The 72089-nt window shown below is 35.6% G+C and overlaps 1 protein-coding gene and 2 non-coding genes across 3 annotated transcripts; all 3 read left to right on the top strand.

Moving 5' to 3' along the window:
- The first annotated feature begins 13137 nt into the window (after window positions 1-13137).
- On the top strand, window positions 13138-13244 carry LOC128282720 (small nucleolar RNA R71). The gene has a single exon (XR_008273075.1). It is a non-coding gene; the product is annotated as a small nucleolar RNA R71 (small nucleolar RNA).
- Window positions 13245-25171: 11927 nt separating this feature from the next.
- LOC108489235 (probable LRR receptor-like serine/threonine-protein kinase IRK) lies at window positions 25172-29536 on the top strand. Its single transcript, XM_017793613.2, has 2 exons — window positions 25172-27292; window positions 27724-29536. The coding sequence occupies exons 1-2, from the start codon at window positions 25815-25817 to the stop codon at window positions 29171-29173; spliced, it is 2928 nt and encodes a 975-aa protein (XP_017649102.1). The 5' UTR covers window positions 25172-25814; the 3' UTR covers window positions 29174-29536.
- Window positions 29537-70029: 40493 nt separating this feature from the next.
- Window positions 70030-70136, top strand: LOC128283258 (small nucleolar RNA R71). Its single transcript, XR_008273600.1, has one exon. It is a non-coding gene; the product is annotated as a small nucleolar RNA R71 (small nucleolar RNA).
- The last annotated feature ends 1953 nt before the right edge of the window (window positions 70137-72089 follow it).

Raw genomic sequence — 72089 nt, 5'->3', positions numbered from 1 at the left:
AAAAAATCTTTGCCTTTCTTCTTTGACAAGTCACAATACGAATGGTGGCCTAGGGGGAGTTTTTGCGATGGTAGCTGAAAGGTCTGCTCCATCGACGACAGATGAAATGTTCGGTCCATGAATGATTGTGGAGCAAAAATCTAGGCGAAATCAGGTCGATAATCATAACCAAAAAGAAAAAACCCTGGAGAAAATTTTAAATGTCTTCAGATTCACTGTGTGGGAAAAGGATGAGGCAAGATTAGAGGGAGAACAGGTTGAATTCATGGGAACTAGGTTTCAGTAAGTTGAGTTTCTAAAGTAGCTGAAAGCTAAAAATATGGGGCCAAAAGATGGGTCGTTGGGAAATGAGAAATTGGGTCAAAAGTCGCTAGGCCAAAGTAATGAAAATGGATATAACATGCTGACCATAAAGAATGATAAGTCTTGGTTTAGAGTGGAATCCATTAAGCGGGGCCTGAGCCAGATTTGGTGTTGGACCTTGGGTCTGTCCAAGACAGGTGTAAAGAACAGACCAATGATACACTAATTATTACTACTGATGATTCCTTGGGAGACTCGTGGTGTTGAATCAACCCATTAATCTTATTCCCGATGTTGATTTCCAAGTTGAAACTCCACTATTACATTCCAACCCCACGTTCAAAGACCTTGAAACTGAAGTGTATTTAAACACTAAAGTTCTGGACCACAAATGCCATTTTATTGTTGTATTCAAGGAAAATTGTAACCCAAATTTTATTTAAAAAATTAAGACCGAAGGAAGAGTTTTCTACTATAGTAATTCTATCTCTTCTAAAGGCCATGGTTTTGGAATAATTGATTAAATGGTCGTATTGGAAAGGCGTTAAATAAAAAAATTCATGGATGTAGGGGTCATTTTAAACTTGCTAGTAATTCACGGGTTCCACTTCCAGAAGCCATGACTTCTATGGCTAAGAGCTTTAGTGCTTAAGTGGAGACTACATCAGATAAGACAGATGGCCAAGTTGGTGGTGTCAAAGCATCTGCAACTTCCTATCGGTTGGCTCCCTTTCCTCTTTGTAATTATTTATGAATTTTACTATTTTATCTTGAAATTGTCAGAGTTGTGCTAGTTTAAAGTTTCTTCGTGTCTTTCATGAGTATAATCGTGAACATAGACAAGATTTAATTGGCCTTTTAGAGACGAGGGTTAGTGGTGCTAGCTGGGTTTCAGCACTCGCATTGTGTGGAGGCAATTGGATTTTCGGGTGGTATTTGGATTGGTTGGAGAGAGTAGTTTTATGTTAAGATTCTTAAAAGTCATCCCCAATTTGTTTTAATCAAAGTTTCTAGTAATAATTTTAGACAGCCTTTTTTGGAAGCCCGAATAGCCTTAAAAGGAAACATCTCTCGGAGGCCTTACGTAGAACTATTCCTAGGAATGAATCTCTATGGATGTCAATTGGGGATTTCAACACTATTCTTTCCTCTTATGAAAAGAGAGGAGGGTGGACTTTAGGGAAAATGTGTATTTTATTTGGAGATTTTATGGATTCGAGTCAATTGCATGATTTAGGCTTTGGAGGCTCGAAGTTCATATGGTAGATAGGAGGAATTGTTGAACGTTTGGATAAGGCTATTTTCAATAATGCTTGGAATGTTGCCTTTCCAAACTCTATGGTGACACATCTTCCGCAGCTTAAATCAGATCATGGACCTTTATTTTTGTAGCTAAGGCTTGAGTTCCACCTCTCTATAGGGCGCCCTTTTAGGTTCTTAGCTGGTTGGGTTGAGCACCCAACTTTCTCGAATTTTGTTAAATGTAATTAAAAAAGTTCTACTACAGTTCATTTAGATTTTAGAAATTAGGTAAAAAGATGGAATAAGGAGGTGCATGGCCACATCAACACCCGTAAGAAGCAACTGCCTAGGAGTTTAAAAAATATTGAGATAGCGATTGGTGAAGTGAACTCTGTTTATTTTAATTAGGTTGAGGTGGAGGTGCGAGAGGAATTAGAATATTTGTTACACCATGAGAAAGTTTTATGGTGTCATAAGCTCGTTGTGAATGGTTAGTGTTAGGTGATCGTAACACTAAATTCTTTCATATGCGCACTTTAAGGGGGAGAGAGAACAAAATTACTAGTTTGAGGAAAGATATGGGTGACTGGGTTTTGGATTCAAAGAAATTGAAACTTGAAGCAGTTAAGTTCTTTGAGAAGCTGTATGGTGAAAACCCTGGGCCAATGAAAGGGTTGCCCCTTAATGCCTTTTCTCTTCTTGATCGTGGAGATGTTACTCTCTTGAATAAACTGGTTATGGATGAGGAAAGTAAATCTACCCTTTTCGATATGGCTTTTTTGAAATCTCTCGGGAGTGATGGATATTATGCTTTATTTTGTTAGAGTTAATAGAAACATGTAGGTGCTTCTGTCTACAATTGGGTTAAGGGTGTTTTTGAGGGTGAAACTATAGATTCGGACCTGAATAACTCACTTATTGTGCTCATTCTTAAGGTGCAAAATCTGGAAGACTTCTCTTAGTTTCAACCTATCAATCACTGCTCTAGTTCTTTATAAATAAGTTATAAAGGTCATTGTAAATCGGTTTAAAGTGGTCTTTCCAAAAATCATTGCTCTTGAACAGACTAGGTTCGTAGTAGGTCGAAACATTACTGATAATATAGTCATTGCACAAGAGATTATTCACTTCATGAGGAGTACACAGAAAAATAGGGGGTGGATATCCATCAAAATTGATCTAGAGAAAGAGTATGATTGTGTGCAGTGGGACTTCATTGACACCTTTTTACAGGTTGCAGGTATCCCTAATTTTTTACGTAATGTTATTATGTCTACAATTTCGAATTGTTCTATGTAGGTTTTGTGGAACGATATCCCAACTCAGAAATTTCGGCCTGCAATAAGTGTTCAATAGGTATGTCTGTTATCTCATTATTTGTTTTTTCTCTTTATGGAATGGTTGGTTCATAGTATCCGCTCTGCCATTGACTCCGAAAACTAGTCCCCTATTCGTCTGTCTTGTATTTGTCCACTGCTATCTCTTTTTTGCAAATGATTTAATTTTATTTGGTCATGTTGATGAACATAAAGCTTAGATCATTAAAAGCACTCTTGAAAATTTTTGTGATTTCTTAGGTCACAAGATTAATATGCAGAAAACAAATATCTTTTTTTCAAAAGACGTAGAAGATAGCTCAAGGACACACATAAGCATATATTTTAATTTAGGAGGTTAATAATCTGGGATCTTATCTTAGGGTGTTGCACTTTCATGAAAAGGACACTAATAACACATTGCGATTCATGGTTGACAAGGTGCGAAGTAAATTATCTAGTTAGGATGCCAGACAACTCTCCTTAGTTAGCAGGGTGACTTTGGCCCAACTTGTCCTACTTTCAATTCCTAGCTATTTTATGTAGACAATGATAGTCCCAAAGGATTATGCGATGAGATTGAATGCATGATTAGAAAGTTTATTTGGGGGTTTTATAATTGTGGTTCTAAGATGGCTTTGGTTAGATGGGACTCTGTTTGTCAACCTAAATCGCATGGGGTCTTGGGTTGAAGCATTTTAAAGATCATAACAGGTCTTTCATGATAAAGATTAGATATATCATCGTTTCAAACTCCAATGCACTTTGGGTTTAGGTTTTCCGGTCAAAGTATGTGGTTACAAGTGGTATACCTAAAAACATTTTAAGAGGGTGTTGTTCCTTCTTATAACAATCCTTTTCTAAAGTATGGCCCTTTATTCGCGAAAATTTATTATGGTCTGCTGGGGATGAAAACTCTATTAACTGTTGGCTGGACTCTTGGCTTCCAACTTTGGACATCTGTGTAATCATATTTCTATTACTTCTAATCTTAGCATGGATATCTCTATCAAGAATATGACTACTGATGATCGTTTATGGAAATTAGATCTTTTTAGAATTTGTGTTTAAGAAGAGGTTCTTAATCGAATCGTTTATGTTCCTCTACTTCAACCCTCTTCTAGCCTTGATGGAGTTATTTGGGGGCTTCTTCGACAGGCTCTTTCTATATTAAAAACGCCTATGGTAAAATCTGAGAGGGTACATTGAATCTAAAAAAACTGATTTGGGAGCTACCTTCAAAGTTCAAAGGTCCACATCGGAATCGTTTATTCATTTGGCTTGCTTTTAAACAACAATTTCTTAGAAGATCCGGCTGGAATATCTAATTCTGCTCTAGTTAGAAGAATACATCAAACTGTTTTGATGGTAAATCAATAGAAGATCCAACATATTTCTTAGAAAGAAAATAAAATTGCTGATAGTCTTGTCAAAATGGTTCGAGACAAAAGACCAGTTTAAGATTGTTTGAGGATCTTCCTTTGGGGACCTACGCCAATTGCGTTTGTATCCATTTCATTTTCACCAAAAAAAAAGTTCACTTAAGATTTAAATACCAATTCTTGGGGTCAATTAAATATCCAGTGGTGTGAAAATAATTGATGTTTAAGTTTTTAGAATAGGATTTATAGTTAAATTAATTAAATTAAATAAATTACTAAAAATTCATAAAATTACAATATATATAAATATAAAATCCAGTAAAACCAATTCAATTGGTTCATATTGATTCATGGGTAAACTAAGTAGGTAAAAGCGGGTGGCTTGATGAAAGGTGAGAGGCCTAGATGGCTGGTCCCCTGGTGATCAACCGGATGATGTGAGCTAGAGTGCCATTTTCTATCAACCATCTAAGCATCTCACCTTTCACTGGTCCACCTAGTATCAGGCAAGTCACCTTTAGCGGGAAAGCTCCTATCTCCAATTGTGACCACTAAGGGACCACTAAAGCATAACAACATTATACTACCTCAACAAGGAGAATGTAAAAGTAGTACCATGATTGATGACAACCTACGTATAACAACCTTACCACCTAGTTGCCCACACGATTACCATGTATCGAATTTTTTAATGACATAACTATAGCACCCATACCCGGCCTGGTCGCCAAGGCTGAATATCAAGGTGCCACACCATCATCTCATGTAAAATACAACAAGTAAAAGCTTATTCTCAACAAAACGTCTTTCATTTTAACATTCATTTAAGTTTTATGACGAACACATGATGGTTATCAATAGGACATGTTAATTATATTTCAAATGAGCTTATAACATCAAATAATCATGCTTTAGGACTATTTAGCAATATTTACAAATATGTTAAGTATCCATTGATACTATACAGGTGGTATCAATAATTCTCCCATCTAGTATCGATACCACTTGGAAAATCCCTACCAAACTAGCTTACTATTTCTTAATAAAAAACACAACTATCGGAAAATATCGATACCACTAAACAAGTTTTGATAATTTCACCTCCAAGTATCTATACTCGGGCCAAGGTATCAATACCAATTAGCAAGATTGACTTCTTGCACTTTGAAATTTTCAGTGGTATTGTTTTTAACATGTGAATATTGATACCTCTGCTTCAGACCATAAAAATACAACATATTTGAGCATTCCAATCGTCCATACTTATACAAAATCAACATGCAACGATTATAACTCCTAAAAATCATCATAACGCTTATATAATTAGTTTTAAATGTCGAATCCTATCCGTATAACCAGACGATTAATCAAGCACCAAGTCTCATAAATCTTAAAAGCATTGACTCTAAAGTTACCACCATAATAACATAGCAAATATCAACATATGTCCACCACATTGCCTTATTCCCCAAAACATAATCAATAATTAAACACTTACTAAAAGAAAAGACTTGCTTGGATCACTCTTCGAAAGGCCACATTGCTCACACTGGTACACAACTAATCTGCAAAGTTTAAGAAGGGAGTGGGTGATCTTTACAAGCTCATTGAGTACTCACTGTAACCACAATGTACACACAATATCAAAGGTCAATCAATAGCATACTACAACATATTCACAACCATACTCCATTTGAGTCAGAATTACATGTTCATGCTTCATTAATTCATTTAATAATAATTCATCAAGACTAAAACAACATGTACATGCTTTAAATACTCACAAGTTTAACTTATATATTCAAAGACATTCACAAGTTATATGAAAATAACCCAATCCACAATTACATACGCAACTTACTGTGAGAACATACTAACATTTTCATGTAACTTAAATAAACTCATTTAACATATTATTGACAATTAAAAGCATCCATCTTTTATCATATTATCATAACATATAAGAACATATTTAAATGATAAATTGGCATAACAACCACATCCTCATTTAGGTATATATCACATTACACATATCAACATTTTAAGATAATTTGGCTTTTGAGGCTATGAAGTATAAAATGAGTGATACGTGATATTTGTGACAGGTTTTAGAGATTTATGAATGAATCATTCTTAAGACTAACTTATTAAGGCAACTGTACCTATCGAACAATAGTATAGTTCAGCAAGACCATATTGTCGAACCTAAAGGAACCATGAGTACTAGTATTTACTTCCTATTTATTATCTAGCCTAAAACAATTAAGAGGTTTGGTTATCTAAACTAATTACTAAACTAAGAATGCACAGAAAGAAAATTTGGGAAAATAATTTTGAGAGAATTTGATTGATTAAGACAATACCTAAGGAAAAATCCACCTAGACTTCACTTGTTATTTGACTCTGAATCAGACGATTTATTCATTTGACTTGTTCCGTAGAAATCCCTAAGTTATATTATTATCTCTCTCGAGACTAAGAACGTCTAACCCTAGGTTGAATAATTGAAATCTCTTTCTAATTAACACCCTAGAATTGCATTAACTTGATATATGGATTTCCTTATTAAGTTTCACCCTAATCCGGCAAAATCTTATCACCTTATCTCTAGGCATGCAATCAACTCCGCTTAATTATGAAAAATTTACTCTTAGACAGGGTCTATTCCTCTTCTAAATAAGAGCTTAACTTGAATCAATATCTTGGAATATCAAAACAAGAATTAATAACACATAATTAAGAAGAAGTCAAATATTTATCATACAATTCAGATAATAATAACAAGATCCGTCTTAAGTTTCATTCCCCTTAGGTATTTAGGGGGTTTAGTTCATACTTATGAAAGAAAATATCTCAAAAGCATAAAGATAGCAAAACATAAGAAAACCCAAAACTCCTGAAGGAACTTGAAAGGAGATCTTCAGTCTTGATGATGAATTCGGCTTCTGAGATGGATCAATTGGCTTTCCTTGAGTAATTCCTTGCTTCCTACTCTGCGTTCCCCTTTTAAGTGCCTCGTCAGGTGTTTAAATAGGATTTAGAATGCCTAAGAGCCCTCAAAATTGGCCTTTTCCGAATAAGACTATACTTGGGCTTGGTAAGGACACGCCTGTGTGCGATTACTCTAACTCGTGGTTGAGGTTGTTGAATAGGCATAGGCATGTAGTCTACCCGTGTAAGTCATGCTTCAATCCTGCAAAATGGACACGGCCATGTGACACGCCCGTGTGAGGAAGTCCAGGCCGTGTTGATTTCCCACGTGGGTCCATTTTCTCTGTTTTCGGCCCGTTTCTCGGTCTTTCTACTCTCTTATGCTCACCTAAGTATAAAACATGAAATTAAAGGATTAAGATCATCGAATTCACCAAATCTAAGGAGAAACCATTCATAAATGGGCTAAACATGGGATAAAAATATATATAAATTATAGTTTATCAAATGCCCCCACACTTAAGCATTTGCTTGTCCTCAAGCAAAATCCTCAGCTCACATTCAACATAAATTCTTCTCAATTTATAATCCCTATCAATAATATCTCAAAATAATCCAGAAGTACTCATACATTGAAAATTCAACTAAAAGTCATCAAAGTTTCAATCATTCTAAGTTGAGCATTTTATCACGAAAACATAGGTGCCTCCCCTCATTTAAGTGATTTCCTTTGATCAAAATATCGTAGAGTTTAACATCCTCTCTAAAGATTCACTCAAATCACTCAAGGTGTTTAAGGACATCAATTAAAGCACTCATTAGTCAATATGAAAAGTTATTACCATAGGCTTGCTTGAAAATCAAATCTCCACCACTATATATTGAGCTGATACATCAATCAAAAAGGTCTTTTAGAGGGTTGTAGTGTGGCTTTGGTTAGGGGGTGTGGTCATAAGCTGAAAGAAAAGGTTAGAATCAAGATTGAATTGAAAAATTACCTAGCTAGAAAAATAACTAGTCATCAGTTGAATACAAGTGAGCTTCTTCTTAGAATATGGAATTAACACTCAAGCTCAAAAATGACGAATTACTACTAATATGTATGTAAGTATTGTTTTTTTATTATCAAGAACAAGTCAAATATTTAGAAGAACAAAACATAACTAAGAATTTTGTTCAAATCAAATCTCGACAAAAATAGGGATCAAATTAGGGGATTTCAACAATAATGGGTTATGGGTCAATATTGAGGGTAAATCAATTAATGGCTTGTTAGGCTCATAAGGGGTTCACTACGGGTTAATTATGGAGGTAGGATTTTATAGAGTGAGTGGGTTAAACCTAAGTGCCTTTATCATCTTGACCTATCAACTCAAATGGTTGGTCTTAACATGCATAATCAAGCAGGTTCTAGAATAACAAATCAAAACTGACGCACTCATAATGAAAGTGAGCATGAAAGAAATAAAATATGCTCTAAAGGTTCAAGATCTTACAAAAATTATGGCTTTTTGATGTTTAAACCTGTGAATTCCAACTCACGATAATACCTAAACTTAGGGAAACAACCTAAAAGTTTTTAATTCTTCAAAAATCAACTTATCATGCTTGATTCCCTAACATCTTAAAGTTTAAACAATCAATGCATAAATGTCTATGTTTTAATTCAAGACATATTAGTAAGAATCATAATTAATTAAAATTCATTCTAATAGTGATATGAATGATTCACGTGAGAATAAGAAAAAATTTAGGGATTTCTAATGATGATATGAAAGACCCCTCACACTTAAGATGTACATTACCCTCAATGTACAAAGATAGAAATCTTGAAGAGTAGAGATAAATAACCATAAGATAGGGATGGAAGTGAAACTTCCTGAATGATGAATTAACTCATTGATTTGGAGTTATGGAGAATAATCGACCAAGGCAATGATGGGAGTGGAGGAGGATACTCCGGTCGTGGTAGAGGTTCATTAGTCTATAAGTCCTGCGCCAAAAGAATATTATATCTGGTGGTGGCTATGGTCATGGTCGAGTAGGACATGATAGTCGTGGAGAATCTTTCCCAGTAGAGTTTTTTGTTCCTATGCGATGATGAGCTTTGGAACTCTTTATAACTGTGATAGAATCAAGAACTTTTTAAGAAATATAAGGAAGCATAATTACTCATAATGAAATAGCCAAAACTATAAATTATTCAATAAAAATTATAAAAACTAAAATTAAAATAATAATAAAGGAAAATGAAATAAAAAGTACTTAATTAAGTAAATAAAGATAAAAGTGAAAATAAAAATAAAAAATAAAAAGTTTTTAAACATCGTCATCGCCGGATGGTTCGTGAGGTGGTGGTTGCGATGAGATGTGGAGAAGTGCTGGCAAATCTGATGTAGAGTCGCATCAATGTGATCAAAGCGCTGAAAATATTGCTGCTCAAATCGTGTAAGGCACTCAGAGATGTCAAAATATGAAGCCACAGCATGAACTGGACGATGGATAGGTGGTGGCTGAGACGGTGGGTCATCATGATGTGGAGGACATCATCAGTAATGTCCTCTAGGTCCCCCTCCTCGGTGGACTGGACGAGGCGATACTGAGGAGGGTAGGTGCCACGTCGTTTTTCAATCATCCCCATACCTCATACTTAGCATGCTCGAGATGCCTTGTAGGGACATCTAGCCGATGAGAGTGAGGGAGGATGATTATGCTGCTGTGTTGAGGAGTCTGAAGTGCAGAGCCAGTCGAGTGTGAGCCAAGATGGTAGATACCTCAAGGATGGAGGGAGAGTCGATGCCTTGGAGAGGCTAAGATCGTAGGTGGCCGAGGTAGGGACGACGTCCCTGAACTCCTCCATTTATAGCCCTAGTGCAATCCCGAAATCGGGTACGCTCAACTGGCTTACTAGGCCACCAAGGCAGAACTGGACCGTTTCAAGATCGTCGAAGTTGGTCATGACGATATGAAGATGGAACGTCGAACAGAGTTCTAATGTGAACTCGAGATACGTCAGCTTGACGTCTTAAAGAAGAGCCCCTACGATTCAGTCGTCAGGAGGGCTCGGACTATGTCAGCCAAATGAATCTGTTCTAGTGCGGCCCAGTCAATGCAGCGGCCCACACTTAGGGGTCGGACCCGTAATATCTGATATAATTCCTCCTGGGGTCCCAAGGGAACCTAGAGGAACTGGTGCTTAATCTCTGTGGTAGGACCCGAGAATGGCGCTGCTCATTTTCTCTTCTTCAAAGCGAGGATAGCGGTTTTCTTTCGTCGTGACGATGACATAGTATATAGTATATGCAAAAGGAAGGAGCTTGGGGCATCGTAATCGGTGTTGTAGGCGACGCATGGGCGTGGGGGTAGGGCGTGTGAAGTTGTAGCTGTTAGGGTTAGGGATTTTTGGGAGAGAGATGATGAATATTGAGGGGTTTATATAGATTTTGGGGTACACGGCCGTGGGGCACGCCCGTGTACCCTAATTTTTGCCTGTGTGTTTCGCATTTTTTAAATTTGGGCGCGTCTGAGATTTGGCCCATGCCCGTGTTCCTTGGGTGTGTGGGTGCACACAGCCGTGTCGCACAGCTATGTCTTGCTTCGTTCGCTTCTCCCACGCCCGTGTATGATAGCCCACGTTCATGTTCTTTTTTATAGTGTCGACCACGGATGAATGACATGGGCATGTCGCACGCCCATGGTAATTTGACAGGGTCGCCCACGGTTTCAAGGCACGGGCGTGTCGCACGCCCTTGGCGACTTATTGCTTCCCGTGTTGGGTAAAAAAAAATTTTGCCCTGTTTTTACAGGGCCTAATACACGCCTATGTGCCTGGCTGTGTGGTCATTAAAAAGCCTGCGTTCCATGATTCAGTAAGTATGTTAGATGTTAAAAGCTAAAACTTAAATAAATCATTACTATTAGTGCTCGGGTTGCCTCCTGAGAAGCGCTTATTTATAGTCTTAAGCTGGTCTTACCTCTCTTCTGTATGGTCAAGGTGGTACGAGAAGTTTACACTCCTCATCCCTGCTATCAACTTTATCAACATAAGGTTTAAGACGGGTATTATTTACCTTAAATATGCCGAATTTGGGATGAATTACCTCGACTGTACCATATGGGAAAATACTGAGTACCATAAGAGGAATTTCTTCATTAGGTTCAGGAGTGGAAATGCGAGGATCTGCTGCATCTTGTAATACTTTGTCTCCAACCTTAAGTTGATTTGGTGAGGTATTGAGCTTGTCCTGGCTCGATTTCGGGTTATCGGGTGTTCTTGATTTCTGTGTCAGCAATTCATCTAACTCTCGATTTGTAGCCTTCGCTCTTCATAGATGGGTTCTTTGTTGTTGTTTGAACACAGCTCATATGCATTCTTTGAAACTGTTTCCTGCATAGAGGGTTTCACCACACGATCAGTACTAGTAGAATAATTTATACAACTACATTCGATTTTTGATGTGTTACTCGAATTACGAGCTTGAAGGGTGATTGTTTCATCTCCCTCACGAAATGTGAGTTCACCTGTAACAACATCAATAATGGTTCTAGTAGTCGCTAAAAAGGGTCGTCCTAAAATCAAATGTGCGTTACTATCCTCTTCCATGTCTAGAACAATAAAGTCTACTGGGTATATAAATTTATCGATCTTAACAAGAACATCTTCAATGATACTCTTAGGAAATCTAATGATTTTATCAGCCAATTGAATGCTCATCCTAGTTTGTTTGGGTTTCTCAAGACCTAGCTGTTTAAATATTTTATAAGGCATAACATTAATGCTTGCCCCTAAGTCAGCCAATGCATTATAAACATCTAAACTACCAGTTAAACAAGAAATCGTAAAATTCCCTGGATCTTTCGATTTGTTGGGTAGTTTATTCTGTAATATGGCTGAGCAAACTTCATTTAACTCCATATGTGACGCCTCATCCAACTTTCATTTGTTTGTTAGAAGCTCTTTTAAAAATTTGACTGTGTTTGGCATTTACAAGAGAGCTTCGATAAACGGTAAGTTAATATGTAATTTCTTTTATAGTTTAAGGAATTTACCAAATTGTTCATCTGTACGGTCTTTTCTTGTCGTATTGGGGTATGGCACCCGTGGTTTGTACTATTTACTTACCGTTTTCTGGTCATTGTGGTCCACCTCACCCTTACCTTTACTTACCATAGTTTCTTGCCTCTGTTCTGGTTCGGGTGCAACTAACCTTTTATCATCTTAAATGGTAATTGCATTGATTTGCTCCCTTGGATTAGATTCAGTGTTACTTGGCAGGCTACCTTGTGGTCGTTCAGATATCAATTTAGCGAGCTGACCTATCTGAGTTTCGAGCCCTTTGATCAACGCTTGTTGATTTTTAAATGTTGTCTCGGTATTCTGAAAATGAGTTTTTGACACTAAGACGAATTTTGTTAGCATCTCCTTAAGGTTTGACTTTTTCTCTTGTTGGTAAGGTGGTTGTTGGAAGCCTGGAGGTGGTGGTCTTTGATTCCCTTGGCCTCCCTATGAGAAATTTAGGTGGTTCTTCCAACCTGCATTGTAAATATTACTATAAGGATTATTTTGAGATCGAGGATTATTACTCATGTAATTTAACTGCTCGTTCTCCATATTGTGACCAGAGGGTGGGTAATCTGAATTGCTTGATCCACCTCCACTTGCTTTGCACTGCATTACTGGGTGAACATGTGAAGAACTAAGAAAACCATCAATTTTCTTATTCAAGAGTTCTACCTGATTAGGGAGCATGGTAACCGAATCGACATTATAAATGCCGGCTGTTTTCGTTGACTTTATCCTCATGACTTGCCACTGATAATTATTCAATGACATCTCTTCCATAAACTCATAGGCATCTTCAGGTGTCTTATTATTGATGGTTCCGCCAGCGGCTGTATCAACCATTTGTCGAGTCGAAGGATTCAGGCCATTGTGAAACGTTTGAACCTGTAGCCAGAGTGGTAACCCATGGTGAGGGCCTCTTCTCAAGAGGTCCTTGTATCTCTCCCATGAATCGTAGAGTGTTTCTAAATTCATCTGCACAAAAGAAGAGATATTATTACGTAATTTAGCCATTTTAGCTGGCGAAAAATATTTTAATAAAAACTTTTCGGTCATTTGTTCCCAAGTAGTGATTAACCCTCGTGGCAACGAATTCAACCACTGTTTAGCTTTGTTTCTCAATGAAAAAGGGAATAACCAAAGGCAAATGGCTTCATTAGAAATGCCATTAATTTTAAATGTATCACATAGTTCCAAAAAGGTTGCCAAGTGAGCATTGGGATCTTCGTCCTGCAAACCATCAAACTGAACAAATTGCTGTACATTTGAATTGTGTTAGGTTTCAGTTCAAAAATATTTGCATCTACAGTAGGTCTAACTATGGTCGATTCAGTTCTTGTTAAAGAAGGTTTAGCATAATCATACATAGTGCGCGGAGCAGGATTCTGATTAACAGCAATCGCAGGAGGTAACGGATTTTCTTGGTTTTCAGCCATCTCCTCGGTTGTGGTTGAAGTATCGTCCTCTTGCTCTTCCTTTGTGTATCTTAAGTTTCACCTTATTTCTCTTCGGTTTTTGCAAACTGTGCAGTCGATCTCATCGTAAAAAAGTAATTGTCCTGATGGGTTTCTTCTGGTCATAAACTAGAAAAACCTGCTAGAAGAGAATAAATGAAGAATTAGAAAAGAAAATAAAAATTTAAATTGCAATAAAAGTAAAATGGCTAAAGTAATAAAAATCGAGTGTTCCTAATATCCTAGTTCCCCGGAAACGACGCCAAAAACTTGATATGTGATATTCGTGACATGTTTTAGAGATTTATGAATGAATCATTCTTGAGACTAACTTATTATCACAATTAAGGCAAGTGTACCTATCGAACAGTAGTATAGTTCAGCAAGACCGGATTGTCAAACCTAAGGGAACCACGAGTACTAGTATTTACTTCATTTTTATTATCTAGCCTAAAAAAAATTAAGTGGTTTGGTTATTTAAACTAATTACTAAACTAAGAATGCACAGAAAGAAAATTTGAGAAAATACTTTTGGGAGAATTCGATTGAGGCAAGTGTACCTATCGAAACATTAGTATAGTTCAGCAAGACCGGATTGTCGAACCCAAGGGAACCACGAGTACTAGTATTTACTTCCTTTTTATTATCTAGCCTGAAAAAAATTAAGTGGTTTGGTTATTTAAACTAATTACTAAACTAAGAATGCACAGAAAGAAAATTTGAGAAAATACTTTTGGGAGAATTCGATTGATTAAGACAATACCTAAGGAAAAATCCACCTAGACTTCACTTATTATTTGACTCTGAATCAGACGATTTATTCATTTGACTTGATCCTTAGAAATCTCTAAGTTATATTATTATCTCTCTCGAGACTAATAACGTCTAACCCTAGGTTGAATAATTGAAATCTCTTTCTAATTAACACCCTAGAATTGCATTAACTCGATCTATGGATTACCTTATTAGGTTTCACCTTAATTCGGCAAAATCTTATCACCCTATCTCTAGGCGTGCAATCAACTCCGCTTAATTATGAGAAATTTACTCTTAGACAGGGTCTATTCCTCCTCTGAATAAGAGCTTAACTTGAATCAATATCCTGGAATATCAAAACAAGAATTAAGAACACATAATTAAGAACAAGTCAAATAGTTATCATACAATTCAGATAATAATAACAAGATCCATCTTAGGTTTCATTCCTCTTAGGTATTTAGGGGGTTTAGTTCATACTTATGAAAGAAAACATCTCAAAAGCATAAAAATAACAAAACATAAGAAAACCAAAAACTTCTGAAGGAACTTGAAGGGAAATCTTCAGTCTTGATGATGGATCCGGCTTCTGAGATGGATCAATCGGCTTTCCTTGAGTAATTCCTTGCTTCCTACTCTGCGTCCCCCTCTTAAGTGCCTCCTCAGGTGTTTAAATAAGATTTAGAATGCTTGAGAGCCCTCAAAATTGGCCTTTTCCAAATAGGACTATACTTGGGCTCGGCAGGGACACGCCCGTGTGCGATTACTCCAGCCCGTGGTCAAGGCTGTTGAATAGGCACAGGTATGTAGTCTACTCGTGTAAGTCGTGCTTCAATCCTGCCAAATGGACAAGGCCGTGTGACACTCCCGTGTGAGGAAGCCCAAGCCATGTTGATTTCCTACAGGGTCTATTTTCTCCTTTTTTGGCCCGTTTCTCACTCTTTTTTCTCTCCTATGCTCACCTAAGTATAAAACATGAAATTAAAGGATTAGGAGCATCAAATTCACCAAATCTAAGGAGAAATCATTCATAAATGGGCTAAGCATGGGATAAAAATATATATAAATTATGGTTTATCAGTGAGCTCTATCATCACTCATCAGATACACAGATCTCCAACACACCAGTTGACTCATAGAGTCGAACATATCCCGAAGGTGAAGCATAAAGCTAGCACTATTCAACACACTAAACATGTCCTGTTGAATGGAGCTTAGCTTACGTTCCCATATCTCTCTAACATGTCTCAAGGCCTCAATGCCCAAATCAGAAAACACATATAGATGAGTACTCACAATCCTATGGCATGCCAACCATATCCAACAGTCTCATAAGGTCACAAGGCCAAAATATCCACATCATAATTACACATTGTTAATTTGTAACAGCCCGTTTTTAGGTTAAATCAGAACAGTAGTTTTGGGACCATAAATTCAAAGTGAAAATATTTATTTTATTATTTTAATATAGTTTACAACATGATAGAATAATATTATAAAATTTTCGTTAAGAAATTTTACCATTTAAATGCTTAATTCAGTAAAAAGGATTAAATCGCGTAACGCGTAAACATTCAGTACTATTGTTTAAAGGTATTAAATTGCTATGGTTTATTAATATGAGGGTCCTTGATTGTCAATTAGACCTTAAATGATATAGTGAAAGTTGTTGGCTTGGTATTTTTGAAATTATTAAAAATTCATTAAGGTTATTTTGGTAAAATGTTAATTATGTTATATTAAATAAAACAAAACCAAAATCATATTATTTCCTTCATCTTCATTGCCGAATTTGAGAAATGAAATAGGGGTTTTGAAGCTTCCTTGGTTTCGGCATATTCTTAGCTAGATTAAGGTACGGTTTTGACTCGGTTTTTAATGATTTCTACATTTTTGAGTTCGTTACAACTTAATCTAGCTGACTCGTACCTTCATTTTTAAAACTGTTAAAGATTTTGAGATATGCCATTGTTGAATATTTAGGTATTTTGAAGTTTCTTGTTAGATTATTGATGCTTATTAATAGATATACAAGTTTTATAAAGTGATTTTTTGACAAAAATGAGAATTAGGGATTAAATTATGAAAGATAGAAATGTTGTGGTTGGAAATGTGAATAAAATAAAAATATGGGCTAGTATGAGGTTGTATGAGATTCGGCTATACAAGGGTCAAGGGTAAATTGCATAAATTTTCCATTTTATGTATAAATGACTAAATTGCAAAGTAGTCAAAAGTATAGGGGCAAATGTATAATTTGGAAAGTATGTGCGAATTGAATTAAATGGTTACTAAAAATTTTGAATTTTTTAATATATAGGTAGTCAAAAGTATAGGGGCAAATGTATAATTTTGAAAGTATGTGCGAATTGAATTAAATGGTTACTAAAAATTTTGAATTTTTTAATATATAAACCAAGATAAACCGAGTTCAGGTTTAGATCGAGGAAAGGAAAAGATTAACGAGTAGCCGTTAGTTGATATCTAAGTAACTCGAGGTAAGTTCGTATAATTAGAATCTAACTTTAAATTAATTGTATGTTTTTGAAATGAATGTATATAGATTGAATATATGTGATTGATGGAATAAGAATGCCTAAAATAATGCTTACCATGAAATACGAATCCTGTTTAAACCGTAGATAGTTGTAGGATACAAGTGACATGTCACCAGGGTTACCGTTTGGTGTAGCTCTTGCATTTGTTGCGGACTCACCACAGCTGGTATGAGCTTACTGTTTCAGCTCTTCGGGGCTTACCGTTTTTGTTTTAACTCTACGGAGCTTACCGTTTATCATCTCAGAAGGAGCTTACCGATCATGGCTCGAAAGAGCGGAAATGATGATGAATTGACGGATTACTGATTTATACACTTAATGTGTATCACCCGAGTATCCTTCGATATTTCAGTAGGTTCAATGGGCATAATACCGATATGAAATATGTGGATCATATGATATAAGAGTTATATGATTTACATGAATTATAAGATACATGATTTACATGAATTATATGATTACATGGATATTATGATACATGAGATACTTATATAATTAGTATTTGGTGTTATATGAATGTTACATGACTAACTTATGAATGGTGATGTAAATAGGCATTATAAGCAAATGGGTTGGATTTTAATTTGTTATAATGCTTATTGTCATTTGGTAAGTTTAATTCTATATTATACGTGCTTACTAAGCTTAATGCTTACTCCGTTTATTCTTCCGTGTTTTATAGATTTGGAAGCTTGCTCAATTTGGATAAAGTCAGAGATTACTATCACATTATCCAGTACTTTTAGAACTTATGGAAAATATGTAAATATGGCATGTATAAGCTAGTTTATAGGTTGTGAAGTATGACCATCTTATGTTAATGTTACTGATGTGAATTTGGTATATGGACAAGCTATGTGACATGGCTTGAACTAGTAGTAAATGTTATTTTGATATGTGATTTATACGTGCTTGATTCATGAATGCAAAATTGGTATATTTGAATGATATCCAATGAGGTATGTGTGCATGAATATGTTGGTAATGACAAGATACAGTGAGTTGATATGAATTGTTTGAAATTGGTTATATTTTGTACATGCAATGGCTATAAAATGATTGCCAATTGGGTTGTGAATTGTGGTCATGAATGATTGTGATATTAGGATGGCAGTATGGCTTTGTAAATAGCCTATTTTTGCCCACACGGGTAGGGACACGAGCGTGTGTCTCAGCCGTGTTGTTCGAAGGCCATTTCGAAATGAGCCTGAGCAGGCTACACAGTCACACACACTCGTGCATGTGCTAGGCCGTGTGGCCAAGTCAGTTTCAAGCACGGGCTAGACACATGGGCGTGTGACTGGCCGTGTGGCCAAGTCAGTAGCCTCCCTAATTTTCATACGGCCTGGCACACGGACGTGTCTTGTGGCCATGTGGACAAGTCAGTATGTATGCCCTATTTTGCCATGGCTTAGACACATGGGCGTGTCTAATACAGTGTGAAGCACACGGCCTATTCACACAGGCGTGTGATAGTTGAAATGTTGAAAATTTTCTAAGTTTCTAAAATTTGTATTATGTTACGATTTAGTCCCGAATGTATGACTAAAGTTTGATATGTTTGATTTAAGTACATAATGGATGTGAATGAATTTTATTGATTGAATTATGATGTTTCTGGATAAATAATTGTTCTGAATTGAATTACAAGTCTAGTAATACCTCTTAACCTATTTCGGCGACGGTTACGTGTTAGAGGTGTTACATAATTAGTGATTTAATGCACATAATCTCTGTTCATATTTGTCTATTCACATCACAAACTTGTACACAATGCATGCTTATTGAATTCACATTTAATTGCATTTAAAGTGCCACAATAACGCTCATGAGCGATCATATATCAGTCAACATATGAGTGCCTTAAAATCAGTTTATCACATATAAAAACCTGTTACATTAGCATCATGTTCCACAATGCGACATGTACATACTTACAGCTTTTGCATGCTTTCACTGCACATCTTTGAATCTCTAACACAACATCATTATTGTCATTCAACAAATTTAATATACCCACAATACAATACAATTCACAATATTACATCATAATAATCAATCCATAGTTATTCACATATTCGCATAATTTGTCAAAAAAAAATAAGGAAAATAGAAAGCTTACACTTGGAACTTAGGATAGAGGTTTAGGCTATTCTTAAGCTCTCAATCAACACTAAGAAACATGTCTACAAATAGCAATTCCAAAAACTCACCAATTACGCTTTCGTCAAAAAGCCAAAAGCTTAACCTAGCTTTTCCTAGTCTTTCGCCTTGCTCGTAGAAGGTTCCAACAGTTCCGATGCTTCACACATATTAACCATACAATATACACAATCAAAATTCAGCCAAAGACTCATTTAAACCAACCAAAAGTGCAAGCCTAAGCTATATTCCTCAAGAAACTGAAATTTCGACTAACAAACTTGAAACTCAAATATCTCAGTCTATACTTAATCTTTTTTTCCTAAAACAAATTCTATTCATCTAATTATTCACCTACTACTGATTCTCAACCTTTAAACTACTCAAAACTAAATTATGGTATCAAAATTTTTTTTTTTGGCAATTTTCATGAAAATCCATTAAATCCTTAGAAATCCTTAACAAAACTTTAAAGTAAGTTTAGAAACCTTCAAATCATGTTAAAACTAATTGAAAAACATTGAAATCATATTTTTATCTATAAACCCAAAATTCACCATTAAAGACCCGATTTTTTACTTTTATTTAAAACATTCGATTTAAAGGCTAATAATTCATTTTTTAAAGACTAGATAACATTAATAACTCATAAGGAATCAAAACATTATCTTCGATGACAAAAAATAGAGCGTTTGATCGAAAACTCGAAAAACCCACAAGCTTGACAATGGAGGAAACTATGGTGTTTGGGGTGCTTTTCTTGGTTTTTATAGAGGTCTGTAACTTAAAGGATGATAGAAATAAAAAACGAATTAGGATTTGAAGTTCAAAATTGATTGAAATAGCAAGAGAAAATAAGGGATGACAAGCACAAATTTTGGGGTTGTTTTTATGTGAAATAACTAGGAGAAAGGAGATTATTTAGCTTAGATTTTAAAATCTAATTAAATTGTTTCATAAAAACTCTCAATTTTAACTCTTTTACAAATCAACCTTATTTTCAAAATTAAAGCTATTTAAAACTCATTTCCAGAAATTGATTTAATTTTCTAAAAATCATAATCGAGAACATTACCGATATGCCATGTAACAAAATTTCGAACATTCGAAAGCTAAAATTTCTAAAATACCCCTAAAACTCCTAGGCCCTATTTTGGGGGGTTACAATAACACTACCGGACAAGAGACCTTTCCCTATATGTACTCCAAGGAACGATGGTAAAGGGTGTAACGCTTCTTATTTGGATTGAATCAATATATCATAACAAAGGGATGCCACATTTGGACATTATGACTACTTAACTTGAACATCAATTTCAAAACTTTGTTTTAACATTTTTGAGCATATTTAAAGCTATTCAAGTTATTTCTTGGCTACCTTTAAAGTTTGATTACAAACGAGGACCAGTAAAGGCTATTTTTGGTAAAAACCAGGGTAAACAGGGTCAATGTTGTGACATTGGAAAATGGGTGTTACGACATTCAAGATAAAATAATCCAATGACATCTAATGTTGCTGCATGGCCCAATGCCGCAAAACTGAAAAGTGGATGTTGTAACATTGGGGACAGATTGCCCAAAGCATGTCTAAAACATCTAAAACCAATTCTAAAATATCTTCAGTCATTTCATAACACTTGTAAACATTATACAACATAAAAATCCATCAAAATATCATGTAATTCAACATATATCTCAATCAAAGCTTAGCTAAGTTCTTAGGGCTAGCAAAATACTCAAGATTCACAAAGTATTTTCACTAGTAATCTTGTACATAAACTTTGATTTAACCTATGTACATGTCATAGCCTATAAACTTTGATTTAACCTATGTACATGTCATAGCCTAATATTAAAGGATTAAAACCATACTCTCTTCCAAGCCTTGAGATGTGATGAGATGTAAGGGGTGAGCATTTGATTGAATCGAATCGAATGAAAAAATTTCAAGTTAATCGAGTTGACGAATCATATTTTATCATCCTAACTCGATTTGAAATTTTCTCAAATCAAGTTGAGTGAGATGGAATTCGAATCAAATTGAATATATTTGTTTGAGTTAAATTAAAAAAAATGACTTTGGGTCCTTGTAACTACTGTCACCCATCGTAATCAAATTTGTTATTAACTTTCATCCCTCATAATTTATTTATTAATCTTTTATATACTGGGTTAGCTTATTTGCTTGCTTGGTTGCTTCAATTATCTTTTGATTCTTGTCACTATATATTTTGAAATTAAAAGATATTAACTGTAAAAATGTGAAATTCTAATAAAAGTTATCTTAAAATAAAATGTGAAATTGATACCAACATAAAATTTTAACAAGAATATTTTATGGCATTATCAATAATTTAATTTTAATAGAAATTTATAAATATTCAATATGATTAAACAATTCAATAATATAAATAGTACAAAATGTGAAATTTAATTTAATAATATAAATAGTAGATATAAATAAAAGTATTACTATCTAGGTTTAGAGATTTTTTGGATGATTATGGTTTTGATTTAATGGTAAAGGATGAGAATAAAAGTTTAGAGGGAAAATAAAAAATTTTGAATGTTTGGGGGAGTAAAATTTGGGGGAGGAGGGAATATTCAACAAAAATTTTGGGGCAAAACGGGTTTAAGGTAGATGATGGGTGGGATGGGAGGGGAGTAAAAATTTTGGTGGAAAAATGAGAGAGAGTAAAGTTTTAGAGGGACAATAAAAGGTTTAGGGGTTTGGGGTAAAAATGTAGAATATTATATTTTGGTATTTGGTTTATTCGAATTTGAAAGCTTAACTCAATTCTAACTCAAAATTCAAAAAAAAAATCTCGTTGACTCAAATAACTCGATTCGTTTAACTCGAAAATTGAATTTTTTTTCAATTTTTTTGAGTCAAATCGAGTTTTGATCACTCCTAATGAGATTAGTTGAGATTGAACTTTACTCTTCACTCTAAAGCTTTAAGTCTAGCTTTTACCTACGCGTTGGAAAAGTAACACTTTGTGAAAACTTAGTAAGTACATTAAGAATTAAACTTCCCATTGAAATTAACCATTTTTAACATATAAATACATGATTTACAATAATATAGAATGGAATTAAATAGAGAATAACTATTGAGGAATCTCCAACTAACATCCTATAAGCCACTTACCTATTTCACTAATAAGTTAACTTACCATTTATATTTTTAGTCCAATTGTACTTGTAGAACACATACGATATGGTGTAAAGTTAACGGAATGCAAAGAAGTGCCATTGTCACTAGCATCGAAGTGTAATATCACTAGATTGCACCGAAGTGCCACTATCACTAGCACACATAAAAAATTGCTAATGACATACCATCTAAATCCTACTAGAATTTGCATCTTGTCTACATGGGTATTTAATACATTACATTCACTCAATAATTAAAGGCAATTCAAACTTTACATATTTTACAATTTAGTTTATATTATCATGAAATTAATATTTAATTTCAAATCGAGTTAGGATGGGGCCTATCGAATCGGAGTCAAAGTAGGAAAAAAATTCACTCCACTCAGTTGCCATCTCTAACCCTAATGCTCTTGCTTAATGGTGTTCCATAAATAACAACTCCAACTACAACCATGATTGTTGTTAATGCTTTTGATGGAACGACTTGGGTTAATAGTCTTCTCAAGGAGCTTGGTGTCATTCTTCCACAATCACATACTATATACTGTGATAACTTAGGTGTTATGTAAAATCCCTATTCTTAACAATTGGATGGAACATGTTGATGTCAACTTTCGTTATGTCTGGCGAATGATTCAAGATAAATAACTTAAAATCATATTTCAAGTTTAGATCAATTTGTTGAGACTTTCATGAAGCCACTTTAAAGGAATCTTTGCATCCTTTTTGGCTAAGCTACCTGTAGTTGTAGACCACGCGCTTTTTGTGACAGTGTTACTTAATGACCACATCTTCCTATTTTTGTTTTTGAATTATTTAAATTAAGATATGTTTATTGTTTTAAAATTATTGGAATAAATACCTATAATAGGAAGTTAATCATAATTTCGTTCCTATAAATAGCTGACAATGAGTTGAGTAAAGATATGACATTTCCACAAACTTTCTATCTATTATGAATCACATCCCGAGTTTGAGGGTTGTGAAAGAAGCATAGGGGAGGGAGAGAAATTAAATTTTATGTTCCACATTGTGTAACTTTCATCTCTTAAAAAAACATTCTAATGCAAAATTACATGCATTTACTACTATAAAAGTCTAAAAAATGGGTTAAACACAAAAAAAAATAAAAATAAAAATAAAATCATCGAACTTAGAAGATAATTTTTCTCTCAACAAACGCTACTAGAGAGATAACCTTTGTTTCCTAGCATGAGCGACCATCCTGCCTCTTGACCGATCTTCTCACCACCATACTTCTCTCTCAAGTTCTCATCCTCTCTTTGCCTGTTTTCTATTAATCTTACTTCTGTCCTCCTTTGTCGAGATTATGACTTGCTGGATTTCGCTTTCTTCAGTATCGATAAGCCATCCATCGATCTGAAGGAGAGAGGATGAACCCTCCAGCACTCACTATTTTGGTTGGAGCCTAGCTCATGATGAGGTTGCTTCTTTAGCCATTCGACCCTTCATTGATCTTAATGCTCCTCTAATATCGTATAACCGCAATTCGGGTCAAGATGACTCGAGAGCCATTTTTTACTTGGTTTATGAAGCCACTGTCTTATGCTGCATGTAACTAGTTCCCCCGGGGGGTTTGTGGTTTCTATCTTTTTATTTTGGTGCCAATTAAGGAATATAAGTTCAACCGAGACGTAAGATTCTTTTTAAGACTGTGGGGGCCCTTTAGCTTGTACGATAGTCGCTTTATCCAGTGGGCATTATTCCCCACTTCTTTGTCTTCTCAATGTTACAATGCTGGCCTTCATCTCTAATCTCGTTCCAATTTGCTGTATCACGATACAACTTGTTCGTCTTCTTGATCGTTGCTTCTTCGTAAGATTTGCTTGAAATGTGAATGGTTTTACTTGTTTCGACTTTGGTTTTGAGGGCTTGAGTTTTGGTTTATACAACCTTCAGGCTTTTTCTTGGGGGTCAGGCTACGGGCTCTTTGATTTTTATCCTCGATATTTTGTAACCTTTTCTTTGTATGAATTTCTTTTTTTCTTTTTTATAAAAAACCATATGTATTAAATAAAATGTGAAGAATAATATAATTAACTTAACTCTAATTAATCTAACCTAGAAATAATACAAGTAAAAATTTATTTTAATCTTAAAACTTTAAATAAAATTGGTAGAATTCTAAAATTCATCCCTAATATTTTTTTTGGCATTTTCACTTTTTCCTTTTAACTCATTTTTCCTTTCTTGCTCACAATGTTACAAAAATTTCAAATAAGGTTAAAATTAACAGAAACTTTTAATCAACTAATTGTCAATATTTTTGTCCAACATAACATGACACATCTGGTGATGACTCTATTAATGTGACGTGACATGTCATTAATAATATAACATTTTGCATTAAATTTATTAAAAATTAAAAATATAAATTATTAAAAAATTTTAAAAGTGAAAATAAGTTATAAAAAAATATTTTATGATTTTGAATTAAAAAATATTTTTTGAATTTTTAGTAAATTTAACCCAAAATACCATGTCAAGTCACGTTAGTAGAGTCATTACTTAAGGTGTAATGTCATGGTGGGCAAAAATATTGACCGTTAGTTGACTTACAGTTTTAAGTAGGAGTGAAAATGAGAAAAAAAAGGGTTAAGGGCCTAAGTGAAAAACCCACCAACATTAGGAGTGCATTTTGGAATTCTGCCAATACAATTATAAAAAACAATTATCAATAAAAGAATAAAAAAAAAAAACAGTAAGTCTAAAAGTTCATTCCTCGGGTTGAGTTTAGTTCAGAACATTGGTCCGTTAAAAATGGCCCATCCGTAATTCCGTAAGGAATGTAGGGTCAATTCCATAACCCACCCAAACCTAATTCAACCCATTACATTACATGCACATCCTCCAAAAGCATAGTGTTTACTGACAACGACCACGTGTCGCCACGTAGGATATCTACGGACCTCTTAAAATGAACCACGTGTCCCGAAGAACATTAAATTGCCCCCACCCACTCCCGGGCCCCACCATCTTCTCTTTCCCGTTATTTTTAATCCATAAAAAATAACTAAAAAAAGTATCCTTTTACATTAATTACAACCCAAGCCATTCCTCTCTATCTCCACTGTTCTTCACTTTCTTCTTTCTTTTTCTCTCTCTTAGAGGAAAACAGAACCACGCCTCCACCTTTCTCACTCTTTTCTCTGTTTCCTTCTTTTTTCCGGCGACTTTCTACCGGAATCGTACCGGCGGTGGTCTTCTAAGAAGTGGGTTTTCCTTGAAATATTGAAATTTGAATGAAACCCAACATTTTTCATCATTTGAGTTCTCAGATTTAGCCTTGAAAAACTTCAAAAACCGTAGCGTGTTGGAGTGTAATTCTTGTTTCTCTTCCACCTGTGTCCTCTCTTGTGTTTGCTTTGCCAAAAGGATCTCTTTGTTTTAAGCTACATTTTGGCTTCTCTCTTTTAACCTTTTCATCTCTGCAACTCTGCTAAGTAAGAATGGAGGTTGTGAACTACTGAAAAGGAAGAAAGGGGAAGATGAACATGAAAAATCTGTCAAATTTACTGTTATTTTGGGTGGTTCTTTTGCTTGTTCCTTCTTTCCCGGTAAGATCTTTAAGCCCATCTTTGAACGATGATGTTTTGGGACTAATAGTTTTCAAAGCAGACATTCAAGATCCAAGCCAAAAGCTTTCGTCTTGGAATGAAGATGACGACACTCCTTGTAACTGGTTTGGTGTCAAATGTAACCCAAGGTCGAGCCGTGTTACCGAGCTCAACCTTGACGGGTTCACTCTTTCGGGTCGGATCGGTCGTGGTCTTTTGCAGCTCAAGTTCTTGAGGAAGCTTTCTTTAGCGAGAAACAATCTCAGTGGGACTATAAGCCCCAACTTGGCAAAGCTTGAAAGTCTGAGAATCATTGACTTGAGTGAGAATTCTCTTTCGGGTTTTATCCCTGATGACTTTTTCAAACAATGTGGTTCTTTGAGGTCCATTTCTTTAGCTAATAACCGGTTCTCGGGTAAGATTCCTGGGAGTTTAGGCTCTTGCGCTACTCTTGCTGATATTAACTTGTCCTGGAATCAGCTTTCAGGGTCTTTGCCTGCTGGGATTTGGGGTTTGAATGGTTTAAGGTCATTGGATTTGTCTGGTAACTTGTTGGAAGGAGAGATTCCTAAAGGGATTGAGGCTTTGAATAATTTGAGGTCCATTAACTTGAGTAAGAATAGGTTCACTGGGCAGGTTCCTGATGGGATTGGGAGTTGTTTATTGTTGAGGTCAATTGATCTTAGCCTGAATTTACTTTCAGGGTCAGTTCCAAGCACAATACAAAAGCTTAGCCTGTGTAGTTATCTGAATTTGAGTATGAATTCTTTTGTTGGTGAGGTCCCTGAATGGATAGGAGAAATGAAAAATCTTGAGACTTTGGATTTCTCTATGAATAAGTTTTCTGGTCAAGTTCCTGAGTCTATAGGAAGCCTTAAGTTGTTGAAGGTGTTAAATTTCTCTGCTAATGGTTTAAATGGAAGTTTGCCTGCATCTATGGAAAACAATGTGAATCTTTTGGCGTTGGATTTTAGCCAGAATTTGATGAACGGTGATCTTCCTGGATGGATTCTCAAGTCGGGTCTGAATGAAGTCTCTCTTTCAGAGAATAAGCTTGGTGTAAATTTAAGCAATCCCATTTCAGCTTCACCAAGAACCCCACTTCAAAAGATTCAAGTCTTGGATTTATCTCACAATTCGTTTTCTGGAGAATTAACATACGATATTGGGGTTTTAAGCAGCTTGCAGTTCTTGAACCTGTCGAGGAACTCTCTCATTGGGCCTGTTCCAGGAACTGTTGGAGAATTGAAGGCTTTGGATGTTCTTGATTTGAGTCATAATCAGCTTAATGGAAGCATTCCTATGGAAATTGGAGGAGCTTTCTACTTGAAGGATCTGAGGCTCAATGCTAATTTCCTAGGTGGAAAAATTCCTACATCAATTGAGAACTGCACCTTGCTATCAACTTTGTAAGTTTCTCCTGTTCTTGAGTATTATTTGTTGCTTTTAACTTCTAATTTTAGTTAGCCTATCTGTGTGCTTTTTGGTCTCTCTAATGTATTGTGTTTCTATATTCAAATCATTCCTCGCTATCTTGACCTATAAACATCAAGTTTACCCTAAAGGCTAAGATTAGATTTTGGTAGTAGGTGAACTTTGTTCTAACTGCTCAAAGGTTGCACAAGTAGTGGATTGCGTTTCATTGAGATAAATTACTTCAAATCTAAAACATCTTGATATTCTAATGTTGAAGGCTTTTGCGCAATGATATTGTAGTTTGCCTTGTTGCATGATATCTGCTCTATCCTATTGGCATTTACTTAAAGTTTGTACTGGTGAAAGCTGATGCTGTTTGCTGTTCTAACTTGCTTTTCATTTCTATTTGTTGTTGTTGGTGTAGGATCATATCACAAAACAACCTGAGTGGCCCAATACCTGCTGAAATTGGAAAACTGAACAACCTAGAAAACGTGGACCTGTCTTACAACAACCTTGCTGGAACCCTACCCAAGCAGTTGGCCAATCTACCCCACCTCTTATCCTTCAATATTTCCCACAACAATTTACAGGGAGAACTGCCTGCTGGTGCATTTTTTAACACCATATCGCCCACGGCTGTCTCTGGGAATCCATCACTTTGTGGCTCTGCAGTTAACAAATCTTGCCCTGCTGTTCTTCCTAAACCCATTGTGTTAAATCCTAACTCCTCTTCTGATTCCATTTCCGAGGAATTGCCTACGACTGTCGGTCATAAGAGGATAATTCTCAGTATCTCTGCCCTAATTGCTATTGGTGCAGCTGCTGTAATTGTTGTCGGAGTCATTGCCATCACTGTTCTTAATCTCCGTGTCAGGTCATCAACATCCCGGTCTGCAGCCGCCCTTACTTTTTCTGCTGGGGATGACTTTAGCCATTCCCCTACTACGGACGCCAATTCTGGCAAACTTGTCATGTTTTCTGGCGAGCCTGACTTCAGCACAGGTGCACATGCTCTTTTCACTAAGGACTGTGAACTTGGGCGTGGTGGTTTTGGAGCTGTGTATAGAACAGTTTTGCGAGATGGGCGCTCAGTGGCAATCAAGAAGCTCACGGTATCAAGTCTTGTCAAATCCCAAGAAGAATTTGAAAGGGAAGTGAAAAAACTTGGGAAAATACAGCACTCAAATCTTGTTGCTCTTGAAGGCTATTACTGGACACCGTCACTGCAGCTTCTCATTTATGAATTTGTTTCTGGTGGAAGTCTGTACAAACACCTTCATGAAGGATCGGTTGGAAATTATCTTTCTTGGAATGACAGGTTCAGTATCATTCTAGGGACAGCGAAAAGCTTGGCTCACTTGCACCAATCTAACATTATTCATTACAATCTAAAGTCAAGCAATGTCCTTATTGATGGCTCAGGTGAACCTAAACTTGGAGATTATGGCCTAGCAAGGTTGCTCCCTATGCTAGATCGCTATGTTTTAAGTAGCAAGATTCAGAGTGCACTTGGCTACATGGCCCCTGAATTTGCCTGCCGAACAGTGAAAATAAACGAGAAATGTGATGTGTATGGATTTGGTGTTTTGGTTTTGGAAGTGGTTACCGGGAAGAGGCCTGTTGAGTACATGGAAGATGATGTGGTGGTGCTTTGTGACATGGTCCGAGGAGCATTGGAAGAAGGCAGGGTGGAGGAATGCGTCGATGGAAGGCTGCAAGGAAAATTCCCAGCCGAGGAGGCAATTCCAGTGATGAAACTAGGCTTAATCTGCACGTCACAAGTACCATCGAACCGTCCGGATATGGGAGAGGTAGTTAACATATTGGAATTGATCAGATGCCCCTCAGAAGGCCAGGAAGATTTGGGATGATTTTAATTTGAATACTTTAAGGAAACCGAAAGCTTCATAAGGGGTTATCCGGCGAAGAAGAATCCGGTTTGTTGATTTGATCAAAGAGAAGAAATATTTGTTTGTTGTGGAATCCTTTTATCCCTTGTATTTGTTTCATCTTTTGAATTATCAGCTTTCCTTTTTGTGATTTCTTCTCAATGTTATAGTTAGGTTTGCCGGATTCCTTTTCACCGGGTTCCATTTCCGGGACCCCTTCGGATATTGTTGTTACTCAGTTCACTAATCTGTAGTCTCTTTTGCAATTTTTTGTTCGTTGCCTTTGTTTCCTTGTATGCTTATAACCAACTGATTAATGTGTTTATGGATAAGTGAAGGGCAAAAGTGAATTTTCATTTGGTCGATAAAAAGAAAATAATTGTTTTCACATACCAAAGTCATGTGCATTGAATGATGGGAAAATTTTTTACAAGTCAAAAGCGAGGTAAAGAGGCTAAAAGACTGAAAGATTCTCATATGGCATTGGCACCCACTTTGAGGCAAGTTTCATCCTTAGTGGTGAATATAATAATGATGCAAAAGCATGAGGCTGGCTGAGGGGGACTGAAAAAGTAGTTGTGGGATTAAATTTAAAGATTATTGAAGGCATGGAAATAGAAAGATTACAACTTGATTGATACTGTCGGGAATATAAAGCACTCTCCTCTTGTAACAATAGAAGGGACTGGTGTCTTGATTTCCATGGATTGCTTTTCCCCATGTTCTTCCTTGGGGGGGTTTTTGATAAATGTGATGTTTATTTTACTGTTTTAACTGAGGGACAATTAAAACATTGGTTGTTTACCCATATGGAATGAAGAGGAATATCTAAAATCGATAATCATGTGCGTGTGCATGGATTACAAAGCAGATGAGTTGCCAAAATGTTCTATTCTTAATCAAAGTTTGTTGGGCCCAAGAAATGCATAACAGATTGGTATTGGTCATAATCAACTAAGCACATGGGGATATCATCTTTTACATTATTTATATAATCTCTCCATTTTCTCTTACACTCCTTCAATGGAATCTGGAAATGACACACACAAAAGACACCTCTTTTCTTGCACTAATTAATGCACTTCAATACAATATTAATAGGATTTAATAAATATCTATTGGGTTGAGTTGTAATAAGAAAGATTGTGTTTCCTTAATAACAGTTTTATGAATAAAAAAATAGCTTTTTCAATATAATTACTAAATATTATAATATCTCAAACCTAAAATAAACAAACTATTAATATGCGTCGTTTGGTAGTTTGACTAGAAATGCAAAGAATATCTAAAATGTCCTTTTAAAATGGAATATTATTTCTTTTTTTTTTTATATAATGTCTAGAACTATCTATAATCCCTCCCCAATCCCTAAATAGAAGAATAATACAATTCAGTGCACTCGAATCCACATCTTCGTGTACTTATAACAATACAGATACCAATTAAGCTAAAACTCAATTAACAAATATAGAGTTACTTAATAACAAGCAAAGTAACATTTTAACACAGTTCAGTTAAGGTCGCTTTAAGTTTATGATGCTTCGGTTCGTCATTGGTATATGGGTGTCTGGGATGTATTAATGTGTCATAAATACATTTTAGTTCTTTATAAATATTTTCACGTATTTAATTTGCCTTTAATCAATATTTTTAATAGGCTGAAATTCATTTATACAGTTCTAAAACTTAATTAGTTTTACTCCTTTTCCTAACTTTTGTATAATTAATATTTTAACCTTTCAACCGTTGAATTTATCAAAATATTTGTACTTACCATGCTCATAAAATTTTAAATTGATCTGATATCTTTATCATATCAATATAAAATATTACATATATTAGTAAATATTTTACGATTAAAAGCTTTTTACGTAAAACGAATATTTATAAAATTTTAATTTATATCAAACTTGACATGCATAAGCTATTAACTAGAGCATGAAATATGCATATCTAAAAGTAGGTATAATAATAAATTTAGTTTTTAAAATTTACATCTTTTGTTAAATTGGTCTTTATTATTTTTACAGTTAAATTTGACCTCAACTTTTTAAAAGAGTCAAATTTAACCATTAAATTTTAAAAGAATCAAATTGACGGGTTTTAATAAGAAATATTAAGTAAAACATTAAATTTTTAAATATGACAAATTCACATAACAATCCATGCCAGCATGCAATTATTTGTTTATGTGACATATAATATAAATAGTGACATGTCAACATGACATTATTAAAAAAACTAATGTTTTAGTCAACATTTCAGTTAAAAAAAGTAGTTTGACTTTTTTAAAAGATTAATTACTAAATTTAGCTAAAAAAATTAAATTGACAAACAATATAAACGTTAAAAGTTAAATTTATTATTTTTCTTAAAAAATGGAAGTTTAATTCTCTAAGGTAAGCAATTCATGTATAAGTTCTCCAAATTTAATATGGGTAGTTAGCTTGTTTAAATTGAGTTAGATATTTTTAGCTCTTCTGATTTAAAAACTTTTTTAAAAAATAATTTAAAACTAAAAGAGTTGAATTTACATAAAATAAAATAAAATGTACCTCTCCCAAGTCCCACTCCCAATAGATACCCACTCGATGCAGTCTCATAAGTGGAGACTATGAAACTTGAGAGAATTGGGCCAAAGCAACAGCAATGATTCTGCAAAGAATACTTCAATTTTTAGAGGCTTACTTTGCTCCACAAATCTTGGCTTTTTCCCACTTTTCTATCATCAATTCAAGACGTTAATAATAATAATAATAATAATAATAATAATAATAATAATAACAATAATAGATACATCATTTTAGGATAATTATTGTTCGAATAATCATTATTCAAGAATAGACATGTTTAGAACAATTATATTTAGAATAGAGCTTTCACTTAAGATAATTACCATTAATATTATTTGTTACTAAAATTAACTCTATTGAAAATAATTATTATTTGGAACAACTATTATTTAGAATAACTATATTCAAAACAATTACCGATCGAACATTTTATATTTAGAATAGTTGTTCTTCAAGAATAGTAATTGTTTGGAACATACTGTTTCAAGACCATCATATAACAACTTATCATAGAATAAGGTTCCTTGAGAAGACATATCTTCAAGAGATGTTTCCTAGAAAATGTTTCACATTATACTACTTTCATAAAGCAAAAGAAATGAAAAACCTCCAAAATATGACGAGATTCTTGAGTTATCTTTACTCTTAAAATGTTTTGGAGAGATTGACTTGAAAGATTAGATATAAAGGTACTTAAGAGGTCACCTTTTAACATTTCATTGTAATATTGAGTGTTTTTCTCCCTTACCAAAAATAGTTAAGCTTTACTAATAAAAAAGTATTAATTCCATTTGCAATTGAAATTTTTTTCTCATTATTCCTAGTTAATGTCTATCTTTTAACTTCTATAAATGGGATTCTTTCACAACTGTGAAAGTATTTTTGACATTTTTTTTTCTCCTAAACTCTCTTAGAGTTATCTTAGCCTATTTCTTTGTTTAGTCTTATCCTCAATCACACTTAGCATTTCTTTATCTTACAAACAATCACCTATCAGTACATTCAGTGTTACATATCTATTCTAATTTTTATCTTTGTCGTATCCCAATACATTATGTTTCACTTGTTTGTAACACTTTCTCTCTCTACCAAAAAACTTTTTACATGTTGATGACTCCACTAAGAGAGGAGTGATTGTATTATATGAAAATCTTTAACAATTAGCTTACCAAAAAACAGGTACTACTCTATAAAAAAACGAAGTTTCTTGGTTCAGCCTACATTTAAAACACAACAACAATATTGGGGAATCAAAACATTGGCAACTAAAATGACACAAAAAGGAGTGGTTCATAGAATATGCCACTTGTTGGTGTAGGTGGGGGATGTTGGAAAAATCCAATTTAAAAATAATATTTTGTCACAACAAAAAATTAAAATTTTAAAAATTAAGCCGGTTTGTGATATTTATAGTAATAAACTTTTTTGAAAAGTTCTTGTGTTTTATGCGAGATAGATCATTGATGTTCTTAACTTTCAATCGAATGATCTTCTCTGCTATTCTCATACCATGAATCGCTTTGAGTGTGAACTCGAATAATCACGAATCAAACACAGAACCAGAAACAATTGCTTACTTTCAGTAGGAAAGTAACTCTTTCTCAATAGAAACCAATAAAATTGTAATTCCTAGAAAATGTAATTTATACTTAGAAAATAAATTCTCACCACTTTCTGGCAAAATAATAATATCTCAAAGTTGTGTCTATTTAGCTCTACCAATGCCATCTATTTATAGGGGAAAAGAGAAGATTAATAGTTGAATTAGTAGAATACAAATAATACTTATCCGATAGAAAAACTAGTCTCCTAATTCTATTACAAGAGAGAAGCGCTTTTGAACCTCTCTGTATTGGGTCCAATTATATGTGCTTCTTAAACTTTTAACCCAACACTTTATAATGTAATCCAACCCAATACTTATTTTTATATTTCTTAAAAAAATATTATTTACTAAATTAATTTAAATTAATTAATTTTTCAATTAAATAATTTTCTCAATCCAATTCTAATTTCATTAAAGTCATGATAATTTTACCGTAAAAGAATCTATCAAAAATATATTTAATTTTTATATTTAACAAATTCACAATGACTAAATAATTTAATTCCATTTTCGAACTTCAATTATTTAATTATAATAGTTTGAAAAACTTAAATTAATTATCGGTCATTTCCATACTCAATGAGAAACCACATTCATTTCGAATGTAATACATTTCTCTAACTTTGTCATTTCTATCTATTTCTGTTCATTTTATTCTTTATGCAATTCATTTTTAGTTTCAACAAGCTAGCAGAGGGATCAATTGGACATATATAATTAAGGTTCAAATGATATATAATTAAGTTCTAGCTTTTCACCTATTAATTATAAACTCATTTAGTCATGAACTTATTCCACTATAGTATTCTGACTGAGCTCTCACTAATTACATACCATTACGAAAACTACTCGATCAATGCTCGTCCAATTAACTTGTTATAAGTGCGCTACCCTAATAGGATATCCTTAATCTCTTTAGGATAAATTTGTTCTCCCAATCTGATCTTATTTTATCTCATGGTAACCGTTACATTTTTCTTCATGAAAAGTCAATTACTATCAAATAGTAATTAAGTCATTTATCAAAAAGACAAATGACCCATGGTCATGTTTACTTTTCATCTATCATGTAATGCCAATAAGAGGATATTATTTACCCATTTCTTGGGCTATGAACTCCATTATTATGACTCCCGAAGTGTATCTAGCACATCAGCTTTCAATTCCTTATCTATTTGAACCAAGGCTTTTACTTACATTAAAATATACAAGCCACACATACATAGTCCATCATCCACTTAGGATTAAAATATGCCACACTATGAAAGTCACAAGTGAATAATTCTATAAACAGATCCAGGATTTATTCTACTTGGGTCCTATCCTCTATCTTCTAGAAGTCATCCACTTCGATGTTCAAGACAGAGCATCTCCCAAATTGGACTTGATAGACAACATATTAGTCTTTCAATCAGTTTGCTCATTTTCGACTAGACTAAGGATGTAACACCCCACGCCCAACCCATTCACCGGATCCTGGTATGGAGTCTCACAATTAGACCAGGTTCACATATTCAAGATTTTTGCTAACTTGATTGTTATAAAACATATTAATATAAAACTATCTAAAAGTATAAAACCAATAATAGTTTTTTTACAACCAAAGTCTTCAACCACTAAATGTTTAGTCCGTCAGATTTCTAACTTCAATTAGACTATTTGTTTACAATGAGCCCCTTAAGGTTTTTAACTTAGCGTTAAGTAACTTAAAATCCAGACTTTCGGGACATCATATGGTTACCCCATAATCGATCTTGGGGTGAAGTCGCCAATGGTACCCCTTTTTATTGTGCATGACTTTAACTGCCTATGATGATTGATCTTGTCCCTGTCTTGCTAGGTCATTCCTCAAAGTCCTCGATCAACCTCACAAGTCCTATGAACAATCAATAAACTCCATAAGTTCGAATGAACTTAGTGAGTTTATATACTGCGCCATAATTTATAACCCCATCACACGAGGGTAACAGATTGAAAATAGCTAAACATAAATTAACTCCCTGTTCATTCAAGGCAGTTGTTATCTATCAGGGTGGTGGATTTTACTCAATCCTCCAAGCTACAATCTCACTAAAAGACTTTCCCCTGGTCGAGCTCTCCACTTTGACAGTACTCCAGCCACTTCGCCACACCAGCAAGTCCTATCCTTACTTTTCATCTTTCCTTAGCAGACTTATTGTCATCTCAATATTGTGCTGACCTTCAGCAGGACTCACCACTCTAGCGAACCCATTCTTATTCCATCTTATTGGTAAAAGTGGTGGAATTACTTCCAGTAATCTGCCCCTCACATAACTTTTACTTATGGACTCTCTTGTCCTATAAGTGAAGATTGGTCTGTCTAATTGAACCAACAGTTATTGTCATTGCGATTATACGAGCTTGCCATTCCACTTGCTTATTCCCCCTACGGGTTATCATTGCGGCGACGTACCTGCACTAGATTTTCCTCTAGGAGGATTAGTCTTGACAGACATTTTGTCCCCTGGACAAAACCCTTATCTTGGGAAAACACTTCTCCATCCTCCTACGGAGTTCAACTTCATAAAGCCTTCCCTAGTGGCTCTTGATTGCGGATCCTTTCTTGGATCCTCGGATGATCTTCCCTATTACGTTTCCATAATTAGGCTAGCTCTCACACTGCCTATCTTTTAATTCTTATTGGGTCCTCGTCCATGCCTTGTCGGCTTTCACATCTATCTTTTCCGCTTCCACCACTTTGGTGGATTCCTCCAGATCTACTTGCCACCACTTACACTTTCTTTCACCTCTACTTCCACCTGCGTAGTTTTTCATACTTATCGTACAAGCCTATATCCTGCGCTTGAAGTCTTGGCGATTTTTTTGTCTCTGTTTTCTGGTGGACTCTATGTGTTGCTTTAGCCAAGCTATGATCTGATACCCTTCTTACCTCTTTTCTCAATTCCCAAAAGAGTCACCCCATGATTACTGTCCCAACGGACTTACCTTGTATTTTCTGTCTCGGCAGACTTTATTTGTGTTTACTGTCTCAACTGACTATCTCTGTTTTTCATTTACTATCCCAGCAGACTATCTTTGTTATGTATTTACTGTCCCAGCAGACTATCTCTGTTCTATGTTTACTGTCCCAACGGACTATCTCTATTCTATGTTTACTGTCGCAGCAGACTATTTCTGTGGATGCCATGGAGACTTTCATCCATGGTCTTATACTGATTCGTCATTTTGACATATTATCATATGATGCATGAAGTCTTACATCTATGGTCTTACTCACTATACCTGGTTGCTATAACATCTTTCATCTATAGTCTTACATCGTATACCTTATATCTTGTACTATGCCTCAATGGTCTCTTTCATCCATGATTTTACACTATATACTGTTTTACCTTGTACCATGATGCCATGGTATCTTTCATCCATGGTCTTACACTACGTATCTCATGCCAAACTGCTATAGCGTCTTTCATCTACGGTCTTACGCCATATACTGTCGTTATGGTGTCGCCCCAAAGGACTAGTCAATACCACTGTCGTGGTAAATACCATTTCAAGAGTTCATTTCTCGAATCATCCTCCCATTACCTCCTTTACACCACCTAAACTTGATGCTCAAACATTGTAGTGTTCCCTACATAAGGTTTGAAGCTTCACTTGAGGTAATAACTAACAGGGTCACTCATTATTTCCCATCCTAATTCATTTATTCTCGTAGAGGTTTTCCCACATTCGTGCAACGCATGCACATATCATCATAATTCATGTTTATGAAAACATGGCCTACTCAAACAACATAGACCATACAGTAGGTTTGGAGTCTAGAACTTACCTAAAGCTTTATCATCTCCACAACTTAGCCTTCTCGAACGCCAGAGCTTCTATTCTCCCAACAACTAAACATTACAACAAAAAACCATAGGTTATACTTAATATACTTAGCTTAAACCCATTTTTTGAAAACATGTAGAACACTTAAAATGGTTTTAAAGTCCATAACTTTATTTCCTTATCTTTTACATACATAGAAGGGCTAAGAACCTTCTTTGGCTATTCCTTCTTCGAGCTACCGAAGAAGAGAAGAACATAAGAAAATCAAATAGATTTAGGAAGGAAATTATCCTTAGGAACTCATTTCTCAACTATTTATAGTCCTTTCCGCATTATCATCACCTTATGAGAACCATCCATAATTAATTATTATATCTCCCACTAAGAAATCAGTTGATTCCATTCTAACCGAACCAGAATTGGTTTTCAACCATGTCTAATTTGATTACAAACTTTCCCGTTTCTTCCAATAAAGGCCGCCAACTTGTGATGTCTTTCAATTTAGTCCTCCAATTATTTTAAATTTTTGGGGTTATTAGAATTTCGGGTTTACAAAGGTAATTTTTAGGTTTATATACTAATATAAGTTGTCTTTCCATATTAAAATCTAACCATGTAGTACCTTTGAGTATAAGTTAACCATTAGATAACTAGTGAGCCAATATTTATTTCTATTTTGCTTTGCGTGCAAAAACCGTTGAAGATAACATACAAAAGGTATTCATGTAATTAATAAATATTTTTATTAAATAATTGTTTTGAAAAATGCAAGTGTACATAGTTGAAAATATTACACTTAGGGCTTCAGATCCAATAGGAGAATGAAACATTAGATATTAGAATGAGGGTCTTCAGAAGCGCAAGAGACCAATTGATGATCAAGTAATAATGAAAGATGAGGAAGAAAGGGAAGGGAGTAAAACATTAGTTATAAGATGAATGAGATAATGTTAACAAGAAAAAAGATGATGAAGATTGCATACCGGTAAGATGATTAGAAAGCTTAGGTTATTCTAAAAGAGTGGCTCTTCTAAAGAAAGAATAAATCTATATTAATACCTGTTATAATTTATAATTAATTTACTAATCAGTTTTAATTTTGTTAGCTTTTTTTGTTCAAAGGTTAGGCAATAAAGTGGTTCATAGGCTAGCTTAATACTTTTATTAGGTCTTCAACTTAAAAATAACTTTTAGTTTGATTTTGATTATCTAAATGTCATTCATAAGAATGTAATTGTAAATTATTTAGATGTACCTTAATAAAATCTAGGTATTGTTAAAAAATTTGTATCCTATATGTTGCTAACTATGTTTGCTTGCCCCATTTCATGTTTGGGCAGTAATAGAACAAGCTAGTTTGAAGTATTCAAGTTTGTGTGTTGGCATATTTGACATATTTAATTAACATGGCCTATCTCTAAAATATTATTAAGCAACAAATTAAAGGGAATTTTGTGCTACACTATCGAATGGTTAGGGAATTCAAAATCTCTAAATGCAATTTACATTGGAGTTAACTTGAAACAACTTAAAGTTATCTCTGTATGTGAAATCTACTAAGGAACTAAATGATTTTGCAAAATCATAATAAAAGAAATAATGTCGTCTGCATGTTAAAACTTTAGATTTTGACAACTAGGTTAAAAATTTTAGAAATGCAAGCGAATGATTTTATTTATGAATTTTATGCAAGATTATATGAGGTTTCTAATGAGGCTTTCTGTCTTGGTGAATATTTTTCTAAATTTAAATTGGTATGCAAAATGCTGGGGTGTTTTCCAGAATGATTTGCTATAAAAGGCATAGCAATAGAAGAGGGAAAAGATATTACCACCCTCAAGTTGGATGAGTTAATAGGTTCACTTCAAACCTTTGAGTTGAATTTTGAGGAAGCAAAACGTGACAAAATGAAACCTAAAAAGAACATTGTATTCAATTTTCAAAAGATCGTTCGAACAAAGAAATAGATACTAGAGGCTATTGATGAAATTAAAAAGAAAATAACTTTGCTCATGAGGGCCATGAAGAAAATCTTTCAAAAGGGAATTAAATCAGATGTTGGAAGCCATAGAAAGAAAGCTTGCATGAAGGAGGATAATTCACAACCAAATAAGAAGATTGTTCAATGCTATGAATGCAAGTGAGTTAGTCCCATTCAATTAGCATGTGAAAATACTAAGAAGAAGGAGAAGTCACTCTCAATCACTTGGAGTGATGAAGAAAGTTCAAATGTAGTTGAAGATCTAAATGTTAGATTTGATTCCCTAAGTGTAGTATATTCGTTTTGTATATTTGTATTTTTCAAAAAATATAGTTTAATAAAAATATTCATTAAATTCATTAATACTCTTTGTATATTGTCTTTGTAACACCCCAAACCCCGCCTGGTTGTTATGGCCGAATCTTAACAGCGTCACATGTTAATGTGTTTGAAAATCGTAACTTGTGTCAGAAAACCGTAACTTTACTTACATTTTCCGTTTAGAATCTTTTCATTATCACTTATTAATTCTATTATTGTGTTAATTAATCATTCGGAAGCTTTCAAAATGTTTATTCTATGCGAAAGCTTTTAAAATAGTTTGTGTATTCGTAAGTAATTTGCTAAAATGTTTACTTTTTTTGAAAACTCGAGGTTTCTTAAAACTAGTAGTTATAATCGATAACTAATAAAAATCCAAAATTTAAGAAAAAAAACCATAGAGGTCATATTTACAATAAAATTCCCAAACAAAATTTAAAATCAATAATTAAGTACGAAACAGAGTCAAATAAAGTTGTGTGGCCACCGCTGAGTCCTCCGTAGCACCGATCTGCCGATGCCTAGGGATTACCTATATAGATAAATTAGAAGGGTGAGTTTACGAAAACTCAGTGTGTAATCCCCATATAAAATAAGCAAACGAAATGCAGTCACAGTTTGGGCTTAAGCCCTTTCAGTACTAGATTCAATTTCAATTAGGGCCTTAGCCCATTTCAGTATCAGCAATCAGTACAGTAACAGATATACAATTACAAAATCCTACCCAGCCAGCCTCTACACACCATCTTTTTCCAACCCTACACTTCATGTGGGGATATAATCAACCCCCATCCATACACTCCAAAAAGTACCAAATGCAGCACAGTGGTTTACAGCTGAGCTGTGAGTAAATTAGGCCCGAGGCCTTTCAGTATACTTCCTCCAAACAATACCAACCCACAACCCAGTGCAATGTAACATTCAGTAATGACATTGTATATCATGGCAATAGTGCATACAATATCAGTTCATTAAATATCATCATCTCGATAACATGTAAATATATAAATATCAGTCATACTGTCATTTCAGTCAATTAGGGGTCTAGGTAAGCTTACCGACCCTACAGTAGGTTCATAGTTGTCTCGGGTGACTCGTGTAACCTTAGCAACAAAACAGTAGAGATGGGCTCACATGCCCATGTTGTCGGCCCGTGTGGACCAACACTCCCCCAAAATGGCATTATCCGTGTGGATCACACTGCCTGACCTGAAAATCTCACACGCCCGTGTGGTTCACCCATATGGTCCACATGGCCCAATTCGGTCTGGCCCGTGTATCGTACACGACATGTCTCATCAATTACATGCTCGTGCTCCATTACATGGCCTACCACACGGGTGGCCACACTCCCGTGTAGCGTTGACAACCCCATTTTTCAGCTCTTTACCCATTATCGTTTTTAGCATTGTTGTTACACATACCTAGTTTTCATTTCACAACCAACGCAATCCTAAAAACACCAGCACCTTGTATGATTCGATGCACCCCAACACTTATCACGTCGAAAGACTGAATGCTTAAAAAGATTCACCTATACCAACAAAAGAACTAACAGTCAACCCCATAATTGAGTGGTTACTATCAAATTTAATCAGCCGGAGTAGATAATATGAATAAAAAAAATCAAACTACAATGGTACTTACGAAATTCACGATAGCATATTGATTAAAAAAGAATGATCCATAACGAACTCGCATTAAGGTTTAACCCAAATGCGACAAACCTCTCATCTTCAATCAATGAACAAATTTTCCATACGATATAAAACTCCGATTAGTGACCACAGATGCTTGAAAAACTCCCCCTAACGTCATTTATGAATCAGATCAAAAGGGGAGTTATCAAAAAAGAAAAAAATTCCTACTGAGACTTACTGAAACCTTGACAATTGAAAATTGGAAGACTTGATTTCGGCAGAACTTAATGTAATGAACGAAGAAGAAAAATGAACAATGACAGAAAGAGAGGAATTCTTAGTGCAACTCCGACAAACGAAAAGAGAAAAGGTAAACCAAAGGCTAATATCGGCAAGAATGGAGAAGAAAAGAAACTTTGGCAGAGGTTCGCCAGAGTTGGGGAAAGAAACGGCAGAATAATAGAGGAACTTTGGGAATTTGAAAATAACACAATAACCAAAATAAAAATTCAGCCCTATTATCCCCAAATCCCTCAAATTTCTCCTAAAACCGTCTAACCACTCCCACTATCGAAATCCCTAAATTTTCTATCCACACTTCCCACTTCACCTCTACCACTTCGGCATTTCAGTTCAATTCAAAAACTTCACGGCACCACTAGCAAAAATAATACTCAAGAAACAGCTTGAACCTAAGACCTCTAGCATATTGATGCTCCACTTATCCACTAGACCTGTAGGCCCATTCTGACATGTTTTTTACAAACAATTAATTAAAATCCTACTGTCTAGAGATAAGGCTTTATTCATATAAAACAAAAAATTTTGCCTCGGTCAAAGCTTGAACCCAAGACTTCTCAGACACTCTTAGAACACATGACCACTGAAGTAGATAGGTATCTGTGTCATTCGATAACAGAAACATATATAGAAAATTTTTGGACGTTACAACTCTTCCCCCATAAAAGAAAATTTCGGCCTCGAAATTTTATCTGATCAGAACAGATAAGGATATTGTTGACGCATCGCATCTCCAGGCTCCCACGTGGCCTCCTAAGAGCTATGATTATGTCATAGAACCTTAACCAGTGGGATGGATTTCCTCTTCAGAATCTTTACGTCAAGATCCAATATCTGAACTAGCTCTTCCTCGAAGGTCAAATCTGGCCTAACCTCGATCTCTTCTACTGGAACAATATGCGTTGGATCAGAGCGGTAGTGCCTCAACATCGAGACATGGAAAATATTATGAATCCGATCCAACACTAGAGGTAGCTCCAACTGGTACACAACTGGTCTCACTTGTTTCAGTATGCGGTAAGGCCCAATAAATCTGGGGCTCAACTAGCCCTTACGACCAAACCTTAGTACCTTCTTCCATGGTGAGACCTTAAGAAAAATAGAGTCTCCATAGAATACTCAATCTTGTGTCGCCTCAAGTTTGCATAAGACTTTTGTCCATTAGATACTGCTTTTAGTTGATCCTGTATCAATCTGACCTTATCCTCGGTATTAAAAACCAGTTCAGGACCCAGAACTCGTCGCTCGCCCAACTCAGTTCAGCATAAAGTAGTGCGACACTTAAGAACATAAAGTGTCTCATAAGGTGCCATATGTATATTAGAATGGTAACTATTATTGTAAGCGTACTCTGCCAATGACAAATACTTCTCCCAATTGCCTCAGAAGTCAATCACACAGCTCCTCAACATATCCTCCAGTATTTAAATCACCCTCTCAAATTGACCATTTGTTTGATGATAGAAAGCAGTACTAAAGTCTAACCTAGAACCTAGTGCCTCATGTAGCCTTTTTCCAGAACCGAGACGTGAACTGAGGATCCCTATTAGAGATGATCGAAACCAGTACCCCATGCAGTCTCACTATCTCAAACACATACAGTTTAGCCAGCTTTTGCAGTGAGTAGTCAGTACGAACCGGTATGAAATGAGCGGACTTGGTCAATTGATCCACGATGACCCATACAGAATCCTTCTTAATGGGTGTAAGGGGTAACCCACTAATGAAGTCCATAGTTACCCGCTCTCACTTCCAAAGTGGAATATTAAGTGGCTGCAAGAAACCCGAAGGTAATTGATACTCAGCCTTCACCTGCTAGCAAGTCAAACATTTACCCACAAAATCGATAACCTCTCGTTTAAGTCTTGGCCACCAGTATAACTCATGAAGGTCTTGGTACATATTATTTTCGCCAGGATACATATCATAAGGCTACTATGCTCTAATCTTAGTATCGACTGCCTCAATTTAGTGTCTTTTAGTACACAGATTCTCCCATGAAAATAGAGTACCCCTTCGCTATTCAGTCCAAAGTCCTTATTATGCCCACTCTCAACCTGTCAGAAACGAAGACCCAAAGATTCGTCCTCCAACTGCTTACCCTTAATCTGCCAATCCATGTAAGCTTAACCTGAAGTTCAGCTAGCAGACTTCCATCATCATATAAACTGAGGTGAGCAAACATCACCCTCAAATCAGTCACAGCCCTACGGCTTAGTGTGTCAGCGACCACATTGGCCTTACCATGGTTGTATTCAATCGTACAGTCTTAGTCCTTAAACAGTTCAATCCATCTACGCTGCTTAAGATTTAGCTCCTTCTGAGTGAGGACATACTTGAGACTTTTGTGATCTATGTAGATGATTCATTTTTCACCATATAGATAATGCCACTAAATTTTCAATGCAAACACCACTGCAACTAACTCTAGGTCATGTATCGGATAATTCACCTTATGAGTCTTAAGCTGACGAGACGCATACGCTACCACCTTACCCTCATGCATCAACACACCCCAAACCGATATGTAATGCATCGCTGTAGACAGTAAACTCTTTTTCAGACTCTGGTTGTATCAAAACAGAGGCCTCAGTCAGTATAGTTTTTAGCTTCTCAAAGCTCTCTTGCTGCGCATCAGTCCAATTAAATGGCATACTCTTACGTGGCAGCTTAGTCAAGGGTGCTACAATTAGTGAAAAATGCTCTACAAATCGTCGATAATACTCTGCCAGTCCTAGAAAACTATGAATCTCAGATACAGTCTTAGGCTGTTTCCAATCCAACATCGCCTCAATCTTTTGAGGATCGACCCTAATCTCCTCAGCAGAAACCACATGGCCCAGAAATGTTACTTTCCGTAACCAGAACTCACATTTACTGAACTTGACATACAATTGTTTCTATTGTAAGATTTGAAGAACCACTCTGAGGAGTTCATCGTGCTCATCCTCAGTTTTCGAGTACACCAGTATGTGTTTCAATAAATACCTCCATGAATCGATTCAGATAGGGCTGAAACACTTAGTTCATTAGATCCATGAAAACTGCTGGTGCATTCGTCAGTCCAAATGGCATCACTAGGAACTTGAAATGTCTGTATCTAGTCTTAAATGCAATCTTATGTACACCAATCTCCTTAACCCTCAATTAATGATATCCTAATCGAAGGTCAATCTTAGAGAAAACTGAAGGCCCTTGGAACTGGTCAAACAGATCATCTATCCTCGGTTAGGGATACTTATTCTTGATTGTCAACTTGTTCAATTGTCGATAGTCAATACACATAAGCATTGATCCATCTTTCTTTTTCACGAATAGAACTGGTGTTCCCCACAGTGACACACTAGGACAGATGAACTCACGACCCAGTAACTCTTGAATCTGAGCCTTAAGCTCCATAAGCTCTTTCGGTGCCGTTCTATAGGGAGCGATGGACACCAGAGCTGTACCAGGAAGTAGCTCAATCCTGAACTCTACTTCAAAATTCGGAGGTAACTTAGGTAACTTTTTAGGAAAAACGTCCAGAAAGTCATTAACCGTCCTGATATCCTTAACCGAAGAATCCTCAAAATCTGAAATACTGATGTAGGCCAAATACGCCTCACATCCCTTACAAAGCAACTTTTTCACCCTCAATGCAGAAATCATATTCAAAAAGTAGTTCTGACGTTCCCCAATTACGACTACCTCGCTATCCTCCTCAGTTCTCATTATAACCCATTTTGTGGCACAATCTTGTCTCACTCGGTGTTTAACCAACTAGTCCAGTCCCAGTATCAGATCAAACTCTCCAAAAGTCAGTTCCATCAGATTAGCCAGAAAAATAACCCCTTGAACCTCTAAAGGAACGTCTCTAAAGGAACCTCACTCGTAGTGCTCTTAACCAAAATACCCAAGTTCTTAGACATAGTACAACTATATAGAAATGAGTGGATCCCATATCTATTAGTGCAGTATAAATTAGAGCCGGTTGCGAGCCTCAATATGATTAGCACCTCTGTCCGGTGCTCTCTGACCACGACCCAACCCATTACCACCTTTGGTTTGACCACGACCTCTCGGTGGCTGCTGAACTACTCTCGGTGGTGGTACAATACCAGTACTCGGAGCTTGTATTTGATCGGACCTCTGTAGACACTCTCTAATACGGTGCTCTAATAAATCGCACCTCAAACAAGCCCCAATTCTTTTCCAACTGATACGTGATATTCATGACAGGTTTTGAAAATTTATAATTAATCGTTCTTGGAACTAACTATTATCACGATGAAGGAAAGTTTACCTATCGAACAGTACTATAGCTTTAGCAAGACCGGATTGTCGAACGCAAAGGAACCAAGAGTACTAGTAATTATTTTCTTTTTATTATCTAACTTAAAAATTAAGGGATTTGTTTATCTAGACTAATTAACTAAACTAAGTGTGCACAGAGAGAAAAGTGGGAAAAAACTTTTAGAAAAACTCGATTGATTAAGACAATACCCAAGGAAAAATCTACCTACACTTCACTTGTTAGTTGACTCAAATCGATTTATTTATTCATTTGACTTGATCAAGAGAAATCCTAAGTTATATTATTATCTCTCGAGACTAATAACATCTAACCCTAGGTTGATTAATTAAAATATCTTTCTAATTAACACTTAGTGTTACATTAATCTATAGATTCCTTTATTAGGTTTCACCCTAATCCGACAAAATCTTGTCACCCTATCTCTAGGCGTGCAATTAACTCCGCTTAATTATGACAAATTTACTCTTTAAACAGGGTCTATTCCTCCTCTGAATAAGAGCATTAAATTTAATCAATATCCTAGAATAGTAAAACAAGAATTAAGAACACATAATTAAGAACAAGTCAAATATTTATCATACAATTTAGATAATAATAACAAGATCCGTCTTAGGTTTCATTCCCCTTAGGTATTTAGGGGGTTTAGTTCATAATTATAAAATAAAACATCTCAGAAGAATAATGAATAAAAAACATAAAGAAAACCCAAAACCCCTAAATAGAAATTGAAGGGAGATATTTAGTCTTGACGATGAATCCGGCTTCTGAGATGGACCAATCGGCTTCCCTTGAGTAATTCCTTGCCTCCTATTCCGTGTGTCTCTTCTAAGTGCCTTATCCGGTGTTTAAATAGGCTTTAGAATGCCTAAGAGCCTTCAAAAGTGGCCTTTTACAAATAGGACTATACTTGGGCTCGGCAGGGACACGCCAGTGTGCGATTACTCCAACCCGTGTTCAAGGCTGTTGAATAGGCACGGGCGTGTAGTCTACTCGTGTAAGTCGTGCTTGGATCCTGTCAAATAGACACGGCCGTGTGACACGCCCGTGTGAGGAAGTCCAGGCCATGTTGATTTTCCATGTAGGACCATTTTCTCCGTTTTCGGCACGTTTCTCGCTCTTTTTACTCTTCTATGCTTACCTAAGTATAAAATATGAATTTAAAGAATTAGGAGCATCAAATTCAGCAAATTTAAGAAGAAACTATCTATAAATGTGTTAAGCATGGGATAAAAATATGTATAAATTATGGTTTATCAAATACCTTCACACTTAAGCGTTTGCTTATCCTCAAGAAAAATCCTCAGCTCACGATCAAAATAAATTCTTCTTAATTTATAATCCCTATCAATAATATCTCAAAATAATCCATAAGTAATCATACATTGAAATTCAACTAAAAGTAATCAAAGTTTTAAAGATTCCAAGTTGAGCATTTTATCATGAAAACATAAGTGTCCCCCCTCATCTAAGTATCACCTTTGATCAAAATATCATAGAGTTTAACATCCTCACTAAGGGTTCACTGACATCAAATAAAGTACTCATTAGTCAATATGAAAAGTTATTACCATAGGCTCGCTTGAAAATCAAATCTCCACCACTATATATTGAGATGATACATCAATCAAAAAGGTCTTTAGAGGGTTGTAGTGTGGTTTTGGTTAGGGGGTGTGGTCACAAGCTGAAAGAAAAGGTTAGAATTGAGATTGAATTGAAAAATTACCTAGCTAGAAAAACAACTAGTCATCAGTTGAATACAAGTGAGCTTTTTCTCAGAATATAGAATTAACACTTAAGCTCAAAAATGACGAATTACTACTAATATGTATGTGAGTATTGTATTTTTTTTTTTAAGAACAAGTCAAATAACATAGAACTTAATTATTGCAACGAAGAATAAAACATAGCTAAGCAATTAATTCAACTCAAATCTCGACAAAAATATTGATCAAATTAGAGGATTTCAACAATAATGGGTTATGGGTTAATATTGAGGGTAAATCAATTACTAGCTTGTTAGGCGCAAAGGGGTTCACTAAGGGTTAATTCTGAAGGTAGGCTTTTTTGGAATGAGTGGGTTAAACCTAAGCGCCTTTATCATCTCGACATATCAAATCAAATGGTGTGGTCTTGACATGCATAATCAAGCAAGTTCTAGAATAACAAATCAATATTGATGCACTCATAATAAAAATGAGCACGAAAGAAATAACATATGTTCTAAAAACTCAAGATCTCACAAAAATTATGGCTTTTTAATGTTTAAACTTGTGAATTTCAATTCAAGATAATATTTAAACTTGGGAAACCAACTTAGAAAATTTTAATTCTCAAAAATCAACTTATCATGCTTGATTCTCTAATGTCTTAAAGTTTAAACGATCAATGCATAAATGCCTATGTTTTAATTTAAGACATATCAATAAAAATCATAACTTAATCAAAACTTATTCTAATAGTGGTATGAGAAGATCACATGAGAACAAGACAAAATTCAGGGATTTCTGATAATGATATAAAATACCCCCCACACTTAAGATGTACATTGCCCCCAATGTACAAAGTTAGATTCATGACAATATAGATATAAGATCATAAGATAAGGAGAGAAGTGAAACTTCCTGAATGATGAATGGACTCATTGAATTAGAGTTAGGGAGAATAATCGGCCAAGGCAATGATGAGAGTGGAGGAGGATACTCCGGTAGTGGTAGAGGTTCATTAGTCCATAAGTCCTGGGCCAAAAGAATTTTATATCTAGTAATAGCTATGGTCGTGGTTGAGCAAGACATGGCAGTCATGGAGAACCTTTGCCAGTGGAGTTTTTAGTTCCTAAGTGATGATGAGCTTTGGAGCTCTTTATAACTGTGATAGAATCAGGAACTTTTTAGGAAATATAAAGAAGCATAATTACTTGTAAAGAAATGGCCGAATAGAAATTATAAAATCACAAGATAAAATAGTATTAAAAGGAAATAAAAAGTAATTTCAAAATATAAAGATAAAAATAAAATAAATAATAGGTGTTTATAAAGAGATTGAGGCACACGGTCGTGGGGTACGCTTGTGTGCCCTCATTTCAGCCCGTGCATTTCGTGGTTTTCGAAATTGGGCGCATTGGTGTACATGGCCATGTTGCATGGCAGTGTCAATCTTCGTTCGCTTCTCTCACACCTGTGTATGCAGGCACATGCTCGTGTTATTTTGACAGGCTCGACCATGGTCAGTGGGCACAGTCATGTCACACGACCGTGTTAATTTGACAGACTCTCCCACGGCCATGTCACACGGCCATGGCAACTTATCGATCCCGTGTTGAAGAAATATTTTTGCCCTGTTTTTACACGGTCGTATCGCACGATCGTGTTGCGTCCCGTGGTATGTGCTCGGTCTACGACACACCTGTATGCCTTGCCGCGTGTTTCTAGAAATCTTGTGTTCAGTGACTGAGTTAGTGAATTAAATGTTAAAGACTAGAATTTAAAGAAGTTAACACCATTAGTGCTCGGGTTACCTCCCGAGAAGCGCTTATTTATAGTCTAAGCTCGACCCTACCTTGTGGGTATATTTAGGTAACTTCGTGGAGCCGTAGCTCCTCTTTATCATCTTTAAAACTCTTACCGTTATAAATTTTGAGACGATGTCCATTTACCTTAAAAGTGCCTTGTGATGGATGACTTACCTCTATTGTGCCATATGGAAACACAGTTTGAACTACAAAAGGACTTGAACATCGTGATTTAAGCTTTCCAGGAAACAATTTCAGCCTCGAGTTATATAACAGGACAAGATCTCCACCTAGACTTCACTTGTTATTTGACTCTAAATCAGACGATTTATTCATTTGACTTGATCCGTAGAAATCCCTAAGTTATATTATTATCTCTCTCGAGACTAATAATGTCTAACCCTAGGTTGATTAATTGAAATCTCTTTCTAATTAACACCTAGTGTTGTATTAACTCGATCTATGGATTCCCTTATTAGGTTTTACCCTAATCCGGTAAAATCTTGTCACCCTATCTTTAGGCGTGCAATCAACTCCACTTAATTACGACAAATTTACTCTTTAAACACGGTCTATTCCTCCTCTAAATAAGAGCTTTAACTTGAATCAATATCCTGGAATATTAAAACAAGAATTAAGAACACATAATTAAGAACAAGTCAAATATTTATCATACAATTCAGATAATAATAACAAGATCCATCTTAGATTTCATTCATCTTAGGTATTTAGGGGGTTTAGTTAATAATTATAAAAGAAAACATCTCAGAAGAATAATTAATACAAAATGTAAAGAAAACCCAAAACCCTTGAATGGAAATTAAAGGGAGATTTTTAGCCTTGACGATGAATCTAGCTTCTAAGATGGACCAATCGGCTTCCCTTGAGTAATTCCTTGCCTCCTACTCTACGTGTCTCTTCTAAGTGCCTTCTCCGGTGTTTAAATAGGCTTTAGAATGCCTACGAACCCTCAAAAGTGGCATTTTTTGAATAGGACTATACTTGGGCTCGATAGGGACACGCCCGTGTGCGATTACTTCAGCCCATGGTCAAGGCTGTTAAATAGGCACGAGTGTGTAGTCTACCCGTGTAAGTCATGTTTCGATCCTGCCAAATGGACATGGCCGTGTGACACACCTGTGTGAGTAAGTCCAGGCTGTGTTGATTTCCCACGTGGATCTATTTTTCCGTTTTCAGCACGTTTCTCACTCTTTCTACTCTCCTATGCTCACCTATGTATAAAACATAAATTTAAATAATTAGGAGCATCGAATTTACCAAATCTAAGGAGAAATTAACTGATGCGTGATTCGTAACACGTAATAAATATTTATAATGAAGATCAAACCTAGACTAACTTTATCACAATGAAAATGCAAGCGCACCTATCGAACAATAGTATAGTAATGGCAAGACCGGGATATCGTACCCAAGGGAACCAAAAGTACTAGTAATAACTATCTTTTTATTATCTAGCCTAAGAATAAAAGGGTTTGTTTTAATTAATTAATTATTTAAACTAAGAACGCACAGAGAAAAGAATTGGGGAATTACTTTTGGAAAAATCGATTGACTTGAGACAATATCTAAGGAAAAATCCACCTAGACTTTACTTGTTATTCTGGCTCCGAATCGGACGATTTATGTGTTCAACTTGTTCCGTAGAGATCCCTAAGTTATGTTATTATCCCTATTCAAGACTAATAACATCTAATCCCTAGATTGAATAACCGAGAATTTTCTCTAATTAACACTCTAGGGTTGCATTAACTCGATCTATGGATCCTCTTATTAGGTTTCACCCTAATCCGAAAAAATCTTGTCACCCTATTTCTAGGCGCGCAATCAACTCAGTTTAATTATGACAAATGTACTCTTAGACAGGGTCTATTCCTCCTCTGAATAAGAGCGTGTCTTGAATCAGTATCTTGGGATATCAAAACAAGAATTAAGAATAAGTTAAATATTTATCATACGATTCAGAAAATAATAACAAGATTCGTATTAGGTTTCATTCCCCTTAGGTATTTAGGGGTTTAGTTCATAACTAAATAAGAAAACATCTCCGAAGAATAAAGAATACAAAACATAAAGAAAACCCAAAACTCCTGAAGGGAAATTAAGGAGAGATCTTCAGTCTTGATGATGAATCCGGCTTTTGAGATGGATCAATCGACTTCCTTGGGGTAATTCCTTACCCCCTTTCTTCGTCTCCCCTTTTCTCCTCTTCTAGGGTGTATTTACAGGCTTTAGAACACCTAGAAGCCCTCCAAAATGGCCTTTTCCGAATTGGACTTAACTTGGGCTTGGCAGGGACACGCCCGTATGCCATGACCGTGTGACGTGATTGCCAGGTCGTGTTCGATCCGTTAAATTACCCACAACATGTGGGTCAATGGCCAGGCCATGTGAATTGTGAAAGCCTTGGTCGACACTCTTTTTTGGCTACCCATGTGGGCTACCCGTGTGGCAAGACTTAGGCCGTGTCATCTTCTCGATTTGGTCCGTTTTGTCTCTTTTTGGCTCGTTTTTGGCTCCTTTTGCTCTTCTATGCTCTCCTAAGTGTAAAACATGAAATTAAAGCATTAGGAGCATCGGATTCACCAATTCTAATGAGAAATCATCCATAAAATGCATTAAATATGGGGTGAAAATATGTATAATTTACGGTTTATCACTAACCATAAATATGCTAAGAATGGGATAAAAATATGTATAAATTACGGTTTATCACCAACACTCGCCTTGATGGTGTCTACCACGGTCAGTACACGGTAGCTGTCCAGTAGCAGCAATATGAGCCCCAACTCTGATCGGCCCATCAACTCTGGCCTTTTTCTTAGGCCTCTGAACGGAACTCGAGGGCTCTAAATCCCTCTTGGTCTTACCTCTCTCTCGATTCTGGCGCTCAACGCGCTTTATTTCCTCGACGAACTTCACTCTATCAGCCAGTGCAGCAAAGTATCGCTCCCTCTATGGAGCTATCAGAACCTTCAAATTATCCCTGAGGCCATCCTCGAAGCGAACATATCGCTCATACTCAGTCGCCACCATACCTCGTGTATAGCGGCATTGTCTTAAAAAATTGGCCTCATACTCGACCACTGATCTATCTCCCAGAGTTAGATTTAGGAACTCTCTCTTACGAGCATCCACATAACTGGCCCCTACATATTTCCCCTGAAAGGTGTACTTGAAGAACTCTCAGGTAGTCGTTCGGGCTGAGTGCCTTCCTTAAAAGTGAGCTACTACTGATATGCCTCATCACGTAGCAGCGATACAGCACCCTTTAATTTTTGCCCGGTAGTGCAGTCCGGATTGTCCATAATCCTCTCTGTGGCCCCTATCCAGTACTCATCCAGATTTGGGGAACTCCAGTAATACCCTGAAAAGCTCAGCTCTGTTACACTGAAGTCGTTCCGTAACCAACCCACAGCCTTCAGCTCCAGTATTAGGCCCAACGACCCACTCTAAAATCCTCAACATGGCCGGAGACAGTGCGTCATCCCCAATCGCTCGACCATGAGACCCAGTCTCAGTCACAAGTAAAGTCAGTGTCTCGCTAGTATCCAAATTAGGCAGATTACTAGATGACGAATACCCAGCTCGTGCATCTCTACGGTCCCTACCATGGCCTCTTGTACCCTTTCTGTGAGTACCTCTAGTGCTCGTTGTCTAATTGTGTTTTATTTATATTAACATTTTTATGCATCAGTTTACAGTTCTAGTGTTTATTAACAGATATTTTATGAAAATAGTATCAAAAGTGTAAAGTTTGTTTCGTACATTGCAGTGTCAATCAAAGTCTATCAGTTTTACTACAGTCTCAGTATACGTTATTTTAAGTGTTTTCAATACAGTCTATCTATAATAGTCTCAGTATATACTACCTATAGCAGTTTCAAGATATACTGTCAAAAACAGTTTCAGTTTCAGTTTCGAACCTAATCAGCCGGAATACGAATAACAAAAATCAAACTACAATGGTACTTATGAAATCCACGATAGTATATTGATTAAAAAAGAGCAATCCATAATGAACTCGCATCAATGTTTAACCCAAAAGTGACTAACCTCTCATCTTCAATCAATGAACAGAATTTTCAAAACGATATAGAACTCTAATTAGTGACCATAGATGCTTGAAAACCTCCCCCTAATGTCATATACGAAACACATCAAAAGGGGAGTTATCAAAAAAGAAACAAATTTCCTACTAAGACTTACCGAAACCTTGACAATCAAAAATTGGAAGACTTGATTTCGGCAGAACTTAATGCGATGAACAAAGAAGAAAAAGGAACAACAACTGAAAGGGAGGAGTTCTTAGTGCAACTCTAGCAAAAGAAAAGAGAAAAGGTAAACCAAAGGCCAAAATCAGCAAGAATGGAGAAGTAAAGAAACTTGGGCAGAGGTTCGGCAGATCTAGGGGAAAAAATGGCAGAGTAATGGTTTCTTGCATAGAGAAAAATAAAAATTTTGAAAATAGATCCAATTTTTTATATTTATAACAATAAACCTTCTACCGAAATTGCATCTGTGTTTTTGACTAGACGAATCATTGTCATTTTTGGCTTTCAACCAAATGACCTTCTCTGTTATTCTTGTACACGAACTACTTAGAGTGTGCACTTGAATGATTCAAATCAAATACAGAATTAGAAATAGTTTTCTTTACTTTTAATGTGAAAACAAAATCTCCCTTAATAGAAACCGATAGAATTGTTATTTCAAAAAATAGAATTTATACATAGAGAATAAACTCTCACTATTTTTTGGAATAATAACATCTCAAAGTTGTGTTTTTAGCCCTACCGATGTCATTTATTTATAGAAAGAAGAGGTGAAACCCTTGTTGAATTGTAGAAGTCTATTTCAATAAAAAAAATGAACTCCTAGTCTAACTAGGAGTAGGTGGGGCAACAACCCTAGTTAAACAAACTAGGGTTTGCCATCTCTCTTTTTAAACATAAGGGGCTTTTTGGCCTCTCCCATATTGGGTCCAATTATAAGTAATTCTTGGATTTTAAACCCAACACTTTATAATTTGATCCAACCTAATATTTATTTTTCTATTTCTCATAATAAATATCCTAAATTAATTTTAATTAATTAATTTTCCCAATTAAATAATTTTCTCAACTCAATTCTAATTATATTAAAATCATGACTATTTTACCGTAAAAGAATCTATGAGAAAATATATTTAATATTTCTATATTCAATAGATTCACTGTGACCAAATGATTCATTTCCATTTTTGAATTTTATTTAATTCAAAAACCATAAATTAATTTTCAATTTATTTTCATTTAGAGAAAACCACATTCATTTCCATATGCTTCCCATTTCTCTAACTTTACAATTTTCATCTATTTTTGCTCATTTGATTCAATATGCAATTCATTTATGGTGGGGGGGATCGATTGGACATATGCGATTAGGGCTAAAACGATTTATAATGAAGTTCCAGCTTTTCTCCTATTAATTATAAATTTATTTAGCCACGAAGTCATTCCACTATAGTATCATGACTGAGCTGTCCTCAACGACATACCATTATGAAAGCAACTCGATCAATGTTTGTCCAAGGACCTTGTCATAAGTGTGTTATCCTCATAGGATATCCCTAATTTTTTTAGATAAATTCATTCTCCTAATATGATCCTATTTTATCTCAAGGTGGCTATTACATCTTCATTTATGAAAATTGAGTTACTATCAAATAGTAATAAAGTCATTCATCACAAAGACGAACGATATATGGTCATGTTTACTTTTCATCATCCATGTAATGCCAATGAGAGGATATCATTTACCCATATCTCAGGCTATGAATACCACTGTTGTGAATGGCGCTACATATTGCAGAAGTCATATACCTAACGCACCAGCTTTTAGTTCCTTATCTATTTGAACTCAGCTTTTAATTACATCAAAGTATACATGTAACACATACATAGTCTGTCATCCACTTAGGATTAAGGTATGCCACACTTTGAACGTCACAAGTGAATAAATTCATAAACAAATTTAGGATCTATTCTTCTTGGGTCCAGTCCGATATACTGTCACTCCAGTCAATCACATCATGTCTCTATCTTCGAGGAGTCATCTGCTCCGATACCTAAGACCAAGCATCTCCCCAATTGGACTTGATAGACGATATATTATTCTTTCAATTGATTTGCTCATTTTTTATTAGGTTAAGAATAAGTTTAGGTTCATATACAAAAACAAATTGTCTTTTTGTGTTATAAACTGACCACATAATACCGCTTAGTATTAATTTAAACATTAAACAATCAGAGAGCCAATATTTGCTTCTATTTTTCTTTGCAAGAAAAACCACATGAGGACATTATATAAAGTATATTAATGTAATCCACATAGATGAAAATGCTACACTTAGGGCACCAGATTCAACAAGTTGTGCAAGTCTTTGGTCTTAAGTGAACCCTATTAATGACCTAAGTAGTACGTGAACTGCTTCAACCCAAAAGCCTGTGGTCCATTACCTTTTTGTTTAAAATTACTTGAGCCATCTCTTGAATGATTTTATTCTTCCTTTCAATCACTCTATTCTGCTAAGGAATCTTGGCAATAGAGAATTCATAGGAAATACTTTTCTCATCACAAAACTCAATAAACTTTTGGTTTTCAAATTCCTTTCAGTAATCACTTCTAATCCTAACAATAACTTCGATGATTCTTTCTTTCTCGATCATGAGCCTTTGGAAGGGTTTCTTAAATTCTCTTAGAGTTTCTGATTTCTCCTTTAAGATTCTTACCAGGGTGTAACTAGAGAAGTCATCCATACATACCAACACATACTTATTACCTCCAATATTCTCAGTTTGCATTGGTCCAATAAGTCCTATGTGAAATAGATAAACTAGAGCTATGGTTTGAATCTGTACCAATAATTTATGGGACTCTCTATGTTACTTCCCTTTGAGACAATCTCTACAGACTTCTAGGTACAGTTCCTCCTAGTTTTGACAAGCCTTGAATTGCACCATATTGAGCCAGTCTTTGCAGTCAATGATAGTGAATGTGTCCTAACTTCTCATGCCATTGCTCTAGATCAGACAGACCTACCTTGTTGCACCTGAATGGAAGGACTTTATAACAATTGTCTAAAGTCCTGGCACTGATCGCGAGGTTTCGTGATAGGTTTTAAATATTTATAATTACTCATTCTTGAACTAACTATTATTGTGATGTAGGCAAGCACACCTATCGAACAATAGTCATGGCAAGACCGGGATGTCGTGCCCAAGGGAACCAAAAGTACTAGTAATAACTATCTTTTTATTATTTAACCTAGGAATAAAGAGGGGTCGTTTATTAAACTAATTAACTAATTCCTAAGGCAAAGAGAAAATTTAGAAAAAGACTTGAAGAAAAGTAATTGATAAAGACGACACCCAAGGAGGAATCCACCTAGATTTCACTTGTTATCTGACTCTGAACCAGACGATTTATTCACTTGACTTGATCCATGAGACTCCCTAACCTATATTATTATCTCTTTCGAGACTAATAACGTCTAACCCTCAGTTGAATTAATTGAAATATCTTTCTTAATTAAAACCCCTAGGGAACCAGTAAATCGATCTATGGACTCCCATATTAGGTTTCACCCTAATACGGTAAAATCTCGTAACCCTATTTCTAGGCGTTCGATCAACTCCGCTTAATTATGCCAAATCTACTCTTAGGTAGGGACTTTTGCTCCTCTGAATAAGCACATCAAATCATGAATTAATACCCGAAATATTAACTCAAGCATTAAGAACACATAATTAAGAACAAATCAAGTATTTATCATACAGTTTAGATAGTAATAATAACAAGATCCATCATAGGTTTCAACCCCCTAGGTATCTAAGGGGTTTAGCTCATAATAAAATAAGAGTACATCTCAAAAGTATGAAAATAACAAAACATAAAGAAAACTCTAAAACCCTTGAATGAATTCTGAGAGAGATCTTCAGTCTTGGAGTAGCTCCGGCTTTTGGGATGGATCGTCTAGCTTCCTTCAAGTAACTCCCGGCGTGTAGTTCTGTACTCCAGAAAAGTTCTGGAGGGAGCTCCCCTCTAAGTCATACTTAGGGTGTTTATATAGGCTTTGGATTGGCTTTCTTCCTCTTTAAGTATCATTTTTCGTGTAAAATACAACTTCTTGAAAAAGGGACACGCCCGTGTGCCAGGGCCGTGTGAGGTGATTGCCAGGCCGTGTTCGATCCGTTAAATTGCACACGGCCGTGTGGGTCAATCACCAGGCTGTGTGAATCGTGAAAGCCTTGGTCGACACCCTCGAAAGACATGGGTGTGTAAGCTACCCGTGTGGCAAGGATTAGGCTGTGTATCTACTCGATTTGGTCCGTTTTGTCCCTTTTTGGCTCGTTTTTGGCTCCTTTTGACTCTTGGTGCTCTCCTGAGTACAAAACCTAAAATAACCGGATTAAGAGCACCAAAATCCACAAATCTAGTAATAAACATCCATAAATATGCTAAGTATTTGGGGTAAAAATATGTATAATTTGGCGTTTATCAAATACCCCCTCACTTAAGCATTTGCTTGTCCTCAAGCAAAACTCTCATTCACTGCTAGAATTCATTCCTTTCAATCACATAATCATTACTGATAATGTTACAAACTATTCCACGAAAAATCATACAGGGAGAATTCAACTATAGGGGCATTAAAACCCTCAAACAATCTAAATCGAATATTTTGATAATAAAATCATAGGCAATCTCCTTCCTCTAAGTAATTAACTTTAGTCCTAAATATACAAGAGATGACATCCTTACTAAAAATTCACTCAAATCACTCAAAGTGTTTAAGGGTCAAGATTAAGCACTCGATTGTCTAACATGAGAAGTTATTACCATAGGCTTGCATGAAAATCAAATCTCCACTACTTGTAAATGATATGATACACAAATCAAAAGGTCTTTACATAGTTGTAATGAAGCTTGGTTAGGGGGTGTGGTCACAAGCTGAAAGAAAGGGTTAGAATCGAGATTGAATTGAAAAGTTGCCTAACTAAAAAAAGAGTTAACCATTACTTGCGTACAATAGAGCTTCTTCTCATAAATGGAATTACTAATGTGTATACATAGTTTTTTTTTAAGAACAAATTGAATAATAAAGACTAAATATCAAGAACAAGACATAGTTAGGCAATCCATTCAACTCAAATTTTGACAAAAATAAGGATAAATTTAGGTGATTGTAGCAATAATGGGTTAAAGGTTAATATTAAGGGTAATACAAGAAATGGTTTGCTAGGCTCAAGGGGGTTTACTAGGGGTTAATCATGTGGGAAGACTTTTTATGGAGTAAGTGGGTTAAATCCTAAGTGCCTTTATCATCTCAGTATATCAAATCATACGTGTGATCTCGACATGTATAATCGAAGCAAGTTCTAGAATAACAGTTCAATGTTGACATACTCAAACCACAAAAGAAGTGAGCAAGAAAGAAAACTATATGCTCAAAAGGATCAAAAATCTCACCAAAAATTTGGGTTTTTGATGTCATTCCTGTATACTTAATATTTCAAGATAATACTTCAATTTAGGAAAATAATCTAAAACTTTTAGTTATCAAAATATCAACTTATCATGCTCGATTCTCTGATGTCTTATAATCAAATAATCATACATAATTTCCATGGTCTAATTCATAACATATCAACAATAATTATAGATCAATCAAAATTCATTCAATAAATGTTATGAGAAAATCACTTAAGCACAAGACCAAATTCAGGGATTTGAGAATAATGCAAAAAGTTAGGCATCATGTTTATGTTCACCCCCCCACACTTAAGATGTACACTGCCCTCAATGTACAAAGATAGAATATTCAAAATAAAGAAAATCATAAAAGGGAAAGAGGTGAAACTCCCTAATTTATGGATGCGGAGCTTGATTCTGAGGCTGAAGTGTTTGGGGAAAGTGGTAGATGCCACTGTTCTTTGCTAGGTGAAGAAATTGAGTCGTTGAACATGACACTCGTGAGGTATTGTTCCCTATTTCTTTCCTTATTCCGTAAAATATTCTAGCAACTTTGCTTAGAAGTCTGTAGAATCATGAAGAGCTTATTAAGAGTGGGTGTAGAAGAGAGCGTAGTGGGATTACTCATTAGAAATACCAGAAAAATGAAGAAGGTACAATTTTACTAATATAGATATGTCTCTCAAAAGAAAATAATAAAAATAAAAATAAAAATAAAAATAAAAATAAAAGTAAAAATAAAAATAAAAATAAAAATAAAATAAAAGATAGGAGGATTCAATGATCCTCGTCGATTGAACCTCGTGGTGGCGCTAGGGTCGCGATGTGAAAGTCTTGCACAATTCTTTGCATCGTGGCCTGCATTTCGTCCATCTGTCCATCACGTCGCCGATCTCGCTTGTGAATCATCTCGAATTGTGTAGTGCAATACTGCTCGAAGTGAGGGAGTCAGTAGGAAAGGTGTGCCAATAAAGCAGCCGCATGAGCTGGTCGCTCTCTAGGTGGCATGGTAGAAGGCTCCTCCTGCTATGGGGGGACATCATTAGGAATGTCCTCAAGATCCTTCTCGTCAATGGCATGAGTGAGACGATACTGAGGAGGATCGGTCCCACCTTGGCGCTCGATCATCTTCTTGTGTAACATAGTCGTGATGCCCTGTGGGGACATCTGACCTATCAGTGTAAGCGCTGATGATTGAGCCACGGTGTTGAGGAGGCCAAAGTGTCTGGCGAGGCGTGTCACGTAGGGGCCGATAGAGATCACTCCCTTCTGATGCCGCTCGGTCTGATGGCGAATGGGTGTTGACGTGTACATTCGCCATGCACCATAAATAGTAAGCGTCGTGGGTGTTGACGACGCTGGTGTTCTCTCTTCTTCTGGTCAAGGTGTGTGCCAATATGGCATGGATATATCGTAGAGAAGGGGCGAGAGCTGAGGCCTTCGAGCGGTTGGGGTCGTAGGTGGAAGAGAGTGGTGCCAAAGCCTTCCAGCACAAGGAGGGAGAAATATGGATATTGCGTGGTAGTGCATTCATGTCCTCCTCCTCCGTAAACTCATCGGTGTAAAGTCTCAGAGTGACTCCAAATTTTGGGACACTCATCGTGCGAACTAGACTGCCTAATCGGAATTGAATGGTGCCGGGGTCGTCATTGTTCGTCATCACCATCTGTAGATGAAAAGTAGAGCATAATTCTAAAGTTAGCTCTAAATAAGTGGGTTCGGTAATAGCGAAAAACCGTTTCCATGGGTCTGTGGACAAGAGGGCGCAGATAGCATCAGCTAGCTGGACTTGCTCTACGGTAGCCGATGCAGCGACCTGTAGTGAGGGGTCGCGCACGTAGTATCTGAAATAGCTCCTCCTGCGAAGCTTGCAGAAACTCAAGGTATGGGTGTCGAACTTCGACTGTAGCACGTACCGAGGAAGAACCCAGTCCCCTACGTCTCTTTGAGGATGGGACCGCGGCCTTCTTGCCTCTCGATGATGACATAATGTAACTAAAAATGTATGAGCATTGGTATAGTAGTTCCAATATGTGTTAACATTTAACGATATTAAGCGAGAGGTGAAAAATTTATATGACTATTAAGAATCATTTACTGGAATCAAAGATGCATCATCAGTTAAGCAAGAATCCTAAAACTAGTATATGCTATTTAGTAGCTTAAAAATTCAGAAATACTAAAGCAAATACCTAAATTATTCAGAAAAAATTGGTAATAGTAACAATATCTTTGTAAGGCATAAAGAATAACAATGTAGCAACACAATTTGGAAAAACAAGGTTGAGAAAATGAACCAAAAGCTGCTGTAGGGTGGCGCACGGGCGTGTTGGTGGTGAGCATGAGCGTGTGGAGTGGGGGTACAGCTGTGTGGAGGAAAAATAAAGGGAAAAGAGAGGGGAAAGTGAGGATTAATACAGGGGGGAGTAGATTTTAGGGTGTTTTGGGGGTTGAGGAAGTGAGAATCTAGGGAATGGTGGCCGAAATAAGGATTAGGAAATGGAGAATGGGAGATTTCGACTAGGGTTTTGAAAGGGGAAAGAAGATGAACAGTGGTTTGCTTATATAGGGGAGGGCCACACGGCCTAGGGCCACACCCGTGTACTCTAAAGGTGAGCCGTGTTTTTCGAATTTTGCGATTGAGGTCGTGTTCGGCTACTATCCCACACCCATGTCTTGGGCGTGTGTAGGACACGGCCATATCGCACGGTCGTGCCTAGCTTTGTTCGCTTCTCCCACGCCCGTGTGTTAGGGTACCATGCCCGTGTATTGTTGTCCAAGGCTTAACGGTACGGGCGTGTCTCACGCCCGTGTCGCAGAAACAAAATTGAACCTTGCCCCTGGCACGCCCGTTTTTTCCATTCCCACGCCCGTGTTCACCTATCAAGTTCACCCACGGCCATGTCGCACGGCCATGGGGATTTATCGCATCTCGTGTTTTGGGGAAATCATGTCCTACTTCCACATGGCCGTATCGCACGGCCGTGTCTGTAACACCCCCTACCCGTGTCTATTGCCAGAATAGGTACGAGGCATTACCGGAGTTTACTGAATATTTTCAGATAATTCTGAGTCATTTATTATTCATATTTTGAAAATAATCATAACGTCTCTCTATTGGGCCCTCGAAGCCCCAAACATACATTAAAAACCAACTGGAATTAAATTGGGATCATAAAAAAATTTCGCAAAATCTTAAATTTTATTTTCATCTAAGTACTTACCATTTCAATACTTCTTATAATTAAACATATTACCATTCAATCAATAGCTTGACACTTGTCTAAGCGTCAAACAACATCATTGTTAGTATACTTGCATATATTTTATATAAATTTAACGTTTATATACTTATTTTCTCGACATGTCACACTTGAGTTTAATAATTGTCTGTACTTACATAATTTCCTTGTATCAACATATCAAAGATAATCATATATGTATATGTCATGAAACATATCATTCTCTTACCGCTTTCTTCATAAGTATATATCAATCATTTCATTATATCAATATTTCATGCACCATCATTTCCATATATTTTATGTATATTTATTCCGTAAAGTTTATATCAACTTAACATAAATTATATTCCATGTACTTATTCTTATTTCGTTTATCTATCTTCATAATTATTTCATACAACTATTTTGTACATATATTTCCATATGACCAGTTCTTGTAAACATTTCACACAACCATTTCATATAACCATTCGTCATTTGATACATATTACCTGAATATCAATTGTTCAATAGATGTCATCGCGTCTCCCATCCACGGTCTTATTTATCTTTGACATGATGCCATAGTGTTTTTCAACTATGGTCTTACTCATTTTCTATCATGTTGCCATGGTATCTTTCAACAATGGTCTTATTCATTTCATGTCACGCTGCCATGGTATCTTTCAACCATGGTCTTATTCATTTCCTGTCATGTTGCCATGATATCTTTCAACCATGGTGTTATTCATTTCATATCACGTTGCCATGGTATCTTTCAACCATGGTCTTATACATTTCATATCAGGTTGTCATGGTATCTTTCAACCATGGTCTTACACATTTCATATAAGAGAGCACACTCCCGTGAACCTCATCCTTACAGTGAGATTATCAGTCCAGGCTAAATCCCCTGTAATATAAACTCATAGAGTATTGTCGGGATTACCACCCGAAGCTAAATCCTGCAACGACAATTACTCTAATGAGCTTGGATCCAATTACCATCAAAGCTAAATTCAGACCCTAATTCGGATTACCCGTCCGGGCTAAATCCATTTACACGTATTCTTTGGGAGGGCTATATCAGGATAGAATCACCCGTCAGGGCTAGATCTTTTTTACGTCAACTCTTTTTCAGAGACCCATCGAAATTTCCTTTTATTCAACCGAGATTTCTTTCCCTTTTTATCAAATATATCAATGTTCCATCAATTTTCATACAATGAACATTCAAATTATTTTCACATCAATAACATACATTTCAAGCATTTAAGAATATAATTCAAGTTACACGAACTTACCTAGCAAAATTGTAGAAATGTCAAGATTCAGGGACATTTTGGTAATTTACCATTTTTCCAATTTTCACCTGATCTTAAATTGACAATTTCATTCAATTTATTAATTTAGATAATAAAACAATTCATTCCCTTCAATTTGGTCATTTTGACATTTTTACAAAATTGCCCCCTGAAGTTTTACTTTTATTCAATTTAGTCCTTAAGCCTAAAACATGCAAATCAGTCATGCTAGCTGAATATTCATATATATTTTCCTCCTCCTCCTCTCCATTCCACATCCTTAATGTATATAACACACTTGTAAGTAACATTATCTATAATCTTTATTATTTACTTTTATGAATATTCAAGCTGTCCATCTGTGTTATAGTCACTAAATTATTTATATCTGGAGCTCTAGAACTCCAAATTAATATCTGCTAATTTTATCTGAATCTAGACTCATATATATTTTTACCATAAAATTTTCAGAATTTTTTGTTTAGTCAATAAGTACAGTTTATTCTTTAAAGTTACCCCTATTCTGCTGTCTGACAGTTGTGACCCTTCTTCACTAAAAATTAATTAGCTCCTCATACAGGATTCGAATAATGTTCCCATTTATTTATCTTGAAACTATAATCATTCAATATTACAAAATATAAATTTATGCCCATAATTATTTTTCTCCAATTTTTTATGATTTTTCAAATTCAAAACAGGGGAACCCGAAATCATTCTGACCTTGTCTCACAAAATTTATTATATCTCATGATTTAAAATTCCATTGCTTACATAATTTCTTCTATAAGAAACTAGACTCAATAAGATTTAATTTCATATTTTTTTCATCCTATAATTCGATTTCTAAAATTTTTGGTGATTTTTCAAAGTTAGACTACTGCTGCTGTCCAGAACTGTTTTAGTGCAAGATATTAATTACCATGTTTATAACACCCTTATTTTCTTTTTCTACACTATGTCTCATCACTTTCTTTTATTTTCTCTTCACTAATATGACAAGAACATAAGACCATATATAAGAAAACTCTAAATCAACATCAATTCCATGCTTTTTCAACAATATTAAACTTAAAAATATATTGAAATCTTGATGTTCTTACCTTTTCTTATTGACTTCAATCTTTAACTTGATTTTTCTCTCTCCTCCGGCTTCTATTTCTTGAATCCAACTTGATATTCTTGCTCCCCATCATCTCCTTTCTATCTTTCTCTCTTGATGGCTATGAAAATTCTTTCAATTTTTAGGTGAAAATAATGAATTTTTGGTGAAAGGACTAAATTGTAAAGAAAGCAAACTTCTTTTCTTCTTCTTCTCTTACGTTGGTTTGCATGGGAAAGGAAATGTGATGTTAATTCTTCATCTTTCCTTCCTTTTATACTAAATAAATAATAATATAATAATAAACATCTCATAAAAATATTAATAAAATAATATTTATCTAATTAATTAATTTAAAATATCATCAACATAATCATTGCATTCTAGAATTCTCTCTCTTACTAATTGACCATTTTTCCCTTCATGATCTTTTAGAATTCCATCCTTGAGTCATCACTTAATTTGGTAAAATTGCGATTTAGTCCCTCATAATTTTTCACCTATTTAATTTGGTCCTAATTCATCAATTTTTCTTGGTTTCTAGATCATTCCACCCTTAAAATATTTGCACCATTAGTCCTTCAACTTTTTTATATTTACACTTCAACCCCTTAAATTTTGAGTATTTATTCTTGTGCAACAAGGCTTTTCTCGTCTTTGCAATTTAGTCCTTTCTTGAATTAATATATCATAATATACTTCCCAATATTGATATAACTCAAAAATTCCCTTTTTGTCACTTTATTTCCTTATTTTACTATATCACGGATAATATTTTACTGTAAAAATTTTCGGGGTATTATAGTGCTCTTCCCCTGCTTGGCCACGGCCTTAGGTACGCCCGTGTGCCTGGCCGTGTGTGCTGAAAAACTTTGCAATTCAAAAATAAATTTAATGATTTAAAGTATTAGAAATTAAAAATAAAGAAATCAAAATATGTTGGTCTCGGGTTGCCTTCCGAGAAGCGCTTATTTATAGTCTAAGCTCGACTTACCTCTCTAGTGAATGGTCAGGGTGGTTCAAGGAGTTCGTACTCCTCATTCCTGCTATCAATCTCATCAAAATAAGGTTTTAAATGGGTGTTGTTTACCTTAAAAGTGCCGAACCTAGGATGACTCACCTCTACCGTACCGAATGGAAAAATACTGAGTACCGTAAGAGGGATTTCCTCGTTTGGTGTAGTAGTGACAATGTGAGGATCTGCGGCATCTAGTAAGACTTTATCACCAACCTTAAGTTGATTCAGAGAGGTATCGAACTCATTTCGGTGTAATTTCAGTTTATCGTGTGTTCTTGGTTTATGTGCTCGCCATTCGTCTAGTTCCTCTATCCGTAGCCTTTGTTCTTCATGAGTGTGTCCTCTATTATTGTAACACCCCTTACCCGTATCCAAGGCTGGAATAGAGTACGAGGCATTACCAGAATTAACAAACATAGACGAAAACCGGGCATAAAAGTTCATTTAATTCAAAACTTTTCGAACACATGCATAACAAACAAAGCTAACTATATCATCACATCAAAACATAGGACATGGCACGATTAATTAAACTTATAAACCATAATGGATACGGACTACATCTCATGATCATATATGATAACTCAATGCAGACTGATACGTACGGTCAAAATCATAATAAAAATACATATCACAAACCAACTTCCTATACATGTCACTCACTTGATATTTCTAATATTTGAATTAATTCTCCCAAAATGATAGTTTGATAGTGTGATTTTGCCTCCGACGATCTCCAACCCCGAGCCGACCTGCCAACACTAAAGAAATGGAGAGGATCAGTAAGCTTTACGCTTAGTAAGTTCATATGAAAATAATAAGCAATTACTACCACGCTTTTCAAGATAAAATACTATAATTGTACAATTACACATGTTCAGGTTAAGCTGTGTTATCGAGTTACAGTTACTAAATCATTCATATCTGAAGCGACAAAATTCCAAATTTAGTTTCGTTAATTTTCCTTGAAACTAGATTCATATATCTTTCTCCCATAACATTTCCAGAATTTTTGGTTTAGCAAATTAGTACAGTTTATTCATTAAAATTTCCCCTATTTTAGGGTACGACTACTCTGACCCTGTGTACTACGAACCAAATTTCTCCCTGTACAGAATTTCAAAAACCATGCCATTTGTTTCCCTTAAAAATAGACTCAATAAGGAATCCATTCATGTAAGGTATGACTATTAATAATTTTTTTACAATTTATGGTGAATTTCTAAATTCAGAATAGGGGATCTCGAATTTATTCTAATACTGTCTCACAAAAATTATAATATCACATAATATATAACTTTGTTGCTCCCCCTGTTTCTTTTATATGAAAATAGACTCATTAATATATAATTACATAATTTTTTTGAAATTTAATTCAACTTACACAATTTTTGGTAAATTTTTAAAATCATGCACTGCTGCTGTTCAACAGTGTTTTACTACTAAAGTTCACTTTTACACAATTCACTTAATCCATTCCATTTTACCGAGGTTCGCTCAAATATTGAGCATATTGCTCATAAATTCAAATAGACATATACTTGCACTTTTTCATCACATAATCACTGTCACATGTATTTTCATTTAATCGATTTCCCATTGAACTCATCGGAATAATAACAAATACACAATTGCCTACACATTTTTCCATTTCCACACTTGTAGTCGAAGCTATCTGGTACGCGTAGTAGCCTGCACTTAGTACTACACATGCAACCAATAATCTGGTACACGTAGTAGCCTGCACTTAGTACTACACACGTGATCACAGTTTTCGGGTACGCATAGTAGCCTGCACTTAGTACTACACATGCGACCAATTATCCGGTACACGTAATAGCCTGCACTTAGTACTACACACGTGATCATAGTTTTTGGGTACGCATAGTAGCCTGCACTTAGTACTACACATGCGACCAATTATCCGGTACACGTAGTAGCCTGCACTTAGTACTACACACGTGACCTCACAATAGTTCATTTGTATCGTTTCTATTCCGAAGGTTCAACCGGGAAATTCCTCACTTTTCAACATTTTACTAAATTGTCCGTAATCAATTTAAATTCATAACTTACATCAAATAACCAATTGATAGGCAGCCAAATTTCATATGATATCAAAATATAATAACATAAAAAGAATCGATAGATTATTTATGTACGAACTTACTCGAAGTGTCGATCTCACTATCCATAGTACCAATTGTCCATTCATAGTATAATAAGACACAACTCAAATAGCAAATTAGCTTTTAAGAATTTACATAACATATATCACATATTTCATATATCACTTGTCATGTATCATCATTTTCTTGCATTTCATGTAACATTCTTTCATGTCATATTTCCACATCATAAACACCATTCCATCAACTTTTCCAATATATTAAATCATACAATATATGCAATAATAGTAAGAAATATAATTCACACATAACATTGTATTATTATTACCATACGAACTTACCTCGATCCAAAAACGGCAATTTACCATTTTAGTCCATAACCTTGTACTTTCCCGATTTAAGCCCGAATCTCGATTTCCTTCATAATCGTGCTTGGAAGCTTGGAAACCCTAGCCATGGAGTCTCCCTTGGTATACACGTCCATGGTGAAGAAGATGAACAAATTTTAATTCATTTTACCCCTAAATGACCAAAATGCCCTTTTTACTAAACTTTCCAAAAATTCCATCCATGTCCAATTTTTGTCCATAAACTTAGAAATTGGTCAAATTGCTATTTAAGACCTCCTAATTAATATTTCAAAACAATTTCATACTAAAAACTTCTAGAATGTAAGTTTTGCAACTTATTCAATTTAGTCCCTAACTTCAAATTAAGCACTTTATGCATAGAATTTCTTCACGAAATTTTCACACAATCATGCAATCATATCATAGACCTCAAAATAATCATAAAATAATTATTTCTATCTCGAATTTGTGGTCACAAAACCACTATTCCAATTAGGCCCTAATTCGGGATATTACAATTATTTCTGGAACATGGCTTGTGAACTTCTTTGAAACTTAATTTCTGTAAAGTAGGTTGTGTCATATTGTTAGTTTTAGTAGACTGGTGTGGACCATTACCTTCAATGTTCGATGTGATGCCAGAATTACGAGCTTGAAGGGTGATCGTGTCGTCTCCTACGCGAAGCGTGAGCTCACTTGTGCCAACATCAATAATTGTTTTAGCAGTTGCTAAAAAGGGCCTCCCTAAAATCAAAGGGGTGTTATTATCCTCCTCTATGTCTAGAACAACGAAATCAATGGGGAATATGAACTTATCTACTTTCACGAGTACATCTTCAATAATACCCCTAGGGAATCTTATAGTTTTATCTGCCAATTGAATGCTCATCCTAGCTTGTTTAGGTTTCCCAAGACCTAGTTGCTTAAACATTTTGTAAGGCATGACGTTAATACTAGCCCCTAAATAAGCTAATGCATGACTTATATCTAAACTACCAATTAAGTAAGGAATTGTAAAACTCCTTGGATCTTTCAATTTGTAGGGTAGCTTATTCTATAGAATAGCTTAGCAGACTGCGTTTAGCTCCACATGCGACGCTTCCTCCAACTTCCGCTTATTTACTAACAGCTCTTTTAAAAATTTCATTACATTTGGCATCTGCAACAAAGCTTCAATAAACGGTAAGTTAATATGTAATTTTTTCAAAAGTTTGAGGAATTTACCGAATTGTTCGTTTGAGCGGTCTTTCCTTGTCGCATTAGGGTATGGAACAGGAGGCTTATATTCGACAGCCACTGGTTTGTTTATATTTTGATCTACCTCACCTCTCCCTTCACTTACCACTGTTTCTTGCCTCGGTTCTGGTTCAGGCTCAACGACTCTTTCGTCATTTTGGATATCAATTGCGTTGAGCTGTTCCCTTGGGTTGGGTTCAGTGTTACTTGGCAAGCTACCTTGTGGTCGTTTGGAGATTAGTTTAGAAAAATGGCCTATCTGAATTTCGAGCCCTTGGATCGATGCTTGTTGATTCTTAAGTGCTGTCTCAGTGTTCTGAAAACGAGTTTCATATACCGAAATAAACTTTGAGAGCATCTCTTCAAGGTTTGGTTTTTTCTCTTATTGATAAGGTGGCTGTTAAAAGCCCTGAGGATTTTGTGGCTTTTGATTCTCTTGACCACCCTAGGAGAATTTTGGGTGGTTCCTCCAACCTGCATTATAAGTATTACTGTATGGGTTATTTTGAGATCTAAAGTTATTGTTACCCATATAGTTGACTTGTTCCTCTTCGGTTGTAAGATTGAAGGATTGATATTCTGTATGCACACCTCCTCCACTTGAGTCACACCTCATTACTGGATGTACTTGCATAGAACCAAGTAAACCATCAATCTTTTTATTGAGAATTTCTACCTGATTTGACAGCATAGTAACTGAGTCGACATTACAAACGCCGATTGTTTTTGTTGGCTTTGTCCTCATAACTTGCCACTGATAGTTATTCAATGACATCTCCTTTATAAACTCATAGGCATCTTCCGGTGTTTTATTGTTGATGGTTCCGCCAGCAGCTGCGTCAACCATTTGCCGAGTCGAGGGATTCAGACCATTGTGTAATGTTTGTACTTGAAGCCAAAGCGGTAACCCATGGTGAGGGCACCTTCTTAGTAAGTCCTTGTATCTCTCCTATGCATCGTAAAGTGTTTCTAAATCTATCTGCACAAAAGAAGAGATATCATTACGTAATTTAGCCGTTTTAGCCGGCGGAAAGTATTTTAGTAAAAAATTTTCGATCATTTGTTCCCAAGTACTAATTAACCCTCGTGGTAACGAGTTCAACCACTGTTTAGCTTTTTTCCTTAATGAAAAAGGAAATAACCAAAGACGAATGGCATCATCAAAAATGCCATTGATTTTAAATGCATCGCAAAATTCCAGAAAGTTTGCGAAGTGAGCGTTGTGATCTTCATCCTGCAAACCATCAAACTGAACAAACTGCTGTATCATTTGAATTGTGTTAGGTTTCAGTTCAAAAGTATTTGCAGCTACAGCCGGTCTAAATATGCTAGATTCAATTCCTGTTAAAGAAGGTTTAGCATAATCATAAATAGTGCGTGGAGCAGGATTTTGATTAGCCGCAATTGTAGGAGGTAGCTGATTGCCTTGGTTTTCAGCCATCTCTTCAGTTGGGGGTTGAGTCTTCTTGCTCGTTCTCTGTTTATATTAATCTGCGCCTTATTTCTCTTTGGTTTCTACAAACTATGCGATCGATTTCTTCGTCAAAAAGTAATGGTCCCGACGGGTTTGTTCTAGTCATAAACTATAAAAACCTGCCAAAAGAAAAAAAAAGTAAATTAATAAATAATAATAATAATTAAATTAATTAAATTGCAAGAAAAATAAAGGGCTAAAGTAATAAAAATTGAGTGTTCCTAATATTTCAGTTCCCTGGCAACGGCGCCAAAAACTTGATCGCGAGGTTTCGTGATAGGTTTTAAATATTTATAATTACTCGTTCTTGAACTAACTATTATCGTGATGTAGGCAAGCGCACCTATCGAACAATAGTATAGTAATGGTAAGACCGGGATGTCGTACCTAAGGGAACCAAAAGTACTAGTAATAACTATCTTTTTATTATTTAACCTAGGAATAAAGAGGGTTCGTTTATTAAACTAATTAACTAAACTAATTAACTACTTACTAAGGAAAAGAGAAAATCTGGAAAAAGACTTGAAGAAAAGTAATTGATAAAGACGACACCCAAGGAGGAATCCACCTAGATTTCACTTGTTATCTAACTCTAAACCAGACGATTTATTCACTTTACTTGATCCGTGAGACTCCCTAACCTATATTATTATCTCTTTCGAGACTAATAACGTCTAACCCTCAGTTAAATTAATTGAAATCTCTTTCTTAATTAAAACACCTAGGAAAGTAGTAAATCGATTTATGGACTCCCATATTAGGTTTCACCCAAATCTGAAAAAATCTCGTAACCCTATTTCTAGGCGTTCGATCAACTCCGCTTAATTATGCTAAATCTACTCTTAGGCAGGGACTTTTGCTCCTCTGCATAAGCACATCAAATCATGAATTAATACCCGTAATATTAACTCAAGCATTAAGAACACATAATTAAGAACAAATCAAGTATTTATCATACAGTTCAGATAATAATAACAAGATCCATCATAGGTTTCAACCCCCTAGGTATCTAAGGGGTTTAGCTCATAATAAAATAAGAGTACATCTCAAAAGTATGAAAATAACAAAACATAAAGAAAACTTTAAAACCCCTGAAGGAATTCTGAGAGAGATCTTCAGCCTTGGAGTAGCTCTAGCTTTTGGGATGGATCATCTGGCTTTCTTCAAGTAATTCCCGGCGTGTGATTCTGTACTCCAAAAAAGTTCTGGAAGGAGTCCCCTCTAAGTCATACTTAGGGTTTTTATATAGGCTTTGGATTGGCTTTCTTCCTCTCTAAGTATCATTTTCCGTGTAAAATACAACTTCTTGAAAAAGGGACACGCCCGTGTGCCACAACCGTGTGACGTGATTACCAGGTCGTGTTCGATCCGTTAAATTGCACACGGCCGTGTGGGTCAATCGCCAGGCTGTGTGAATCGTGAAAGCCTTGGTCGACACCCTCGAAAGACACAGGCGCGTGAGCTACCTGTGTGGCTAGGCTTAGGCCGAGT

Source organism: Gossypium arboreum, chromosome 10, assembly GCF_025698485.1.
Source record: "Gossypium arboreum isolate Shixiya-1 chromosome 10, ASM2569848v2, whole genome shotgun sequence".
NCBI lineage: Eukaryota > Viridiplantae > Streptophyta > Magnoliopsida > Malvales > Malvaceae > Gossypium > Gossypium arboreum.
This window is presented reverse-complemented; position numbering and strand designations above follow the sequence as displayed.

Bases quoted from the DNA above. Each gene is read 5' to 3' on its own strand.
- LOC108489235 (XM_017793613.2), top strand. From the start codon at position 25,815: ATGAACATGAAAAATCTGTCAAATTTACTGTTATTTTGGGTGGTTCTT. The intron at 27,293-27,723 runs GTAAGTTTCTCC...TTGTTGGTGTAG, and splicing joins TGCACCTTGCTATCAACTTT to GATCATATCACAAAACAACC.